The 60948-nt window shown below is 38.0% G+C and overlaps 1 protein-coding gene across 7 annotated transcripts; it reads right to left on the bottom strand.

Moving 5' to 3' along the window:
• Nucleotides 1-2074: 2074 nt before the first annotated feature.
• Nucleotides 2075-51035, bottom strand: MBTPS2 (membrane bound transcription factor peptidase, site 2). Of its 7 annotated transcripts, none has more exons than XR_004678451.1 (14): nt 50779-50988; nt 47530-47678; nt 43878-44118; nt 37518-37621; nt 35711-35838; nt 28158-28276; nt 27074-27254; nt 19088-19182; nt 18535-18724; nt 16979-17054; nt 13142-15458; nt 10299-10355; nt 7442-7540; nt 2075-2597 (listed from the first exon to the last, which is right to left on the bottom strand). XR_004678451.1 is itself a non-coding variant. In XM_035000664.1 (11 exons), exons 1-11 carry the CDS (start codon nt 50851-50853, stop codon nt 15236-15238), a joined length of 1581 nt encoding a protein of 526 aa, XP_034856555.1. In that variant the 5' UTR covers nt 50854-50988; the 3' UTR covers nt 12561-15235. The 7 variants fall into 7 exon arrangements, 2 of the variants coding, with proteins under 2 accessions (XP_034856555.1, XP_034856547.1); XR_004678452.1 differs by having other exon boundaries at nt 2075-2594; XR_004678455.1 differs by having other exon boundaries at nt 2079-2597; nt 14859-15458.
• Between the last annotated feature and the right edge of the window lie 9913 nt (nt 51036-60948).

The following is a 60948-nucleotide window of genomic DNA, read 5'->3' as shown; positions in this document are numbered from 1 at the left end:
CAAAGTTTTCTTGAACTATTGGTCTGCTCTTAATAAGAAATTGTAAACAGAAGTTTTTCTTTACCTTTAAAGTTATCTGCCTAGGGGCACCTGGGTGACTCAGTCGGTTAAGCATCTGCCTTCGCTGCTCAGTGGTGCTCCCTCTTCCTCTGCTGCTCCCCCTGCTTGTGCACTTGTTCTCTCTTTCTGTCAAATACATACATACATACATAAAATAAATTTATCTGCCTAAAAAACAAGGACTCTATGTTTTGCCAAAATAATTTCCTGTTTGTCAGGTCTTTGATTACTTAGAAAAAAAAAAAAACGGAGTCAAAACAAAAATAAAAACAAAAACTGAGTCTTAATATTAAAAAAGCTAAATTTTGCTCACTACTATGTAACCTTTTATATTTGCCTTTAATATCTTTTATTGTCACTTTGGTTAAATGGATATTGTTTCATAATAATTTATGATTCTAGTTAATCACATGTTCAAACCTTTTAATATTTTTTAAACATACTTCCCCAAATAAAATTTTTTTAAAGATTTTATTTATTTATTAGAGAGAGAGAGAGAGAACACACAAGAGGCAGGGAGTGGCAGAGGGAGAGGGAGAAGCAGACTCCCCGCTGGGCAAGGAACTCAACACAGGACCCGGGGATCACGACCTGGGCTGAAGGCAGGTACCTAACCGACTGAGCCACCTAGACGCCCCACAAAATCAAATTCTAAAATAGTCTTTTGGCCACAATCTGAGGTGTTACAAAGGGCTCATGGAACATTTCAAAGATTTTGTGAGACATTAAACTAATTAGGCTTATTTGGTATGTTAAATTACATGAGAAGCATTGTCAAATAAGTGGTACTAAACCCTCTTAGATTATATTTGTATAGATATCTTATTAAGATAAGTGTTCTAAAAATGGTATAAAACTCCTAGAAATCCAATGTCCGGTATGTTATTAACTTGAAATGTTCATTTACAGTTACTGTTTTACTCTGATGCTGTTGCAAATGTGTTTCATATTAAAAGATACTCATAGAAAACCTCTGAGTATAGGTTCCTGATAACCTTAAGATCCTAAAAGTGAGGGGCGCCTGGGTGGCTCAGTTGTTAGGCGTCTGCCTTCAGCTCAGGTCATGATCCCAGGGTCCTGGGATCGAGCCCCGCATCAGTCTCCCTGCTCCGCGGGAGGCCTGCTTCTCCCTCTCCCACTCCCCCTGCTTGGGTTCCCTCTCTTGCTGTGTCTCTCTCTGTCAAATAAAGAAATAAAAAAATCTTAAAAAAAAAAAAGATCCTAAAAGTGAACTAAGAATTTCTAAAACTAGGGGGAAAACTGGATTTAAGCAGAACAAAAAGTAATAACATGGAACTGCATGAACTGAAGAGGGTAAATGTAATTTTTATGACTTTCTGTTTAAAACATTGCTGACCTTTAAAAAAGTGCTTTGTTTTTCCAAATTAAAAAAAATACTCTTAAGCTTACTGATTTACAGCAATTTGATAAAATATACCTTTGTGAACAAATTGAAACATCTTTTGTCCCTACCTGATCCCTCCAGAATTCAGAAACTGTCAGTGAGTGTTCTTTTTTTTAAGATTTTTAACTTTTTTTAAAAGATCTTAGTTTTAAGTAATCTCTACACCCAACGTGAGGCTTGAACTCACAACCCTGAGATCAAGGGTCACATGCTCCACCGACTGAGCCAGCCAGGCATCCCGAGTATTCTTATATTTTTATGGCAATATATATTTGCATAAATTCAATAAGAATCCGTATTCCTTACAGCAGGACACAATTGGAAACATGGATTATATGACATAATTGAAAACGAAAGACTGGTTGCGTCCATTTTGACCTCAAACTTTCTAGTTGGGTTCGTTTTCTGGCTTATCTCTTGGCTCAGGCAGATTTTTTTTTTAAGATTATTTATTTATTTGAGAGAGACAGAGTGTGTGAGAACATGAGTTGGGGGGGTAAGGGCAGAGGGAGAGGGAGAACAGAGCCCGATGTGGGGCTCGATCTTAGGACCCTGGGATCATGACCTGAGTCAAAGGCAGATGCTTAACCGACTGAGCCACCTAGGCACCCCTATATTTCCCGTTTTGATTTGAAAATAAAAAATGAGATTTAAGAAATCCAATCCAGTATGAGAAATATTTAATACTACATAAAACAACCACAAGTAGATTAAGGTTATAAGTAGGTTGCCAAAATAAAAGCCTGATTGATTTCCCTTTAGTAAGGAAGATCCTTTGAGATCCTGTGTGTTGCTTGATCTCCACAGAGCTTGCATGTTCGAAAAATGTGCTACTGGTGTTTTTGTAGACACGCAGAGGGAAGTCATTTAGTATATTCAACAACTTTACTTTTCAGGTTGCGTCCAATCACTTTATGCCTCCAGTGTCCAAAGTGTGCTAGAGATCCTGGCAGAAACATTTGGATGAATCCCTCAGGTTGCGTCTCTTCTGGGTGCCTTTTCTTGAAGTAGAGTTAGGCTGGTTGAAGCATAGCCTTTCTTCCTGGGGAGTAGGTGGCCTCTGCTTTTTGGACATCCTCCTTGAATGTTCTGCTTCAGGAGTGGGACTGGTGGCATGTGGTCCAGCAATCTGCTGTTAGACAAGGGGATGAAGACCTTTGAGCTTCTTGGGGCTGCTGCTGACCAGGCTACATTGTCTCTTGGCTCTGAAGCCAGGTTGGCCCTTGAAGTTCTGCTGCTCCACAGAGGTGGAGGCATGGGCCTGCTAGTGAGAAGGGACTTCCCCTTCTGGAAATCACGAGTAGGTGGCAGAGCTAAATATCAAAATATTTCTTATTCCATTTCTCCTCTTTTTATCCTTTAATGTGTGTAGGAATTATGTAATAATCAAATAGCATGACAAGGCAAATGCATCTTCAGCACACTCAGATGACATCAAAGATTGATGACCAATCATCCAAAGAGTTCATTCTTACCATAATGTGGTGAGTCACTTTTATTTTTCTCAGGGGAGGAAAAAAACATTACCAAACTCTCACTCAACTCATATTACTAAAAGATTTTTTTTCCCTCTTTTTAAAGACTACCGCATATATGATTTTTACAGTGAGCAGGGAGCTAACTGTACATGACTAAAATTTATGTGCCTGCCATCCTTCCTGCCAACCACGGGGAAACTTCTTATGTTAAATGCCTGGCCTTCCACTGCAATAGTAGAGAGAACAATTATGCTCATCCATCTCCTTGTCTCCAGTAGCTGAGGGTAGGTGTGAAACTGGAATATACCGTATAAGAGGAGGATCATTTTCTCCTTTAGAGTGGCCTTAGCCATCCACTCAAGAGAGCTCATTGACTACTGTTATGAACTAGGCATTGTGGGTGGCCATACCAAGGGTAGGCAAAGAGTCACAGCCCTCAAGGACACATGGGGTCACAGGTGAATGCCATGAGCACAAATATTTATAAAACTTGGGAAGAACACATGCTATAAAATGGATAAACCTTGAGGACATTAGGCTAAGTTAAATAAGACAGTAACAAAAGGCCATATACTCTATGATTCCACTCATATGAGGTACCCAGAATAGTCAAACTCATAGAGACACAAAGTAAAATGGTGGTTTTCAGGGGCTGTTGGAAGGGGGGAGTTATTGCTTAATGGGTATGGAGTTTCAGTTTTTCAAGATGAAGAGTTGTGGAGATGGACAGTAGTGATGGTTGCACAACAATGTGAATGTACTTACTACTGTACAATTAAAATGGCTAAAATGGCAAATTTTATATTATGTATATTTTACCACAATAAAAAAAAAACACTTGAGGAGAAATATCAAATTATGGTGTAACAAAGAACACAAGACTTGGAACTAAAAGAACCTGAGTTCTCATCCTTGCATGTCTACTGACTGTGTGATCCTAGCCAAGTCATTTAACTTCATTAAATGTCCTAATCTATAAGGCAAAGCAAATGACTGGAAGGTTATTGGGAGAATTCAAAGATGTAATGTATGAAAAAGCCACTTAGTTAAATGTATGGGGCAATAGAAAATAAGTTTTATCATGGAGGTGATGAGGGAAGGTTTCATAAGGGCACCGTGATTTGAACAGGTCCTGGAAAGGTAGGAAAAAACATTTATGAGTGCCGATTGTGTGACTATTTCAGTTAATATAGCAAAGTTTTGTAGGTATTATTCTCAAAAAGAAGAAATTAAAACACAGAGACATAATTTGCCCAAATCCAAAAAGCAGCTCTGTCTTTAAAATTCCTCATGCTTGCCATTCACAGGAAACTGGAAATAAAAAGTGTTGAAATTGGAAATAAAGTAAAATAGAAAGTTAAAAAGTGGAGATTCAATAAATGCAGAAGCTGGTTCTTCTTTAAAAAAATCATTTTATTTTGAAGCAATTTCAAACAAAAATTTCAAGAAGAATACAAAGGAAAAAAAAGAATATAAACGACTCCCTCATGCCCTTCATCGAGATTCAACAATTGTTAACATTTTGCCATTTTTAAAAAAAAGATTTATTTATTTATTTGACAGAGAGAGTGAGAACACAAGTAAGGGGAGTGGCAGGCAGAGGGAGAGGGGAAAGCAGGCTCCCTGTGGAGCAGGGAGCCCCATGCCGATGTGCCGATCCCAAGACCCAGGGATCATGACCCAAGCCAAAGGCAGACGCTTAACCGACTGAGCCACCCAGGCGCCCCCATATTTTGCCATTTTGGCTTTATTATCTCTCTCTCTGAACCATGTGAGTGTAAGTTTTACACATCATGCCCCTTTAGTCTATCAGAGAGAAAAAACTTCCTCTACTCTCTTAGGTTAATGACTTGATGTCTGCAAATTAAACTGACAAAACACAGATGAACAAGAGGAAAAACAGATTTATTTACACACACAGCACAGGAGTTCACAAAGAAATGTGACTCAAGGCAGTCAGAATTTGGGGCTTATCTGGCATCTAACAGGGGATGGGTAGGGGCAGAAGGTCACTTCTGGGAGAATAAATGACTTCTTAGAAGGAGGAAAGAAAGGGCACTTAACGAAAAAACAAGTAACTTTCTGGAAAGATGAATGGGCCCCTAGAAGAACTGGTGGGAGATATGATAGTTTTGTATCAATGCCTGTTTGAGAAGATTAGAGGTGCTCCTGGGTAGGAGATTTATGACAATTGAGTTCCGTTGGGAAGCTCTGCTTTTAGGCAGATAAGGCATTTTAGGAACTCAAACGTTTTCAGCTCAAAATAATTTTTATGCCACAGAGTCTTATTCTGGACCCTTTCAACTTCTATACTTCAGCCCTGTGTTTCCCGAGAACTTAGGTAAACAGAGAACATTTTCAAAATCAGGAAATTCAGTGCTATTATCCCAGAGCTGAGCACTCTGTACCTGTTCTTCAATTGCCTCTGACAGTATGTCTTATCTAGAAGGGGGTTGGCTAAACTGCTCCTTGCAGCTATATGAGAACTCCATCTTACTCAACAAGGATTTCTAGAGTGCCTATTCTGTGCCAAGCACTGTTCTAGACACTTAGGATTCAGGATAACTGTATCCATGTTTTCTCTTTCCCTCTCTTAGACAGGGCATCTCTCTTGCTGAAGGCTCTTGCTCTACTTGTGCTCTAGAGCCCAATCTCCTCCCTTGATGATCTACTTTCTTTTTCTTAGGTTCTTCCCATCAGCACCAAAAACATGCCCACGATTTTCCTAGTGCTAAAACAATGACAACAATACTGACACTTTCCTCTACATCCTTCACCAAGTCCCAGTTCTCCCCACCCCTTCCAAATAGAACTTTGTTTTTCAAGATTTTATTTATTTACTTATTTGAGAGAGAGAGAGAGAGAGAGAGAGAGAGCAAGCGCCAAGTACGAGTGGGGAGAGGGGCAAAGGGAGAGGGAGAGAGAATCTCAAGCAGACTCCACACCGTGCCCACAGTTCCATCCCACGACACCAAGCTCATGACCTGAGCCAAAATCACGTCGGACGCCCAACAGACTGAACCAGCCAGGCACCCCCCAAATGGAACTTCTTGGGTGCGTTTTCTGCATTTGCAGTCTCTCCCTGCACCCCCACTCCACTCCATCCACAACCTGGCTCAGCTGTCTGTGCTGTACTGGGGCTGCTCTCTCAAGATCACCTATGAACTGCTAAAGCCCACGGACATTTGGCAGCGTCTCTCAGTACCATCTCACATTATTGACATCTTGACACATTCTCTTCCCTTTGTTTCTCTAATACCAAACTCTCACTTGTGGTTTTCTTCCTAATTTTCTAAAGTTCATTTTTCCTCTTCCTTGTACCCTTTTTACCTAAATGCTGGTGTTGCTGAGTGCTTTATCCTAGGACATCTTCTCTTTCCTTTTGCTTTCCTTCTCTCCCTAGACTATCCACTCCCATGGGTTTAATTACGTATTTGTGGTAAATCAGCTTATACATGGTGTCTCCAACTAATTTCTACAGAGTTCCAGACCTGTACGTCCAACAAACCACTTGAAATTCTCCCAGGCCGTCAAACTCAAGAGTTCCAAATTGAACTGCTCCTTTTCTGATGTTTCCTAGCCACCATTCAATTGTCCAAGCCAGAAACCTGAAGTCTTCTTAACTCCTTCCTGAATCTAAACCACATGAAACCATCAAATATAGTGGATCCTACTTTTGATTTGTTCTCTTCTCTCTTTCAACCTCTACTGTCACCATCCTATTTTATATCACCATCATCTCTTGCCAAGATTAGTGAAATCGTCTCCTAACCAATTTTCTTGCCTCCCTCCAATCTATCCTTTATCCTTAGTCAAGGTGATCCACCAAAATGCAAATGTGATTATGTCACTCTTTTGCTTGAGACTTCCAGTGACTTCCATTTGCAATTAAGACTAAAGTCCATAACATATTTCTAAGACCTGGCCTCTGCTAACCTTCTTGGCTTAATCTCTTGCCACCCCATGCCTGCAACACTTAGTAATGCTTAGCATATATTTATTGTTGTAAAAATAAATGGTTTTTTTCCTTACAAAATGCAAAAAAGAAAAACTGTCTTATTTATTGCTATATCCCTGGAGCCCAGAATAATGCCAAGAACACAGTAAGTATGCAATAAATATTTCTTAAATGAATGAAAGAATATTTGTATCAGTTCTAGTGACTACAGAATGGGGTTAAGCAAGAAAAATGGAAACTTTTAAATCCAATAACCATCTCCTAGAGTAGCATATTTACAAGAGTCATATTCTAAAATTTGGCAAATTTAAAAACCAACTACAATGATCTCAGAAGAAAAACATTTTAAATGGGGAAAAAAGCACACTTGTTCAAACTTTATAAGAAATAAAATACAAATTCATAGTATCCTCATTACCTCTTATTTTCATGATTTTAAATTATGACTAAAAATGCATATATTTGAACAAATAATCAAGGAATGCAGTGTTCCAAACTTAATCATTATATAATTAAAACAGATGAAGAGAAGATACTTACTTTAAAATCAGGACATCTATTTCAAAGACAGATCTTTTTTTAAACCTTTAAAGACTAATATTAAACAATCCACAGAGAGAGGAATTAAAGCTTGAAAATCTAAGAAGCAAAAAAATATTTTAATTAAGACATTGATGAAGACAGTACCTTTAGATAATGATATAATTAAGGATAATCTCCAGATTGCTAATCTATATTGCTTAGGAATGAGAAACACTATTTCAATAAAACTAAAAACACCTTAGGGAAAAAAATGATTTAAGGACTCTTGTCAAAGTACAAGACATATTCTCAATTCACTGTATTACTGAATTGAAAAAGTAAATAATAAATAGCTGCCTCCTATATAAATAAGAATGGTTTATTAAATGAGAGATAATTTCACTTATTATAGCCATTCTCTCAAAAGGATATAAATTTATGTCTCCTCCTGGCTGGCATGAAATAGCTGTTAAGACTAACCATCTCCTTTGAGATGACTGGCTAATCATTTAGGGATAACAAAACACAAGATTATATTCCTACTTTGCACCAACATCAAAATACATTGCATGTAAATTAAAGATTATAATATTTGAAAAAATGAAGTCATAAAATGATCATAAAATGTTTGTGAATATTTATAAAATCTTGAGAAGACTTTGAAAACATTTCACCAAAGGTGGAAAACATAAGGCAAAGCTTAACAGATCATAATATATAAAAACATAAAAATAAGCATTAGCATTATACTTAAATGAGGTTTTAATTTATTCACATGTAACAAATCAAATGGCAGAGCTGAGCTTATGATGAAAAGCAGTAAGATAATAATCACTCCCAGGAAAAATGGGCAAAGGATGGGAATAAACAAAAATAACACAATGGCCAATAAATACATTTAAAAATGTTTAACTTTTTTCTAAACAAAGAAATGCAAATTAAAATGGGATGCTGTTTGCATATCCAATTAAGAGAAAAAAATGTAAATGCAACAAGGCGATATGTATATATAAAACGTTCACATTTCAAGAAAGTAATTTTTCTTTTAAGATTATCTTGAGTTTGTAGAATTATCCAAAAAATCATAGATATGCAAAAAGATTTAGTTATAAGTATATTCCTCACTGCTTTGTTTATAACATTGCAAAATTGGAAATAGTAGGGGTTGGTTAATTATGTCATGTTCAGGGGTGCCTGGCTGGTATCAATACACATACCCACAAACACAGTTATTTTGAATAGTTTCAGTGAGCAAAATCTTTAGCCAACACCTTAAGTATTATGATTTTTGGTTCATTTTAATTGGAGGAAGAACTATTTAAAGGGATCAAGGCCGGAAGACATTCTGGACAACCAGAGCGAGGCTGAAGGCAGTGGAAGCCAAGAAGGCATATCAAAAGGAGGCAGGATCTGACACCAATGTGATCAGGGATATCAGGGAAAATTTATGTCATAATTCTGCATTATGAAAATAAGTAATTTAAGTACATAATATCTTGAATATGCCAGGCACCATATTAAGAATTTCATGTAGGGCGCCTGGGTGGCTCAGTTGGTTAAGCGACTGCCTTCGGCTCAGGTCATGATCCTGGAGTCCCGGGATCGAGTCCCGCATTGGGCTCCCTGCTCAGCAGGGAGTCTGCTTCTCCCTCTCCCGCTCCCCCCTCTTGTGCTCTTTCTCTCTCTCACTCTCTCTCTCAAATAAATAAATAAAATCTTTAAAAAAGAAAAAGAATTTCATGTAAACTGCTTTAACAATCTTAAAAAGGAAAATACTGTTATATCTGTTTTAAAAATAGTTCATGCTACATAGAAAAATAAACCTGGAACCTGGATTTCCTACCTCACACCATACATTCTAGAAATCAAAGATCTCATTGTGAAAGTACAACTCTAAAGCAAATAGAAGAAAGTGTAGGATGTTATTGTGACTTTGGGATAGGATAGCACTTTTTCAGTGAATGAATCAAAATGATTCATGAAACAATCAAAAAATTAATGGATTTGACTATATCAAACTAAAGATACTCATTCAACAACAAAACCTCATAAATAAAACTTATAAATGGGTGACAGACTGGTAAAAATTATTTGCAACATCTAAAATGGACAAGAGATTGATATATAAAACATGGGCTGTTCTGTAAACAGTTAGATAGTAAATATTTTAGGCTTTGGGGATTATACGGTCTTCCTTGCAACTGCTCAACTCTGCTGTTGTAGCATGAAAGCAGCCATACACAATATATAAATGAATGAATGTGGCTGTGTTCTTTTTAAAAAAAATATTGATTTATTTATTTCAGAAAGAGAGAAAGGGCAGGGGGAGGGGCAGAGGGAGAGAGAGAATCTCCAGTGGACTCCCCAATGAGTGCGGAGCCCAAAGAGGGGCTTGATCCCAAGACCCCAAGATAACAACTTAAGCCAAAGTCAAGAGTCGGAGGCTCAACAGACTGAGCCACCCAGGCGCCCCTGAATGTGGCTATGTTGTAAGAAAACCTTGTTTACACAAATAGGTGGTGAGCGGGATTTGGCTTGCAGGCTACAGTTTGTTGACTCCTAATCTAGAATATACAAAAAATTCTTACGGATCAATAAGAAAAATTTAGTAAACTCAATGGATAACCGGCAAAGGGTATCAATAAGCAACTGGCAAAACGAAAAATCTAAGCGGCTAAACAAGTATATGGATGCGCAACTTTGTTAATCTGAGAAATGCAAATTAAAAGGAAATGTCATTTTGTACCCAATGAAAAGTCAGACAATTCAAGTGGAGGTAAGGGCATGGGGAAACATGGAACCCTAATGCCTTGCTGATGAGGGTCAGTTAGAGAGACATTCTGCAGAGCAATCTAGAAGGGCTAAGTGAACTTACGTATGTGTTTCCATAATCTAAATAAAGGAGAGCTTCTTGATAAAGGACAGCAGGCACCTTATAACAACACAAATACATTTTCCTTATTTTGTAATTAGATATAACATATTTTTCTCATTTCACTAGAAATAGACAACAATACCACCACAGACTGTCACTAGTCTACAGACCAGCTGTTATAAATAAACTACTTCTACCAATGTGTTTTAGGGACACATGAAAAAAATATTAATATTCTTAGCATCTAATTCTTTCACAGTTTAGAGTTTCATATCTTTAAGAGAACTGGCTTTATGATACTTGACTGAGTGTAAAATTTACATAAATTTAAGATAAAGCAAGACTTCAATTTTGTAGGATGGAAGCCAATTATAGGGTTCTACTCTTAGATCTTTCTGAGTTTTTCCCTTCTCTAAGGTGTCAGGAGCACATCAGTAGAAAAATTTGAGAAATGGTCATTTAATAAGAAGGGACAATTATTGAATATCCTTCAATCTTTAGCTAAATAAAACTAAGCTATAAGGATGTTTTTGTCTCTCTTCATTGGGAAATTAGGCAATATAACCTGCTTGGTAATTAGAATTGCAGCTTCCTTTAGCCATTTTTTCCCTACTTCCACCCTGAGTATAATCTGTTGTGGCATTAGGTTTTGAAATAGAGACTTTCCTTTCATCGAATTCATTTGCCATGGTCTGATAAAATATACAATGGATTATTTAAATTAGTATGACCAAAACAGCAAGAGCAGCTTGCAAATACACCAATTAAAAAGGCGTATTGTCTCAAAGAAAATATATCCACATGCTTTATCTTTTTTTTAGGGAGGGAGGGACAGAGGGCGAGGGAGAGAGAAAGACTCAAGCAAGCTCCACACCCAGTGCAGAGCCCAACACGGGGCTCGATCTCACAACCCTGAGTCATGACCTGAATCAAAATCAAGAGTCAGATGCTTAACCGACTGAGCCACCCAAGGTGCCATCACATGTTTTACCTTTTTTTGTTTTTTTTTAAGATTTTATCTTTAAGTAATCTCTACACCCAACATGGGACTTGAACTCACAACCCCAAGATCAAGAGCTGCATACTCTACTGACTGAGCCAGCCAGGCACCCCTCTACATGCTTAACCTTAAAAATGATTTGTTATTCAACTCTATTCCAGTACTGAAAACCACCTCAGAGTTAAAAGCTGTGAAATAAATGAAACATTTTCTTTCTTCCCAGTCTTTTATCACATGCTCATTTGCTTAAAAAGTTAGATTATACTAAAGCCTATGTATACTATTGTTTGAGTAGTCATTAAAAGAAAAAGAGTTTACAGTGAATTGTACACATTAAACAGGTGAATTTTATGGTATTTAATTCTATCTCAAGCTGCTAAAAAAAAAGTGGTTTAGATAATCAGTCATCTAGTCTTGTGGCTCTTAACTGTAGTAGAATGGGATCAGAGGCAAAAAGGAGGCGTGGAATGATGCTAGCCAATCAGGATTTGGGCTAAATTTCCAGCCTATTTTATCTGGATTTTAGGTAATCTAGAAAGAGATTATGTGCCTATGTGTGTGTGTGTGGGGGGGGGGGTGGCATAGAGAGGGAAAGAGAGAGAGAGTGGGAGGGGGAGAGAGAAAAGGAGAGGGAGAGAGAGATTGAGGCTGGTCCTGTGGACAAGGGAGGAAGTGCTAGAGCAAAAGGTCAAGACGAACCAAATGTCAGAGTTGAAATACTTTTCCATGAATTCCTAAGAAACAGACTAACTTAGAGAAGACTTCTGTCAGACACTATTGAAAGGAAACGTGATAGTCCTCTTTCTTCATCCATAAACAGGACATTTCCAAAACACTAGTAAGAGCTCAGGAATCTTATTTAAAAAAGACTTCTTTTGGGGCACCTGGGTGGCTCAGTCAGTTAAGTGTCTGCCTTCGGCTCAGGTCATGATCCCAGGGTCTTAGGATTGAGCCCCACGTCAGGCTCCCTGCTTAGTGGGGAGACTGCTTCTCCCTCTCCCCACTGCTTGTGCTCTCTCTTGCTTTCTCTCTCTCTCAAATAAATAAATAAATACAATCTTAAAAAAAAAAAAAAGACTTCCTTCTGTGGCCGGCAACAACTTTCATATAAGGACTGCTTGAGTGAAAACTGAAGGCTGCTTTTAGAAACAAGAATTTAAAACAACAAAGATCATACTGTATGTAAAGGGAACACTTTTGATAGAATGTTTTTTTTAAAAAAAGACAACACATAAATATGATAAAAGATAGAGTGCTGGTACACATTTATTCTTTTATTGCTAAACATCAAATGCCAGCAACTATGGTATCTTCAACTTGAATACTAAGAATGAATTACAGCACAGTCGAAAGATCTGTAGAAAAAAATACCTGTGCACCATCAATTAGTATGTGGACATTCAATAAATACCATAGGACAAACTGATGACTGAAAGCCATGTATCCATGAAGTACTTGTTTAAAATTTGCTGTTAGAATAGAAGACAATGACCTTATAAGAGCGATCATCAAAAGGTCAAGTTTAACGCATGTCTTTTCAAACTGAGATGAAAAGAATATATACGTTCTTTACATATTGTAGGTGAGTTAAAAAAAACTGCTGAAAATGTAAACAACGTAGAGTAGGAACACTGAAAATAAAGTTGTACTGTTGAACGTGACAACACAGAAAGTACATTTTCTTCAAATCCTCAAAGTAATTCATTTTTCTAATTGCTCTACAGGAACCAAAATGGATTATTTTCATAAAGATGATAACATACTAGGGACACAAAGACCTTCCAAGTTATTTTTTTGTTAACATATTTACAGTAAATATTCAATAATACTATTCATAGCTTACTTAAATAGAAACATGCTTTTCTAATCCATAAATACCAGTATTCATCATCCATTCAACCATGTTTATTAAGTATTTATGATGTCTCATGCACTGTGCCAGGGATGCAAAGATGAGTATGGCATGGTCCTTGCTCCAGAAGTGCCCACAATCAAGCTGAAGAGACAACAGACAACATTTCCTTTTTTACACGATGAGGCCATTTCTATACAAATGTGACTGATCTGCTCATTATCCTAGTAAGAGTGGTTCTCAAAGCCTGACCCTATGAAGCAAGAGACCAAGATGTTCAAATGCTACAAGAAAATGAGGTGTTTGGTTGTTGTTGTTGCAGTTGTTGTTTTTTTTCCACCCAGAAAAAGAAGTTAATGGGTAGGAGCTCCTCTATTTAAGTTTTTTTCTGTTTTAAAAAACTGATCTGCACATATACGACATATTCATTAGTAAATTGCATAGTTCATGTAATCAAATTAATTATGCAAGTATTTCATGGCATTCCCCAAGCTCTACTACCTAAACAGGTCTGAGCTCTCTGCTAAGACTTTGATCCTGAATCACTATCTACCTAAGAATAGAACCACCACCTTTTTTCTGGGATAAACGAATAACTTGTATGGTTTAACTGATGACCTCAAGTCATTAATAAAATCTTAACATTATACTCAATAAATAATTTCTATTTAAGAAGGCAGGCAAACTTGCATACAGCCTAAAGAGTTTCTTAAAAATGATTAAAAACCTTTATTGCCTGAAGTGCGGCTCAATGATCAGAAAAAGGTGAACCCCATGGAATGCCTCACTTAGTGAAAAAGTTGGGTACACAGTTGTTAATGTTCTTGAGTGTATGAGGGAAGCACATATTTTTCATTAAAGAACAGCACGCTCAGACACTTAGAAGACCAAGAGTTCACAGTGGCCTGAGGTGACTTCCTGGATCTTCCAGGGCTCCAGCTCCAGTCCAAAAGACCTTGAACTACTCAGGGCTCTTTTGGGCTCAAGAGTCAGTTCCCAGGCTCTGGCAAATCCACATCTGTACTCATGTGTAGCCATTCTCACTGTACTACCAAGTCTTCTGTGGACCCACAGAGGTAGCTTAGGAGAAAGATGGAAAACAAGGACTAGGTGTTTAATTACTCAATACAGAGAAACATGGAAGCTGCTGGTGAGAACAGAGTATGGTTGAGAGCTTAAGGTAGTTGCTCCTTGAAGACAGGAACCCAGGACCTAGGCCCCAGATAACCCCAGCAGCATAAGAGAAAACGTCTACCCTGGAAAGGTTCCGAGCTTCAAAGCTCTGTAGAGAATGGTAACCAGGACTGCAGCAGATCTGTCTCGTGATCTGTTAAAAGACCAAGCTCAGTTCTCACGCTCAACTTTAACTTCCTCAACTCACATGCTGCAAGTGGAAGATACTTCTTGTAGCTCAGTCTGAATGTCAGAACACAGTGCTGCTTTAGGAGCATATGGGGACACATTATCAAAGAGGCAACTTTTGTGGGGCAAAGCATTTATCACTGTAAGCCCTACTTCCTACTTTGTTCACCTATTTGGTATCATTTGACAAAGATTTTCCCTTTCATGTCAGCAGATTCTTTCATAGAATTTTATTAATTGTAATCAGACCTCAGTTGTCAGAGTACAAAATAATATACCAATAAATCTTAAAATACTTTTCAAACTAAGAAAAAGGACAAGAGATATAGGCCAAGAAAATGCTCACCCTTCCACTTGGCCAGAGTCTGGTCTTCTTCAAATCTGGATTAATGATGCTTTTTCAAAAAGTTTTCCCCGATTAATTCCACCCAATTCTGTTCTCCTTTACACTACTGCAATATGATATGTAGTCACACAAAATGGTTTAACATGAATTTTCACTTGTTTAGAAATTGTTCCACAAGCATCTGAAGTTTGTTAAGTTCAGTCTTTAAAAGTTGGATGTAGTCAGAGACTATGCCTTTCATTTCTTCTGTTTATCCCCCATCCCAGAGTTTGGATATTCTGATACAGGAGGAGCTTAAAGTCGTTGGTTAAAATGTAATTTTAAGGAAATGCTTTCTATTTCATATGAAGTATCATTCTGCAAGATGAGTGCAAATATTACCGTGCTGTAACCATCCAGAGTCCCAGGGTCACGTTGGCAGCCAAAAGTACACTACCACCGAGCAAGATGAAAAATCCTATCAGATCTTTGATATCATTGTCTCCAATCACTGAGGTAAGGGTAGCATCTAGGAAAGAGTTTAAAATCCACTGACCATCCAAAGCAAAGCAGGGCACTGCATTAACAATAGCTAGAGCTCCTGAGAGGGAAATCAGGTACCTGGTTAAAATGAGTTAAGGAGCCGACTATGAAGTCTGAGTCGAAAACATATCTAATAGTCAGAAGAAGATATTTTACTAGGACTGCATTTGAGATCATAGTTGACTTCCCTCCTTTCTTTAAATTTCTGCCCACCAGTATAGGATATTCCTTCTTAGATCCTGGTATTTGTTTTTAAAAAGATTTATTTATTTTAGAGAGAGTGAGTGAGGGTGCATGGGTGAAGCAGGGGGGAGGGGCAGAGGGGGAGAGAGAAAGAATCCTGAAGCAGACTTCCTGCTGAGCAAGGTGCCCCATGAGGGGCTTGATCCCACAACCCTGAGACCATGACCTGAGCCAAAACCAAGAGCTGGCCGCTCAACTGACTGAGCCACCTAGGCACCCCAGATCTCCACTATTTCAAACAAATTATTTATATTATTTCAAAGCTCAAAAACCTTGACTAGAAAAATAAAGGGCAACCATTTGTAAACTAAGGCAATCTATAACAAACTCAGAGAAAGACAGAGTCTTTGTAATCCTCTAATGACACAAGGAGGGAAAGGAATGTGGAAGCAATTAGAAATAAGGGAAAATCACTTTTTGACTCTTACAAAGTACTAACTTATCTTAGGAAACATAAAGATTTTGGCCGCTTCAACTCTATTTTACTATTATCTATAAGGTTATAGCATAAATATAACTATAACATCACTCTATTTTATTATCATCTATAAGCTTATGTCTATCATAAATCTCTGAGACAAAGGTGTAATCTACAAGGTACAATCTTGGTTGTACATATTTTTCATTAGCTGCTCATTTGTTTTCCCTTTCATTTTTTTGCAAATTATTGAGGAAGGAAATGAAAATTATTTGAAAGTGACAAAAATATGTGTTGTGCACCTGAAACTAATATAACACTGTAATGTTAACTACACTGGAATTAAAAAAACAAAAAAGATCCATGCTTAGAAATAAACTTAAAATCTAGAAAGTAAAAAAAAAAAAGTGACAAAAATAACCCTTACAAATTGTTCGGTTTGTTCAGATTCTTCATGATGATGAATTTTAAAAAACCAAGTTTTACATTCAAACTGAATATGCTAAAGAACACAAGATTTTGTCCTCTGAACTGCTATTTTAATAGTGGAAACCAGTTCGATCTCCCTTACGCATTCCTCCACTTAGTCAGAGCTAACAGGCTCAGAAGGGGCAGAATTCATCACCGTGGTAGTAACTGAAGCTTTCATTCTTTATAAACTTACTAAAGGGTCTTAGATCTGTAAATTCAACTCTCAATTTATAGTCTGGGTTCCCTTCCTTCTATATCTTAACTTTTCTCCTTCCCCCACCCATCTCTCTCCCATGACTTCTTCTCTCCTAGGTACCCAATCTGATCTTTTTCAACTTTAAAGTCTCCTTTTTAATTGTTAGCAATCAATCGGTACTTGTAAGGTCTATGCATGCTCTACTCAAGGTAAGCCTGATCATGTTCCAAGTAACACTTTTAAAAACATTCTTCACACCAGAAAGGATACTTGACAAATGTCTCCACAACCACAGGCAGATCTATGCTTAGAAAGTTGAAACGTGGGATAAAACTGGTGATGCTCACTAAAAAAGAAAAACAAGGAATAATGAATATTGTTCATACAGATAAGCAACAGTATTATAAAAATTTTTCCATATGGTCAAAAATTAGGCTAGCCTATTAAATTGGTTGAGAAAGCCCTTCCCAAACATATGCAGGCAGCCTATATGCCCCACATATAAAAACAATTATTCTAGAACACCTAATAAATATAGTGGAATACAGAAATTCATGTCCCAGTGTGTACTTACATTTGGAGGTGAGAATAAGATAAAACTGACTATATACCAAGTATGACTACTAAATACAGAGACTGACTTAAAAACTATGCCAGAATTTATCAAGAGTCCTTATCCTTCAAAGAGATATAACCTTAAAATTACATTCACTGTAACTATTAATAAATAAGAAGAATGACCCAGGTTGTATCTCAGGATATGACTATAAAGCAATGGGAGAGCCTTTTAAAGAGTAACATAAAACCTACATGTTAAAAAAAAAAAAACAAAAAAAACCCCCCAAAAAACAAAAAACCCTACATGTTCACCAACTGATGAGTGAATAAAGAGAATGTGATATGTTCATAGAATGGAATATTTGGCCCTAAAAAGGAAGGACATACTGACACATGCTACAACACGGATGAACCTTAAAGACATTACGCTAAGTGAAAGAAGTCAGTCACAAAATATTCTACTTATATGAAATGTGCAGAACAGGCAAACTTATAGAAAGAGAAAGTAGATTAGTGATTGCCAAGAGATGGGGGGGGGTTGGGGGAAATAAGAACTGACTGCTTAATGGATATGGGGTTTCTTTTTGGGGTGATGAAAATATTCTAGAACTAGATTTGGTGATGGTGGCACAACTCTGAATATATTAAAAACTCTTCAGTTGTATACTTTAAAAGGGTCAAATATATGGTATGTGAATTATATTTCAATACAACTGTTATAAAAAAAGGAACTTAAAAAATTCTTGTTCTACAAAATGAGTTGGACCATACGATCTTCAGCCATATGGAGAAGCTATTTAGTCCAATCATGTAGCCACTGTTAAAACAATTATGCTGGCCCAGTTTTGAAAATTATATTCATATAAAATTCATGTGTTATACACAAATTATAGTCTTATCATGATGATCTTGGCATTCTCTGGGGTATGTTGCTCTTGCCACTGTTTTGGGAGCTTGGATAGATTTAGTAAACTCTCAGAGAATATCTGAGAAATCATCTATGTGACTTGGGCATAAATGGTGGTGAAAAGAAAATACATCACTCTCCATAGGCAGACATGGGATTCAGCTCCATCTCGCTTCATAAATTCAGATTATTTTCCTAATGGTAAATTTCACGCAACGCTTAACAACAAGTTAATAAGACTTTGAAAAGTGGTCACATTTATAATAAATAAAATTAACACAGGATTTGTACTGAGTTTCTATCATGGAGAATATATGGCATCTTAATGATTTTCTGAGGGTCGACCACAATAAATACTCACCTGTGTAGTGAAGGTGCAGTGGATGGCCTACATACAACATATCAATTTGAGGTGGATGTTTCACTTTTATTAAGCGAGTATGAGTTTCCAAAGAAGGTATTATACAGAAACTTGAACTTTTTTTACAATCTTTATTGGTTCTACAAACTTGTGTGGCTTCAACTGCTTTCCGGGCAGGTAAACACGTGTGCTATGAACAAAGTATTAATTAGTCAATACTAAAAATAATTTACTAACAAGAAAACCAGAAAGTTACAGCTCTTTAATATCTTTTATGTCACAGAGCATAAAAGGAACAAAATTCATATAGAAGAAATGCCATTTATGTGCACCTACTATAAATTAGATTCAAGTATTCCACTTCGGCCAAATAAGATATTACAGCTATAAATTGTTAAAGATTCTCAGATGAAACGTGACAAGTGAAGTGCGGAAATTTTAATAAAATGACACAAAGCAAAAGGTAAAATTTTCATAGACTCCATTTTAGTTCTATATGATTATTTTGTAAAAATTATATCAGACAAGCAAGACTGCTTCAGGGACAACTCACCAAACGCTTATTAAAGTTATTTCTGTAGGAAAAGCACACATCCGTGAGGCTGTGATTATTACAGCATTCGGTCGAACCATCTAGCCGTTTGTATGCTAAAGAGAAATAATTTATTAAAATCTGTTATACAGAAGTACATTTGTAATAAAAATTTTGCTTTCAAGAAGGAGGGGGCTGGGGGGATGGGTTAGCCTAGTGATGGGTATTAAAGAGGGCACGTGTTGAATGGAGCACTGGGTGTTATATGCAAACAAGGAATCATGGAACACTACATCAAAAACTAATGATGTAATGTGTGGTGATTAACATAATAAAAAAAAAGAACCACAAAAAAAAAAAAGACAAAAAGAGTAAGTAAAATGCACACAAATTTGGAAACAACTATATGATTCAGAGTTCAATTTGACAGGCTACTTGCTGCAGTGATTTTATGGTACAAAAAAGGACATGATATTACAAAAAGAGATGTGTCCAGTTTGGAATCAAGAAGCAGTACTTCCCCTCGGTTACCTGTCTTCACATAAACTTACCTACAAATAAACCTGGAGTTCCAGGGTCTCAGTAGGTTTTGCAATGACTCCAGCAGGTCAAGCACAAATATTTAATGAGCCACTATTAGTGGCTTTAATGCTACTGATCCAGGATTACGACTGAGTTCCTGCGTTCTAGTGTTAGCAGAGTGGGCGAGAGGATGCCTAAGAGACTCTCATCCCTAAAATCACTATTATATCAAATATCTATCTTACCTCCATGCTTACCTTGGGGCTTTCCTCATAAAATCAGGGCAGCCCAATTTGACCCCAGAGATGTGCAATATTTGCCAGCCTACCAGTAATCCAGTTACCATTTTTGGAAGACAATGGAAACAGGGCAACTATCTATTCCCATTATTCATTTATTTTTAAAAGTTCTTTGGTAGACTGCCTCACTTGTATCTAGGGCAGAATAAGAAAACTAAGTCACTGATACAGATGGGATAAAAAATTATTTGCATGTATTTATTTTGGAAGGTTTCCTGCATTCAGCATATCAAACCTGTAAAGCATAAATCGATGTGTAGCAGGGACCAATTAAACTTAGAATCTTATATTCACACTACCATACTCAGATGTGCTGAGGAAGATAGACTCAAGAGCAAAGTTACCAGAGAATTACAAAAAAAAAAAAAAAAAGTACATTTTTCTAGTACCACAAAAAGCTTTTCTATTACAAGAGTGTCTTCAGGAACACTGGCATGAAAATGTTAGTAGATATGCAATGTGATTTTATAAGGATTTTATATTTTTGCCATCAGTTGTTGTTTGTTTTTAAAGTTTTTTTTTTTAGTGATCTCTACACCCAACAGTTGGCTTGAACTCCCGACCCTGAGATCAAGAGTCAGATGCTCTACTGACTGAGCCAGCCAGGCACCCCAAAACAGTTTTTTTTAAACTAGGTTATTTGAGGGGTGCCTGGGTGACTTAGTCCATTAAATTTCTGACTCTTGATTTCAGCGCAGGTCTTGATCTCAGGGTCTTGAGTTCAAGCCCTGCATTGGGCTCCACGCCCAGTGGGGAGCCTACTTTAAAAAAAAAAAAAAGAAAAACTAGGTTATTTGAGGAAGACATCTTGTATTGGTTAGACTGTCACTATCTCTCCTTGGCCAACATAAAACGAAGAACAAAACAGAGATGAAACAAACTGGCTGATAAATCAGTTTCTCCTCTGCATTGCTTGGCTGTGTGGGTAGTTTTGTTTTCTTAGCATAATTGAATACGTATTTAAATTTTGGATAATGAGTCGTCTCTGAAATATGAAAGCAAACTGTGAATATCTAATGGCACAGACAAACCTGTGCCTGTAATCATTCATCAGCCCTAATTATAAAGTATAAGGCAAAAAGTTGTTTAGGATTTTTTATTGTTTACCAATACAGGCTACAATTTCAGTGTTCTCTCTGATCAGTTGCCAAGTCCCACCAATTTTAACCTCCTTATTATTTTTCCACCTATATATTCCCATTCGAATGTAGATTCTATTTCCTCTCATCTGACCCATTTGAAGAATCCTAGTTGTCTTGTTTGCTCACCAGCTAGCTACCATATGCAAGCCTTTCTTACATACTGAATGCTTCAGATTAACCTTCCAATGTAGAACTACGAGAATGTTAACTCCTCTAATTCAAAACTTCCAAAGATTGCACTGCTCCCAAATAATGTCTAAATTCCACAGACTAAAATAGAGAGACTAGAGAGACTTCTGTTCTTTTATCACCTTATCTCATACTATTATCTTGCTGAATCAAGTTACTAGCAGTTCCCTGACCACCTTCTAGTCTATGGTACCAAGGTTCATTTCTATTTTGGCCTCCTGAAATTAAACTTACTGCTGAGGCCCAACTGAAGGGCTGCTATTATGAAACCTGCCCTCATCTTCTCAGTCAAGACTGACTGCCACCAACTCCCATAACTCCCACCAATTCCTGTCATTATGGTACAGTTAACCTTGTACCGTAATAATATGGGCATGGTCTGCTTCTTTTTTAAAAAAGTTTTTATTTAAATTCCAATTGGTTAGCATACAGTGTAATACTAGTTTCAGGTATATAATATAGGAATTCAACACTTCCATACATCACCCAGTGCTCATCACAAGTACACTCCTTAATCCCTATCACATGGTCTATATCTTTGACTAGATTGAGCTCCTTGAGAAAAAAGTTTCTCAATCTTACATAAGGTGCATAACTCAATATACACTGAATACATAAATGATGTTCTATGCCATTTGCCTTTGTATTAGTAATTATTTAGAAAATTTACATCTGATGTTTGATCACTAACTTTTCTTAGAGGAATGTATACAATACAGAATTGAAAGTCAGTAATTTGATATCACTTTTTTTTTTTAAAGATTTTATTTATTTATTTGACAGAGAGAATGAGAGAGAGAGCACATGAGAGGGGGGAGGGTCAGAGGGAGAAGCAGACTCCCTGCCGAGCAGGGAGCCCGATGCGGGACTCGATCCAGGGACTCCAGGATCATGACCTGAGCCAAAGGCAGTCGCTTAACCAACTGAGCCACCCAGGCGCCCAGTAATTTGATATCACTTTTGATACAGCATGTCTGGTAACACAAATGCTTAAAGGGGCCAACCAGGAAGCAAATAAATGAAGTGGATAGTTTTGGCAAAAATAGGAAGTGTTGGGACTGTGATGAATTAGAAAATATATATCCTGCTTTAATGGGTGAGCAGTGAGGCTACTCAACTTGGGGGCCTGATTCCACAGATCATCTATTTTATTCCAAAAGAAATCTGAAATCTGTACTTTCATATGAAACCTCTTGTTATTGGCATCTAATTAATATTTAAAAAAATACCATGCAAGCCAAACTAAATACATCTGCCGAGGTTGGATTTGGCCTCTGGGCTACCACCAATTTGTAACCTCTACGTTATGGCCTCTTCCTATGCTGATTACTATAACCCAAACATAAATCCATGGCTGTGACCATCCTGACAAGTTTAAATACCTCTTGACAAACAGAATTTTCCAATAAAGAGTTAAATATTTTGTTGTGATTTGAGAAGTAAATTTGGTATTTCTCTGTTTATCTGTTAAAAAAAAGTTGTATTAGAATCTTTTCTACTGGGTCACATTTAAGGACAAGTTGCTAAGCCAATTTCTGTTAACTCAATTCTTAACCTATAAGATGGGGATGGCACAGACAATTTTCACACTAGTGTCCATACTTTTATTAAGCATGAGAGGCCAATCTAATTCTACTTTACAAAGAGCGCTCAAGACTGCATTGAGAGGCCCCCCCGAGGCATTCATAGGTTGAATTTAACTCTGGAAGATTAGAATTGTCCCTTAAATCTCCTCAGTCTGGGAGACAATTAGGTAATTCAAGAACAGATCAGTTTTAGAATTCTACTATAGGGACAACCTGCATATTCTGAATATACCCTAAGATGGGCCTCAAAACAAAGCTGTAGAAATAGTCCAGCCTCCAAAGAATAGTCTAGACCAGAGGTTTATTATATTAAAAAAAATTTTTTTTAAAGTACTCTCTACACCTAATGCGGGGCTCGAACTTAACAACCCTGAGATCAAGAGTCGCAGGCTCTACTGGCTGAGCCAGCGAGGTACCCCACCAGAGGTTAATTTTAGAATAAGGCTGGAAAGAAGAGACTTTTTCAATCTATAGTTCATAGTCCCCACTACTTTCTATATTACTAAAATGAACTGAACAATTTTCTTACTCTAGTTTATTAAATATATAAATGTAGTTAGAGCTCCAACACAGGGAGACAAGCCTAATTATTTATTCTTAGTTCCACAGCAGAATTTATACCAGCATCACCTAGTAACCAGTAGCTAAAAAATTATAAACACACACACACACATTCTCTCTTCACTTTAGGATAGCAAAAAAACTTTGGATCATAACTTGACATTGACAATGGAAAAACAGATACTTTACTCCAAACATTAAAGAAGATTTAGGCATAAAAACAATCTGGGTACTCAATATATATGGAAAGGCTTCCTGAAATGTTCCTTTTATTATCTTAAACCAGGTGGGGAAAGGTCTTTTCTCACTTGAGTTAAAGATATGTAGGACAGGACAATATTCTCATTCCCAGGCAGTTACAGGGATGTACCCTTGCCTCCTCTGAAAAGGAATATAGGCTGTTCAAGGCGGATGTCTGAATCTGAGCTCAAAGCTTCATTTTAGGGAGCAGTTGCCTTTAGTTTTCAATCTCATGCTCCTGAAAATGTAGTTCAAATGGTGGACTTGTTGAGTATAGTCTTTCTTACGCAAGACAATGCTTTCAGGAAAGAAAAAAAGGAAAGGATTAACAGAAGAAAAAGTAGGTCTAAACAATTTCATAAGGTGGATTAACCATATTTTTCTAATTTGACAGAAATCTATCTGTTAATATTTTAAGAAGACCATCCAGTCTGCTTAATTATATTTAAAAAAATTTAATAATATACCCGTGAGAGATAAGTGGCCAGATATGATTGGTTGGGACAGCTTATATGCACATCCGGGGTCAGATCTTTCCAAGGTGGCTTTATTGTTCTGCAGTGGTATAATTTCCTAGAATTTTAATTATGTATACTAAATTCCACTCCAAAATGAACGCAAATCACTTTTGGATTATTGGCCACTTTGTATTACTGTATTTAGCTGTATGTTTCCCCAATGTTTATAATGAAGGATAAAAAAAACGTACCTAGATACATGTAAAATACTATTAATGCATAGCTTTCTTAAAAATGTCCACAGCCGGGGCGCCTGGGTGGCTCAGTCGTTAAACATCTGCCTTCGGCTCAGGTCATGATCCCAGGGTCCTGGGATCGAGCCCCATATTGGGCTCTCTGCTCTGCGGGAAGCCTGCTTCTCCCTTTCCCACTCTCCCTGCTTGCGTTCCCTCTCTCGCTGTGTCTCTCTCTGTCAAATAAATAAAATCTTAAAAAAAAAAAAAAAGTCCATAGCCCCAGTGGTCAAGTCTGCCATTAAAATTAATCTGGTATTTATTCAAAGTTACATTTATAGTCATTAAGATTCCTGTAAGTTGGCTAAATATATGTACTCCATTTTATTTTTTTATTTTATTTTTTTAAAGATTTTACTTATTTATTTGACAGAGACAGAGACAGCGAGAGCAGGAACACAAGCAGGGGGAGTGGGAGAGGGAGAAGCAGGCTTCCTGCTGAGCAGGGAGCCTGATGTGGGACTTGATCTGGGATCATGACCTGAGCCGAAGGCAGCCGCTTAACGACTGAGCCACCCAGGTGCCCATATGTACTCCATTTTAAAATGGTTAAATAGAGGTACAGGTTTATCAGACACAGTCATCATGTAGAATAAACATGTATCCTAATACAGTCACTCCTAAGGAGATTAAATAGATATTGAAGAATTATTTTGGGACTGATTTTTTTTTTATTAGTGTGGAAAGAATAATACCTGTTTTAGGTTTTTACACAAATACCTCCAAAATACAGCATATGACTCATAAAAGTGAAATACTCAAAAAGTTAAAAAGAGTTTCAGAGTATTTCAGTGAAAATTTTCATTTCCATTCTGTATGACAGGAAAAGGACAAAACCTTAAACATCTGAAATGCAGATATCCTAAATAAAACAATTCTACTAGAAAGAACTTTATTTGATCACTGTGTCAGTTTGGCTTTTGTAATTCAATAGAAATTATACCAAATTTAGAGAAATTGGAGGAAAATGATAAAGGACTTAAGTATGAGATAATGTGTTATTTTTCTCAGAGAAGAATGCATTATAGGTCATATACCAACCTTGTGTCATCTGAAATGTTTGGGAAGATGGTAAGTGGTTCTTGAGAACAAGAAAAATTGATAAATATTTCAACCTTAAAGAATCAGGTTAGCCCACTGAACAATGTTAACATCACCACAGGGTGTAACACTATGTGCCTCCTGATATGATGCAATAGGAAGTAGTGAGCAACAACTATGAAATATTTTCATCCCCTCAAAAAATGGATCCGGAATTTAAGCAAGCCGCTAAACCTAATGACCATTTATAGGAAATCTGAGGGATAAATGAACATGTTAACAACATCATAAGGATAACACAGAGCCAGACAAATCCAGAATATGGGCAATTCGACAAAACAAATGACTGTTTCTTAAATGATATCCCCCCTCCGAAAGGCGGAATTGTTCCAAGTTCAAAGACACTAAAAGGTACCATCCAACTTAAACCAACTATGAAAAAAACAATTAGGAAAAAGTGAATACCAACTAGATATTAGGAATTGGTGTTAATTTTCTTAGGTGTGAATAACAGTACTATGGTCATGTTTAAAAAGTCATCATATATTAAAGACATGCTAAAGTTCATGGATGAAATGATACAATGCCTGGGATGTGCTTTAAAATACTCCCCTCAAAAGTGGGCTGATTAGGTAAAAAAGCTGGCAAAATGCTGATAATTACTGAAGCTGGGAAAAGGATGCAGGGAATTTCATTTATACTACTTTCTTTTTTTTTTTTTTTAAGTTTTATTTATTTAAGTAATCTCTACACCCAACGTGGGGCTCGAACTCATAACCTTGACCAAGATCAAGAGTTGCATGCTCCTTCGATTGAGCCAGCCAGGCACCCCCATACTACTTTCTTGACTTTTATGTATGTTTGAAAACTTTGTACAATAATAAAAGCTCTTAAAAATGTATTATAAATGGAAGATTACATTTGAAAAAAAAATTAAAAATCAGTTCTTACTCCTCTGCCATTCTTGCACATAGTACTTAAGTGAAGTTTTTCTTGATTATTTATCATATTTCCTAACCCCAAGTAGATGTGGACAAGCATCCAGGGCATTTCTTGACTTAAAGAGATAGTCTGTGAATATAATTTGTGTTTTTCAACACTGACAATAATCTGGATCCCATGATTTTGTATAAAGACTTGGGAGGCTGATTTTTCAGAGTTGAAAGAACTCAAAATAAATTTGACAGCTTCTGAGAATAAACTTGCTTCACCTTGTCACTTGCTACACAGAACAAAAGATCTGACTTCAAAGTGTATTTTTGGATGCCAAAATGACTTACTCTAGATGCCTACATAAAATAACTCTACCCCAAATAGCTTTGGATAGGACACCACCCATACAGCACGGGGGTATTTAATTACTGGAATATAGTTAATTGGTTATGGTTGAGCTTGAATGCTGCCTTAACACAAGTTCTTCTAAGTGAAGAATTAGATACTAGAGTCCTAAAACTCAAATATAATATTATGAAATTAGTTAGAAATTCAACAACAATATATAAATATTAGTACCCAACTTACCAAGAAGAATGTTTCCTAGTTTGGGCCTATTATTACTTTACTGATTTGCTTTAAAGAAATTAGAACAAAATACATCTATAGACATGGTCTAAGAATTGGTGAATGGCAAGTACTGCTGCTTGAAGCATTATATTATACTGAAGAAATATACACACCTCTAACTGGGAAGCTTAACTGCTGTAAAGTTGATGCACTAATACAGTAACCAATTTGGGGCTCATAGGCGATGGTATCTAGACATTCATTCCAATCTTGTACATTAGTAACAGGGCAATCCTGTAGATGGGTGACAAGGTCTCCCACAAAAAGGCCTCTGGGTCCAATGGCTGGTGAGTCCTTGGGAAGAGGGTACAACCAAATCAGATAACGTATGAAGACAAGCTATGATTAATCTGACCAAATAATAAAGACACTGAGTTGATTAGGTAGAATATTTTAACTAATGCAGAAAATAAGCCAGCTTTGAATCCAAGATGTAGAGTCCTAGAACATTAATAAAATAATACCTAACAATTACAGTTACTTTTCCAAGATTCGTAATTTTTCATAACTGAAAAAAAACCTACTTGCCAACTATCAAGATTAAAATGATAAAGTTTTTCCCAGACTGCTGATTAAAATTTTTTGTGAAAGTGGTCATCAGATGTCTTCATTATCTTGTATACCCTCAGTGGATAAAACTGTAAGACAAGTCCTTATCTAAACACAGTCCCAAATATGCAGACAATACCATCAGCACAATGAATACGTGAGCCAGTTGCTCACTAAGGTAATTTTCCTCTTCCGAAGGTCTGAATAGAAGACTTGATGCCATTGTAGTAATTACTGTCTAAGGCAGTGAAATAAAGAGTTGAAGAAAGTAACTTAAGCTCCTATGAAATGTTCTGGCTGGCTAGTCTAGGTTTCAATCTTCTTACTTAGGAATAAGGACATCTGACTCAAAAGCACAGTTATAAAAATAAACAGTAAAGTTAAATGATGCATTTTATCAACAAAGTACAGGTAGAAAATCTTGACACTATCTTTGTAACTCAGAACAGAAACAATTTTAAGTATTTTTAAAAAGCCAATGGGTTTCAAAAAACTTTTTGTTCAACTTAAAAGGATTATAGTAATTTCTTCAGGAGAAACTGAACATTCTGCATATGAAAACTTGAATATACATTCCTAACATAAAATGCTAAGTGCTACACCACAAAATCTGGTAAACGAATGCCCCACGTAATCCTCATTATTTACCTCAGCAACTTCAGTGATAAGCACCCCGACTCCAGTGTAGTAAAATGGCAAGAGAATTACAGGGAGGAGCACAAGAGCTAAAATACCAAGGAGCGCAAGGACAAAATTATGCCAGATACCTGAAAAGAGAAAAAAAAAGGAGTAAGCTCAACCAGGGGCAGGAATGATCTAGGTATCTGGACTTCAGAATACCTGGGCATTCTGATAAATTAATGAAGTAACCAGAAGCTGTGAAGCAGATAAAACTACTTTAGTACCGAGGAAAAATGTTCAGTTAGAGGCCTCTTCCATTTCAGATTCTGAAATGTAAAATGAGCATGTTAATACCACATAAAGAAGGCCATATACTAATATGGTTTAACATTAGTAGAATCTATATATTCTAATATATATATAAAACAAAGAGAATTAATATCTTCTACTTGCTTCATCTTCTTTTCAGAAAATGTATACATTAACTGAAGCATACTTGTGATCTTTGAAAAAAATTTCAAAGCTATTCAAATAAAAGTTAAGATGAAATAAAAAAAACATTCTTGCTGAGCTGGTTCATGGAAATTCAAATGGTACTTGGAAAAAGAGTGTTTTAAGAATTAAACTATTATGGAGAGTAATATCGATGGACCAAACACAGTATCTTACACCATGTCACAGACTATAACCATCTCTATCATATATACAGAGATTTTCTTTCTTTTTCTTTTTCTTTTTTCTTAAATACAGAGAAGGTTAAAGTGAACTCAGTGGTGTGCTGGAGGCCGGTCCTACCAGCTTGCCACAGCTGACTGTGTACATCTCTTTCTAATTCCTCCTTCAGGGACTTTGGGTTGGCACCCTGAAATTGGCCAAGGCAGGAGAAATTATACCACAGAAACTAGCAAATGCTACATATGGAGAGCTCCTCATTCTCCCTTCCAGAGCCAGGGCTTAAACAATCACTAGCACATCACTAGATACCCTTTTCTTCCATACCTAGCCTTTCCTTCTTCTACTAATTTTTCTCATGGGGCAAGGTGGGGGTTCTACTAGCACTCTGAACCTTGCAATTCTTAGTTGTACAAGTCTGTCCCTTGCATTATAGGATATTTAGCATTTCTGGCTCTCATCCACCAAATGCCATTAGTAGTCTCCCCTCACTGAGGCAACCAAAGAATACTCCCTACGCCCCACACATTCCAAACATCTCCAGGAGGGTAGCAACACCAGTGGTTGAGAACCAATGTTTTATAGCAACAGAAATGTAACCCAAAGTCATTTCCTATACTCACAGGAAGCTGAGTATGGCCATATGCCTGCTTTGGCTAAAAGGGTATGAGTGGAGGTGATGGGAATTTCACTGTCCTCATGTATGTACTTTGGACTTTCCCCTCATTTGCATATTCATATCTATCCCATTTCTTATATCCACTTTATTTTCTTATATCCATTACTTTACTAATTTATCAGAATGCCCAGTTCTTATGTCCATTACAGAGTAATCCATGTTAAAAAACATATTGACTTATTTATAAGGTTCCCTACTAATGATCACTTAGGTTGTTTTAACTTGTTCATACAATGCTGCAACAAACAGCTTTGTTCATATTGTTATCTAATTAAGTATGCATCTATGAAGGTATGGAACGTTACATAGAAATGGAATTGTTGGGTCAAAAAAATGTGCATTAAAATTGACCTCCAGGGGCGCCTGGGTGGCTCAGTCAGTTGAGTGCCTTCGGCATAGGTCCTGATCCCAGGGTCCTGGGAATGAGTCCCATTCCCAGCCCAGCATTGGGCTCCCTGCTCAGTGGGGAGCTTGCTTCTCCCTCTCCTCCCTGCTCATGCTCTCTCTTGCTATCTCTCTCTCTCAAATAAATAAAATCTTAAAAAACAATGGACTTCCAGGGAGTCTGCATTAATGTTCTCATAATTGGCATAGGTTTCCCTACCCTGTAAATAATACTGGATGCTATGTAGTGTTAGATTTTGCCATCTGCTAGGTTAAAAGTAAAATCTGTTGTGATTTGTTTAAGTATAAGCTTGTACATTTTCCATGTTTATTAAGACCATTTGTATTTCTGTTGAGAACTATTTCTATCCATCGCCTGTTCACATTTTTTTACTAATTTGTATATATTATTATTGAATGTATATATTGAAGAATTTGGTCCTTTTTTTTTTTTAAAGATTTTATTTATTTGACAGAGAAATAGAGAGAGAGCACAAGTAGGCAGAAGGAGAGGGAGAAGCAGGCTCTCCGCTGAGCAGGGAGCCAGACGTGGGGCTCGATCCCAGGACCCCAGGATCATGACCTGAGCCGAAGGCAGCCGCTTAACCGACTGAGCCACCCAGGCACCCCTTAAAAGATTTATTTATCTGAGAGAGAGAGAGAGAGAGAGAGAGAGAGAGAGTGAGAGAGCAAGAGTGGGGAGAGGGAGAAGTAGGCTCCTCGCTGAGCAGGGAGCCTGATGCGGGACTCAATCCTAGGACCCTGGGATCATGACCTGAGCTGAAGGCAGATGCTTATCCGAAAAACCACCCAGGTGCCCCCGAATTTGGTCCTTTGTAAGACGTATTACAATTTTTCTTCCAGTTTGTTTTTTGGCTTGGTTTATAGTTTTGCCTATGTAGACATTTTACATTTTGGTGTGGTCAAATTGCTCCTTTGCATTAAACCTTTCCCAGTTCAAGATTACAGAAGATACTCACCTGGTGTTTTCTTATATTGCTTTCATAGCTTCATTTAAAAAACAAAAATAAAGCAAAAACTTTTTTTTTGCCCACTGGAATTTACTCTAGTGAAACTAATTTAGGGATACAGCTATAAACTGCCCCCCCCAACTGCTAGTCCCAATACAATTTCACAAAATAATCCAACCCCAACATTGATTAGATTTGCCATTGTTACCATGTGTTAAATTCAGCTTTCCCCCAACTCTTCAGGATGGCAGTTCACGAGAAGAATGCCATGAGGAGAGTTGCACTCTCACCATTTCTCCCTTATCAGGATAATACCACCACACAACCATAGCACAGACCCTATTGTTTTCCCATCCAAACAGTCAGATGGGGCACAGAACAGCACTGCTTTCCTGACTCTCTGGGCAGCTTTTCTCTTGTCAGGGAGGCAGCTGGTAGAACATCACCCCTCTAGATTCCAGATTTGCCCATGATGGCTAAGTGGCAATAAACATTTCCTTTATTTAAACAACCTCTTGTCCATTAACGATTTGTTTTTAAGTATACTGAAGGAATCTTTGTTATAACTTTTACTTTTTCTAGAGCAGAGTTTTTTGACGGTGGCACTAGTGGCATTTTAGGACACATAATTCTGTGATGTGGGGAACTATCTTGTGCACTATAGGATGTTTAGCAGCATCCCTAGCCTCTACCCACCAGATGTCAGTAGCTCCCTCCCCATTTTCTCTATTTTCTAGCTATGGTATTCATATAGGCAAGTTTTTTTTTTCCTTCTTCAGAAGAGGTATTTTATTTTTGCTTTTTCTATTACACAAGATATACACATCAAGTGTTAAAAAGTCAATATATACACAATATATTCTACAACTGAGCACCACTAACTGAACATGCAGAGAAATTATACTAGACAACAGCACCCGACAGTATTTTGGGGAAATAAAATGACTAAAATAGATTTAAACTGACTAATACTATTAAATCACACCTAATATTGAATACAATGGAAATCAATACAGGTAAGTTAGGAAAAATGTGTTTATATCAAAGAATACAATCAAAATTAAGATAGCAAACAAAACCTATATAACTTTTTTTTAAACAGGAAAATACTTTACATATGTAATTGTTCATTCTTTTAAAGAAAATCTGTTGCAAGCAAAATTATCAACCTTCAGAAAAAACATACAAAGAATTACCAAACACATTCCTAAAAGTATAAATATGAACATCTGGAAAATTCAGAACTTTAAAAATTTGTAGGCAATACATGAACTTCATATTTAAAAAACCCTGAAAATAAGTCCCATTTTTAGAACAGTTGTATAAAGAATGGTCTTTTGATGTGAGGTTCATAAATTATCCTCCTGTTGGGACCAAACTTTACAAAAACACCATGTATTTAAAATAGCATTACAGAACAAGATATAGCATCTTAACAATGTTATCTTATATAAAGGAATACTTTTTTTTTTAATTTTACTTTTACTACTCTATCAAAACATGACCCTTAGATGTGTAGGAATCATTAAAAAAATTATTTCTTAGAAGCAATACACAAGAGAGGCATATTTATTTGCAATCACACTCCTAGAAGACACTTCACAAGTTTGAGAAGGGTCTGCTCTTTTTACTGGCTGTTTTTGTTCTTTGCGTGTGTTAGGATATGAGATTTCAGGTTAGTTGACTGAGCGAACTTCTTATTACAAGCATCAAAGGGGCACACGTAGGGCCTGTCTCCGGTATGGATTCGCACATGTGTACGCAAATTGAAATCCAGGGAGAAGCGTTTTCCGCAGCCTTCAAACGTGCACTGAAAGGGCTTCTCTCCAGTATGTACCAGTTGATGTCGTTTTAGTTTTGAGTTCTCGACAAAAGCTTTGCCACATTCTGCACATACGTGGACTCTAGGACCGTGAGTGTGCAGATGTTTCCGCATAGCAGTGTTATCCCTGAACATCTTCACGCAGCCTTTATGAGGGCAAGCTATTGTTCTTGGAGCATCTTCTTTGGGTGTTCTTGGCTTCATTCTAGTAAATTCTGCCAGTTGTTTAGGATCTGAGAGATCAATACCAGGTATTCCTTCAGGAGGAAGCTTCTTCCCTGTCATGTACTCTGAATAATCAGGAGCTGAGTTCTCAATCTGTCCTGTCTCATGGTCTCTTTTCTCACTTGGGGACCACATGGTGACGGCGAACTCACCCTCCAGGGTTTTGATCTGCACCTGCTTCTGCTCCCATTTCCTGGGGCCCATCCTGCAGTTGCTACTTCCCGCCTGGGGCTCATTGGTGGTGTAATTTTTCTTACCGCTGGCCTTCCAGCTTCGGCTGCTGCGCTTCTTGCTGCGGCTGTAGGTTGATGATGATGTGGTAGCTGACAAGGAAGCCAGGGTCTGCTGGAAGCAGTTGTTTTCATCAACCGGAATGACCATCTGGTCCTCGAAACTGCTGTTGGCCTGCAGGTTGTCTGACTCGTAGCAGCCCACCACTTCCTCCTGTGTCTGCACCATGATTATTTCCTGGTTGTGGTCCCCTTGGTTCGGGTTGCTGGTAGTAAGCGGCTGCAGCGCGAACAGAGGCGGATGGTAGTGGCCACCGTGTACCCAACTGCCGCTGATAATCTCATACTCCGTAATGGTTTCCATCGCCATAGCCTCCACATGGATGGTCTCCACAGGGACGGCCGCCACAGGGACGGTCGCTACTGGGACGGTCTCCACATTGATCTGGTGCAGCTCCACAGTATCTGTAAGTACCTCCGAATTTTCTGTGGGGATGTAGAGAGCGTCCTTTGAGGCCATGGCTGAGAGCTCCACAAAGGCTTTGGCTCCTGGGCAGCGGGTGGGCGGCTGGAAGGCTGCGTTAAAGGCTGAGAGAAAAGCGAGAGCTCCAGAGGAAAGCGCGAGCGCCAGAGGACGGTGTGGGCGGTTGAGCGGGAAGAAGCAGAAGACTCGGAAGGCGTGGCCGAGGACGCCGAGAACACGGAAGACGCGAGGGCTTCTGGGAGCGCCAGGCGCATGCGCTTCCCACTACCTCAACAAGCGCATGCTTACGTTCACTCACGCGCTCGTGGACGCTCCAGCCCTCATGCACACGTCACCCTCCCCTCCCCACTCCGAACGCCACGCTATTGTTTTTTGAATGTTAATTCGGTAACTAGGTTTTTCACCGAATTTTTCTATATTTCTGTTGATTTTTCTCCTTTCCTTCCCCCACCAAAGTATATAACAGTATCTGGAAAAAAAGGCTTACTCCTAATATTTTTGCTTCTTTCTTCCCTCTTACTGTACTGACCCGTATTTAGAGACCCATTTAATGGTATCAGTGATAATTGATAATGGGATTGCTTGTCTTATCCTTTAATAGGAATGCTTGTTAGTGTTATGCCATTAGGAAGTATCCAGCTATTTTTACTTCTACTAAGGAAATTTTTTGGTTTTTTAGCCATTAATGGATGTTGAATTTTGTTAAATACCCAGTCCAATATCTGCTAGATGAGGATTACTTTTCCCTAATGGTAAATAATGTTTACCACTTTCAAATACATTTCCTATTGTTGAACCATCCTTGCATTGTTTAGATACACCGTATGTAGAGTTTTTGGTACTTTACAAGATGTTGTATCAGTGTTATATTAGCCTAATTTTTTTTTTTTTAATTTCTTCCATGCACTGTGGAAAGTTTATACTAAATTAGAATAAAAAAAACAACTTTCCTTCAAGATTGGAAAGAATTACACCTATGAAACTTTCAGGGGCATTCTTCATCAACTTTTTAAATTTCTCCCATTGTAATTAGCCTATTTAGATTTTTTTTCCTATCTTCTCTGGAGTTTATGCCATTTATATTTTTAATTAATTATCCAAGTTTTTGAAAATTTTTTGCAGAGATGAACAAAGAACACTTTTATAATTGTTTTAGTTTTTTCTGTATCGGTTGTCATTCTGTCTATACATGCTTTTTGCCATGTATAATCCTTTTTTTCTTCAAACCTCTCGGGCTTAAGGTTTTTTTTTCCCCTAATTTATAATTTTCTACCTACATCCTTATTACATTGCTTCTTAACTATTTTATAGTTCTTTTCTCACTTCTTCAGTTGAATGTTTAACTGACTTTCATTTCTTATTTCATAACTGTGTAAGACAGTGAATTTTCCTTTTAGCAAAACCTTACAACTTATGTCATTATCATTTTTAAATATACCACAATTATTTTTGGAACTGAATTGGTCAATTTTTATGTTTCATGGTCACTTGAAAAGAAACTGTCATGATATAGAGTTTGACATATTTATTGAATTTTACTTTACTAATTCGAGTTTTGATGATCTGACTTTTCATACTTACTTGCCATGTATTAAGAGATGAGATAAGCTTCCTTCATTACATTTTTGTTTTTTCCTTGCACTTGCATCTTTTCCATTTTTGTTTTGATGGTTTGTTACTTGATGCAGTGAGTTCACAATGATTACATTCTCTCTGTGGATTACCCTCCTTATGATTATTAAGTCACCCCCTATGTCTAACTAACAATGTAGTCATATTTCCTGTTCACGTTTCCATGGTATGTCCTGTTCATTTTACTTTCAACCTTTTAAAAATTGTTGTTTTTGAAGGCACTGGAATGTACATTATTTTGCTTTATTACTTTTTTAAAAAATATTTAAGTAATCTCTACACCCAACATAGGGCTCAAACTCACAAGCTCAAGAGTCACATGCTCCTCAGACTCAGTCAGCCCGGAGCCCCTTGCTTTATTACTTTTAACTGAGAATCTTACAAACTGAATTTATCAACCAAAAGGTGAGATGTTTTCATTTGTGAAGTGAGTATTTTCCATAATGATACACATATGAATAAAGAAATTTAAGTTTGTTACCTGCACAGAATATCCTTAGCTGCTGGACTGGTGATATAAGTTGCAAGTGAGTGGTGAACAGATCAACAAATGCTCCAGGATAAATAACGAAGAGAAAAATCCCAAAGCCATTAAATCGAACTTGTTCCCTAAGAAATCACATAAGAAAAAGGAATTTACTACTAGTACTGCATTTTTCAAATTAATAATGTATTTTAAAACTTACCACTGTGATTTAAATTCTTGCTTAACAAGTCTCTCTGGACAGTAGAGAAAAATAAACTCATATATGATGTATATTTATCTCGTAATTTTACAATAGTGTACAGATTTGGTTGTCTATGAAATTTCATTATGTAAAACAAGGGCATTCTGAAATAGGCTTAAAGCTTCAAAAGTTTTAGAAACCAATATGCTGAGCAAATAACTTGAAATTAGTCACATATATAAAGAAATGGTTAATATTTGTGAAAAACTAAATGAAAAACATTTTTATGGTTTACTCTGAATTATTTTCAGAGAAGGACACAAAAGAAAATATAACTCAAGTAAAGTAAATATTTATATCTGTTTTAGCTATTATTCATAAAAGTAGAGGTTTAAGTGTATTCCTGTTGAATTATTGTTAAAATAAGTATACTTAAATATGCATAATGCTCAAATTGTCCTTAAGAGAACTACTTTTTATCAATTCATTCTCTAAAAATGGAATTACATATAATAGCCTCATAAGACCAAACAGCTACTCTAAAAAAACCATTCCCCAAATATATTGTGCTTTCATTTAGTACTGAATATGACTGTAAAATTCACTTTCACTTGGCAGTTGGATTTTATAAAAGATTACCCATACTGTTTCACAAACGTACACTGAAGTATTAAACTGTTAATAACAATGATTTTATATGCAAAACCCTAAAAGCTGCAATGCTAAAAATAAGGACACAAAGGTGAGAGATTAAAAAAAAAAAGTAGCTGCCCACTTAAACCACTATATGTCACACTTGTGTAACAGCATATGCTCTGTCAAGATGAGGGTTTATCGGCAGTCAACAGACTCTTGTTCATAAGCAACTGGAAAGTAATAAGAAGTGATTACATCTTCTTCTATAAAATCTTTTATCTGGTCCACATACTCAGAGGATAAAACACATTCCCATCAGTATGTGTGTTCACCATGGCAGTTAATTATCAGTGGGAGTGAAGGGGGCATTGTGCTCCCTTATCACAATTTTATAAGTTTAGGAGCCTTTAAAATGCTCAGGTGTAATTACAATGATACATTTGAGTAGTCAAGACAAGAACAGGGCATGATACTTAAAGCAAGTTCCAGATCTCATCCTCTCTTATCTTCTACTTGGGTTTCTAGATAGGCTATGATATTTGTTAACAAACCCAGAGCTTTCAGTGTTCTTGCTCTAGCCAGCAGAGGCCATGAGTAGAAGCAGGAAAGTATTTCAGCCAATAAGTCAAACAAAGTACTAAGAAGGCAGGTGGGTGGTCTCCAAGTGTAGTGGTTATCATTCCGACCTAATAATGAATATAAAGATTAGGTTTCAGGGTTTGATGAAAATCTTGAAGCACCATGACGATATAACCAGGCTGGCAAAAGGCAAAGGGTAGAAGACCTAGATTACAGATATGCACATAGTTATTTGAGTATATTCATCAATATATTAATCATTATAAAAGAGAAGGTACCTCAAAATAATGTGGATATGCACTGGGCAATATCCACAGAAAGAAAAAACTATCAAATTTAGCAGATTTTAGTAATAAACGCTCCTAAGTAAAAAGTTTTTACATGTAGTAGAAAGAAAAATGTTACCTAATAGCTGCTATCCCATGTCCAATTTCATGTACAACACCACTAATGAGAACTGCAGCGAAGAAATAGGTCAGTTGGTTGACAGGTAAATTTATACCAGGAACCTGTTCACAGACACAATGATAAATACACACATGGGCACAAAGAAACCACGATGTTCGCTCCATGTTAAAGCTTAAACTTCCAGGCTGAAGGTTCTGGAAACTAAAAGTAGGGGTGCCTGGGTAGCTCAGTTGGTTAAGCATCTGACTCTTGGTTTCAGCTCAGGTCATGATCTCAGTGTCATGAGATTGAGTCCTGCCTTGAGCCCCGCTTCAGGTTCGGTGGTCAGCACTGAATCTGCTGGAGAATCCGCACCCCCCACGCCCCCCACTCCTGCTCATGTTCTCTCTTTCTCAAATAAAGAAATAAAATCTTTTTTAAAAAAAGTAAAAGTAATATGAATAGCAGTGGTTCACTTCTCTACTATATCACAATGAAAGTAAAAACGTCAGTTTTTCGGGCGCCTGGGTGGCTCAGTTGGTTAAGCGACTGCCTTCAGCTCAGGTCATGATCCCAGGGTCCTGGGATCGAGTCCCGCATCGGGCTCCCTGCTCTGCGGGGAGCCTGCTTCTCCCTCTCCCGCTCCCCCTGCTTGTGTTCCCTCTCTCGCTGTGTCTCTCTCTGTCAAATAAATAAATAAATAAAATCTTTAAAAAAAAAACATCAGTTTTTCTGAACTAGGCAGTTTTTGAACTAAGCACACCACCAATCTAAAGATAACAGTAAACACCAGGTTAAAAAGTCGAAACTTTGGGGCACCTGGGTGGCTCAGTCGGTTAAGCGTCTGCCTTCGGCTCAGGTCATGATCCCGGCGTCCTGGGATCGAGCCCTGCATCGGGCTCCCTGCTCAGCTGGGAGCCTGCTTCTCCCTCTGCCCTTGCTCCTCCCCCCTGCTTATGTTCTCTCTATGTCAAATAAATAATAAAATCTTTTAAAAAAGTAAAAACTTTAGCTTCCTGAAGTATTCACCATGGGAAAGAATTAGGGAGCCTGGCAAAGTGTCAGGGAATGCGGAGTGACAGTGACAGAGTCAGCAACTGTTCTACCCTCAGGGGCTAGAAGCCTGATATGGAAATTCTTATTACAATTCCTAGTCCTTCCTCTGAATTGTTATTGCAAGGTTCCAAGTACTTAAGTGAGTAATATAGGATATTCCTGCCTCCCATCAATGAGTTTTCATTTTAATATTCTTGAGTTACATGAGCACTGGTAATTAAGAGTAGTGTAATCAAGTGCCTCATTGGTGTGGGAGTGGGAGCACCATGACCTCCATTTCTTTGATTCCATCAAATTTGTCTAGTACACTGGTCAGAAAAATAGTATCAAAATGATACATAAGTATTATATTAAAATTTAATGCAGGAAGTAAGTTCTTTGGAACATACAGACATATCAAGGACCTATGAAGAAGCAGAAGTTGTCTTGCAAGCACATGCTCCTATGATGATGTGCATGTATCACTGCATACACAAAGCAAGTTTGCTATTGTCAGGGCTGCATGGTATAGTTTTTTAGATACCCAAGAATCGCCTTGTAAGATAATCATTCCCAAGTTCTGTCATCTGTTAAGGAGAAATTCCATAAATTAGGTTAAGTGGGGCACACATCATTAATATTATTTACATACTGAGCACCTATTTCTCATAGTCCAGGAGTTGGACCCTAAAAGTATCCTTCTAGAGGAAATTCCTCCTCTGTCTTATTATTACTTTAATTATAAACTGGAAAACTCAGAGAAACAGAAGCCTATAATCCTGATCCCAAAACACAAAACAAAAAACCATTCTCAATGTTTTATGTCCTTCTAGTCTTTTCATATACATATATTTTTAAAAAATTATACTTTTATTATAAATATGGTTTTGAAACCTGCCCCTTTCACTTAATGGTATCATAAACATTTTTCCATGAGTGTTTTCTGGCTCAACATGATTTTTAATACCTGTATTGCATTCTATAAAATAGACTGTTAGGCATATAATTGTTTAAAAAGTTTCTCCTCTTATAAATACTGTGATAAACCCATTTGGACACATATATTCAAATATTTGGGGGGAATAAATTCTTAGACAAGCATGGTTGGTTCTGGCTCTTTGACATTCTGGATCCATCTCTAACTAGCTAAAGTGACCTCAAGGAACTTTGGATTATTCCCAACATTGCAATTTCCTCACTATTAAAATGGAAATAACCACATTTACATAAAAGGGTAATTTTGAGGATTAAATAAGATAATCCTTGTCCCATGTTTAATATTATGCTTCATGGAGAGTAATAAATGCTATCATTACACAAAATTTAAAGGACTTTGATACATATCAAACTGTTCTCCAGAAGCAGACCCTTCCATAACCTTGGGCAAAGTAATATTATTCAAATATTTCAAATCTGCAATTTGAGGGAAATAAAAAGTTTGTTTGATTTATATTTCTTTGATGATTATTTTTTATTTTTATTTTTTTAAAGATTTTATTTATTTGACAGAGAGAGACACAGCGAGAGAGGGAACACAAGCAGGGGGAGAGGCAGAGGGAGAAGCAGACTCCCCACTGAGCAGGGGGCCCAATGCGAGGCTCAATCCCATGACCCTGGGATCATTACCTGAGCCGAAGGCAGATGCTTAATGACTGAGCCACCCAGGCGCCCCTCTTTGATGATTATTAAAGCTCAATTTTTTCCCCTACTTCTGACCATTGATAGGTCTTTTGTGAGTAGTCTACTCATGACTTGTCTATTTTTTTCTCCTAGAGTGTTCTTTTGTTCTTATTGCTCTAGAAGATCACTTTGAATATCAACGATCAGTCCTCTGTAATACATATCACAGATGTATTCCCAAGTTCTTTTGCTTTTTAATTTTATTTTACTTTTAGTTTTTTGATATATAAAAATTTTTGTCATCAAAGCTATCAATATTCATGGTTTGTGCCTTTAGTTTTATGCTTATGTCATTCTAATTCTGTGTTCATATAGCAGAAACCCGTTTTTTATCTTTCAAGGTCTCATGATTTTGTGTTTCAATTTTAATTCAATTGGAATTTATTTTTGTGCACAGAGGAATTTCACTTTTAAGTCTCCTTTAGTAACTGAAGAGGAGATTCAAGCCATGTTGCAGGGATCACTTTCTAAATTCATAAATTGCAAGTGTCTTTCCTTAGTTATGAAACTAGTTTTCATAATCTTCATTTTTAATGTATGCATAATATTTCCCTGTATGACAATCCCATAACTTAAGCATTCCTCAATTACACATTGTGATTGTTTCTAATTCTTCGTAATAATAAATAATGTTAGGAGAAGAATTTGATGAATACTTTTTTTCCATATTTGGAAGTGTTTCCTTAAAACTAGAGTCCTAGATGTGTAAATAAATGGTCAAAATGTATTTTTATGATGCTCATTATCTGAAGTTCTCTTTACTCAGCCCCTACTAAACAACTCTTTCTAAGAATAGCAGGATGGGGTGCCTGGGTGGCTCAGTCGTTAAGCGGCTGCCTTTGGCTCAGGTCATGATCCCGGGGTCCTGGGATCAAGCCCCGCATCGGGCTCCCTGCTCCACAGGAAGCCTGCTTCTCCTTCTCTCACTCTCCCTGCTTGTGTCCCTGCTCTCGCTATCTCTCTCTGTCAAATAAATAAATAAAATCTTAAAAAAAAAAAAATATCAGGGTACGCTCTTCTACATACCTGCTCTGTTTCCATGTTGTTAGGGGTCTGCCTGTTCAGATCACTAGTTTCCTTTTCTCTGACCCCTCTTCTAAATTTACGTACTTAAGATTAATTCTTATACACACTCTCTCTACAAGTATCCATCTTATTTTACCTTTATTTCAAATACATCAGTAGGCTTGATTCAATAGGACATTGGTTCCCTTGCTTTATTATCATTTTTAAAAGATTTTATTTGAGAATGTGCGTGCGCATGCACATGCACGCATCCAAGAGAGAGAGAGCATCAGCAGGGGGAGGGGGAGAGGGAGAGAGAGAATCTCAAGCAGACTCCATGCTGAGTACACAGCTCAACACAGGGCTTGATCTCATAACCCTGATATCATGACCTGAGCTGAAATCAAGAGTTGGATGCTTAACCAACTGAGCCATCCAGGTGCCCCTTTTGCTTTATTATTTTACGGATGTAATGATGAGATAAGGTAAGGATTTGAGTATGTGACTATACTAACAGATGGTAGGTCTTATTTGCTGGCAACAGTATGTGACTGCCCATCTGTCTTGGCCATGATCACACAGGGTATTAAATGTACCAGAATTCTGATCTCTCAATGACACAGAGTGCCAGGTTTTTGGGAATTAATACTGAATGAGGCTGTAGGAATTATAATGTAAATAGAAAGTACGTTCTCTGAGCTACAAGAACCCATATCAAAGCCAGAAGACATAACATTCTTAAATGTACACATAAATATGCACAGTGGACTACAGAGGACAGCTTTTTCATGGTTCTGAAGCATGACTCTCCTAACAGAGTCAATATTTTTGTGAACTCTTTGAATAAACTGAGAAGCAGAAAGAAGAAATAATAATAACACTTTGCCATTCTAATCCTAGCAGGCAGACAGGTGAATGATCACATTTCCTCCCAACCTGCTTCTTTTTCTACTATCTCTTCTTTAGCAAACAATAATCAATTGTGTAGCCTGAGAGTTTGGGATCACTCCAGCCTTAATGAGCCAGCCAGATACCCCCCCCCAAAAAAACCTTTTTAGAATGGTCTTTTCATAATCCAGACCCTATCTCTATTTCCCATCTTATCTCCTGTACCATATACCATATGCCAATATACCACCTAGACACAGGTGAAAGTTACTTTATAGTTCCTTGAAGAATTACTGGTCTTTCTTTAGGGAGTACAGCATAATGGCTCTGAGGTCAGTGGTGGGTGAACACTGGGCCCACCATATACAAGCTGTGACTACAAGCAAGTGGCTTAACATCTCCCTTCCTTGGTTTTCTCATCTGTGATGAGATACTTATCTCTAGATTGTTGCAAGAATAAAATAAAATGGGCACAAAAACCTCACACAGGAAGCACTGTTATTATTACTCTATTATTCCCCCCTCCCTAAAGAGGAACACTTTACATAGGGTTAAAATGCAATTTATTTATACGGTATAGAGATCTTTAATAGGCAAATATGGTTCTCTCTGTTACTGGGATGCTCAACTGCCATCTTTCCTTAGAGGCTATGGGGAGTCTCCTCACCCTTCCCTTGAAGCTCTCCTCTCCTCTCTTCCCAGGGCCAGGGACATCTCAGCATGCCTCTTCTCTGTGCCATAGCACCTGGTACTCTGTCCAATTGTAGCACAATCACGGCAGCTCTCCCTCTAGACTGAAAGCTCCATGAGTGCTAGGATTGGATTTTGTTCCCCATATAAGCAGGATTCAGCATAGGGCCAGTAGGCAGAATACATTTAGTAAATGTCGAAGAAATAAATCATCTCTTCTGAGGCCTCACCTGGCGAATCCTTTGAACCTCTAAAAAAGAGCTATGACCATAGGAGAGATTCATTATCATTCTCTACAAATGACTTCTAAATCTATCCATAGTGGCCCAGCCTAGTAGAAACCACAAAAAGAAGAGTTAAAAAAAAATCAGTAACTAGCTCTTAAATAGTCTATTCCATTAATAAGAGCACGATTAAGAACATAACACCCATGACTCATGGAAATAAAAACAATACATGTAAAAAATTTGAAATAAAAGTTAGTCAATGGTAAAGCACCCTTCCGCACTCTGGAGACATGCATCAATAAGATATAGGTTTATACATGTGCTTTCAAGTGAGAATTATTATAAATAGCTTATAAAGGAGTAAAGGAGTAAAACTCAGCACATTATTCTTCACATCAGGAAATCACAGTGATTACTGAAGGTCTTGTATCTTTAAATAAAAGGATATTATTGCTTAGAGTCTGAAAGCCATGAAGAGGAAAGGGGAACACTTTACACAGGGTTAAAATGCAATTTATTTATACAGTATAGAGATCTTAAATAGGTCACCTCATTCCTTGATAGAAACAATCATTTAACACCTCGAGAAGACAACATGAATTGAATCAAGTATCTGTATAACTGTTGACAATCTTGATGGTGGTGCATTTGTTCTATTAGTACTGCTGCAACTACATATTGCAACAAATCTTTGCTAGATTCCCATTAATATTTTTGTTTAAGCAGGTAATTTGAGAAATGAGACTTTTCATCTATTTCCATATTTATAATATGGAGAGGAGTTATGCTAGCCAGAAGAAATACCTTATATTCATGTTGCAATAAACTTAAAAAGCAAAAAGAAGGTACTTACCACAACTTGTAGCACTTGCTCATTGTGAAGTGAGGAGGAGGAGGAAGAGGAGGAGGAAGAGGAAGACGATGAAGAGGAAGAAGCAGAGGAAGAGGAGGAAGAGGAAGAGGAGGAAGAGGAGGAAGAATAAGAAGAGGGAGAGTCAGCCATCATCTGTGCCAAAGTCTGCATTAGCGTTTTCCCGAGGAGGAAAAAAGAGCTGAACATGGCAATTACGCCAAACACCATTCCAAAATTGAACCTGTCGGGAGGAAACAAAATCACATAAACACACAATTCCTTACAATTTGTGGGTTAACTAATTCATCGACCAGCCACATTTCATAGCTTCAAAATAATGGCTAAAAATTTCACTACTTCTGGGGCGCCTGGGTGGCTCAGTCGGTTAAGCGACTGCCTTCGGCTCAGGTCATGATCCTGGAGTCCCGGGATCAAGTCCCGCATCGGGCTCCCTGCTCGACAGGGAGTCTGCTTCTCCCTCTCCCACTCCCCCTGCTTGTGTTCCCTCTCTCGCTGTGTCTTTCTCTGTCAAATAAAATCTTAAAAAAAAAAAAATTTCACTACTTCTGCCTTGTTTTCCTACCTGAACTTCAGGTATGTGACTGAAGCACAGGCACTGATCTCTCTAAGCAGCTGTAATAGTTTATAATTCTCTCATAGATGAAGAGGCTGAATACTGTTCCCAATAAAAAGTTTCTTTCCTCTCATGTCTTTTGCCCATTTACATAGAATTGTTTTGATCTCGTTCTCATATAATTACAAAAGCCCTTTTGACATTATAGACATCCATTTCTTTTTTCCCCTACCAATTCTTTTGTTTGCATTTTATTTTAGCTATATTTTGTGATGAGCTTAAATATTAACATGGTAAACTTTAACAACAGTTTCCTTCTACTGTTTTAATAATTACAAATTACCCTTCTATAGCTGGGAATAATCTATTACATTTTCTAACTTTTTTTAAAAAAAGATTTTATTTATTTATTTGCCAGAGAGAGCGAGAGCGAGAGAGAGAGCGCAGAAGCAGGAGGAGCAGCAGAGGGAGAGGGAGAAGCAGGCTCCCCGCTGAGCAGGGAGCTGATGCGGGACTCGATCCCAGGACTCCGGGATCATGAGCTGAGCCGAAGGCAGTCGCTTAACCAACTGAGCCACCTGGGCGCCCCATATTTTCTAACTTTTTATAAGTTGTGTTTTTCAAGGAACTTGTCTGTTTCATCTAAATTGTCAAATGTATAGGCATAGAATTGTTCACAATAGTTTCATTTTTTAAAAACATCTATGGAATAGGCAGTAATGTTCCTTTTTCTCAATTCTGATTTTTTTAAATTGAAGTACAATTAACATATTAGTTTCAGATATACAACATAGCGATTCTATACATTATTCGATACTCACCATGCTAAGTGTAGTCATCATACAATATCATTACAGTATTATTGACTATATTCCCTATGCTGTACTTTTCATCTCTGTGACTTATTTTGTAACTGAAAATTTGTACCTCTTAATCCCCTTTACTTATTTCACCCATACCCCTGCCTACCTCCTGTCCGGCAACTAACAGTTTGTTCTCTGTATTAAGATTCTGCTTAGTTTTTGTTTGGCTGTTCATTTGTTTTGTTTTTACATATAAGTGGAATCATACAGTATTTGTCTGGCCCTGTCTAATTTATTTCACTTATAATAATACCCTCTAGGTCCATCCATGTTGTTGCAAATGGCAAGATCTCATTCTTTTTTATGGCTAATATTCCATTATGTATATATACCACACCCTCTTTATCCATTCATCTTCCTTTTAAAAGATTTATTTATTCATTCTAGAGAGAGAGAGAGGGAGAATGAGAGAGCGAGTGGGGGGAGGGGCAGAGGGAGAGAATCCTCGAGCAGACTCCCTGCTGAGTGTGGAGCCGAAGCAGGGCTCTATCCCACGATCAATGAGATCATGATCTGAGCTGAAACCAAGAGTCGGACGATCAACTGACTGAGCCACCGAAGAGCACCTCCATTCGTCTTTTTTTTTTTAAGCTTTTATTTTTATTTATCTATTTTTTTTGAGAGGCGGGGGGCGAGAACAAGGGGTGGTGGCAAGAGGCAGAGGGAGAAGGAGAGTCTTAAGCAGGCTCCACACCCAGTGCACAGCCTGACACAGGGCTCGAACTCATGACCCTGAGATCATGACCTGAGCTGAAATCAAGAGTTGGACACTTAACTGAGCCACCTAGGCACCCCTCTGTTCATCTCTTGATGGACACTTGGGCTGCTTCTATATCACAGCTATGGTAAATAATGCTGCAATAAACATAGGGGTGCATCTATCTTTTTGAATTAGTGTTTTTGTTTCCTTTGGCTAAATATCCAGTAGTGGAATTACTGGATCATATGGTATTTTTTTTTTAATTTTCTTAAATTGAAGTATAGTTGACATACAATGTTACATTAGTTTTACTGTACAGCATAGTAATTCAACAAGTTTATACCTGTGTTCACCACAAGTGTAGCTACCATATGCTGGTATTTTAGTTCATTTTTTTTGACAAACCTCCATATTGTTTTCCACAGTGGTTGCACCAGTTTATATTACCATCAACAGTGCACTAGGGTTCCCTTTTCTCTGCATCCTTGCTAATGCTTACTGCTTTTTATCTTTTTTATACTAACCATTCAATTCTGATTTTTAGTTACTTGTATTTTCTTCTTCATAATTATGGAAGAGGTTTATTAGTTTTATCAATCTTTTCAAAGAACCAACACTTGGCTTTGCTGACTTTCTTTCTGTATAGTTTTTATTTCACTGATTTCTGCTCTTTATAATTTCTTTCTATTTTGTTTGATCCACTATTACATATTTTGCTTTTTAATGATCTGATTATTTACATTTAGCTCTATTCCATTTGGAGCTAAATTTCTAGCAAAAAGGAATTTGGACAAAGGCCTCCTATGCCCACACTAGAAATTCTGCCAACTACAAAACCTGTCAGTCTCTACGGTGTCCCAGAGATCATTATGAACCTCTTAACAATAAACACTATATGCTCCTCGATTGAAGAAATTTGGTAAACTAAAGGGGTATGCCTGGCATGGCCAGGGGACTCCAGAACCCTGCTGCTACAATCTGGCGGGCCATTTTCCCAATTGGTTTGTGTATATGCCTTACTGGTTGTGAAATATTTTAAATATCATTCTCCTGGAGGGGTATCACAAAAGAAGTATAGGGAAAAGCCTGCAGACTTCTGGGCATCCTATGACTCCCTGGACCCTTGTTTCTATGTGTGATGACAGGGGATAGAATTCTACAGAATTAGTTTCCTGATAGAAAATGCTCCAATTTTTTTTTGCATTTCTTTTGTTTTTGCATTTCTAGTAGTGTATAACTTACACGGTAAAGTGCACAAGTCTCATACATACAGCTCACAGAATTTTTACATGTGCACCCATGTATCTACCACCCAGATCAAGATATAGAACCTTGATTTTTGATGTATGCAAAAGTACAATGATGTAATCTCCTAAGTTTATATAAAACCAGAAAAGTTTTATACAACCATTTTAAAACTCAGCAGATTGGAAAATAATGGAAACAGTTCATTCAACAAGCATTTCTCATGATCACAACGACTGATTTAAACAAAAAAAAGAAAATGAAGAATACCACTGGTAAAGCATCCTTGCTTTCCGCCGTCCCCAACTGTAAAAGGCACGATTGAAAACAGCAGTTTGCCATCTTATGTGAAAAGGGGAGATGCTCAATCCGTTGTTTTCCAGCCAGTCTTCATAAGAATGCTTAAAATACACAGATGACTAGGAGAGAAAGAAAAGTTCGACATCACTCAGTTTTGAAGAACATGTATGAAGTTTAAGAAAATCAAAAGTCTTTTCTATAGGAATGCAAGATACTGACTGTCCAGATACTTATAATTTAAAAGCTTTATATTTATTCTTCAGGATATTAAAGGTCTCAGACTAGCTGGTCTGTTGAGGTTAGGGTCTGGCAAACTATGGCCCATGGGTTAAATGTGGCCTACACCCTGTTTTTCTTTCTTTCTTTTTTTAAAGTAATCTCTATGCCCAATGTGGGGCTCAAACTCATGACCCCTGAGATCAAGTCACATGTTCTATCGACTGAGACAGCCAGGGACCCCATAATACAGCCTGTTTTTGTATAGCCTGTGAACTAAAGATGGTTTCTGCATTTTTAAGGGATTGTAAAAAAAGACAACAAAAACCAAGAATATGTGACAGAGATGCTATGTGGCTCACAAAGCCTAAAATACTTATCATCTGGCCCTTTACAGAAAAAGCTTGCTGAGCTCTGCTTAGAGGAGCACTGTCCAACAGAAATATGTGAGCCACAAATGCAAGCCACATATATAATTTTAAATTTTCTAGTAGCTGAATTTTAAAAAGTAAACAGAAACAGATTAATTTAAATATATTTTTAAACTAAAAATATCTTAAGATATTATCATTTCAACATGTAATAAACTATTGAAATATTTTACATTTCATTTACTTATTTGTATGTAAGCCTTTGAATCCAGTGTTACTGCACATTTCAATGTGGACTAGTGCCATCTCAAATGCTCCATGACTACACGTAGTTAGTGGCTACCACACTAGACAGAAGAGTTCTAGAAGCCTTGTTACAACAAAAAGAGGTCTTGTGCTATAATTTAAAAAGACCCCCAACCAATCCAACACAGGGGACGAGTTAGATGGAATCAGTGCTTTCTATCCTCTTATGAGCAACAACCTCATAAGAAATTAGGCTGCCTTTTATCATTTAAAAGTACAAAACTTACGTAAAGCCATCTTGGGTCTTAGTAACTTACATTTTCCAGGGTTGAGGGGATAGCTGCTATACACAGCTTAACAAGAGTTCTATCTTTAGGGAAGTCTGAAGTCCTTGTGTAATGTACGATTTTGTTTTATATACCCTGACACTGACCCCTATTACCCCGCAGTTACAGTAAAGTACAGTTAAGTATTTTGTTATATTGATGCTCATCCATTCGAGAAATTTGTCTCTAGAAGGGTATTTCAGCCGTATCAGTCATAAGAAAGGACCTGACTGAGTATAGGTATCTGTTCGCCTTTGGATCTGTAATGTTCTCTGTTCTCAGTCTTCAGGTGAAGTTTTAAAAACTTGCTTGTTTTCCAGGACTTGGAAAAGTAGAGTGACACACCCCTTCAGTATATGTCTACTAAGGAAATCTTCGAAGAACCAAACGTGGAACAGCAGACCAAGTTGAAAGCAGAGAAGCTGAAGGTGCAGACTCCTAAAACTTGAGGTTTCTCCATTCCCCAGGCAGATATTCTGAGTGACGGTTAGGTCTTTTGCTCAAGGAATAGTGCTCTGTTGGAGAACTAGGGGCTGTTACTGAAAGTGAAGTAACCTGATCACCTCACACACTTGACCAGAGACTGTAGAGGTTTGAAAAGTTCTTTTTATTTTGGACTTTTGTCACATATGCAACATGAAGAAATCACGTGGTTTTGTTTTTTCTAAACAACAAAATCACTGTTGAAAGAGGCAGTGGCTGGTACTGCTATATGCTAAACACTATGCCAAGTACCTGCAGAGGAAGCACCTAAGGATCTTGTAAAGATGCAGATTCTGATTCTGTAGGTCCGAGATAAGGCCTGAGATTCTACATTTCTGACAAGTTCCCAGATGATGCGAGTGTGCTGGTACTTGAACTTTAGGTTGAGTAGCAAAGCTTTATGTACATGAACTAATGTAATCCTCTCTACAATCTCTGAAGATCCTTACCATTATTACCTCCATTTTGAAGATTAAGAAACCGAGGCACAGAGAGTAATTTGGCCAAGGTCACAAAGGCTGGGAAGTGGCTGAACCCAGCCCTTGCTCTAAGGACTCTACTGTAAAACCTCCTCACTTGTAAGTTCAAATCCAACAAAGAAGCACAAGTATCATTTCATTTTACTGTTACACCTAAAACACACAATACTAAACTGTAATACTCTATTTAAAACGGTATTCATAACATGAAGGTTTTATTAAACACTTGAGAGCTGTACTGTGGAATAAAATTTGTATGTTGTAATGACTTTGTTACCTTCACCCCCCCATTCAATTTCAAAGGTTGCTTGAAACATGTGGTCAGACAATTGTGCATAATTTTTGCTACCCTTCCCAAACAGCTGAAAAGTGGACCGTGCACCCGGGATGTACGTGTGGGGTGGGGGGAAGGAGATTAGTGTGAAGAAGTGGGTACAGGGTGCAAATGAGAATTGTAGTAGTCAAAAACTAGTTATTTAAATCCTTGTTACCTGAGTATGCTACTTTGAAGTTTGGTCTGTAGACTAACAACACTGGTAGCACCTGGGAACTGGTTACAAATGCAGAATCTTAGGCCCCGCCCCAAACCTGCTGAATCAGAAAGCAATTTTAACCGGAACCCCAAATGACTGTATGCACTTTAAAGTTCGAGCCCGCTGGTCTAAAACACAACTTGATTTAGATTCATTCCAGTACCACAGTCTTTGGAGGGTCGTGGCCTTAAAGACAACGAGGGAGAACAATGCCTTTCCTAGGCGGACTTTTTATTTTCCTCCCAGGTGCACTGCCGCGGGGTCTGGCAAAGCCCCGACCCTCCCGAGCCCACTACTGGCGCCTCCCGGGCAGGACCCGAAGGCGGCGGGGCCTGCACCGCCCCGCAATGCGACTGCGGCAGCTGCGCAGACCGCCACACCCCTCCCGCGGTCCGCCGTTTTATTTACTCCACGGGGCCCGGGCGCCACGCGGAAAGGCGCACGTGGATACTGGCAGCGCCGCTTCCAGCCCGGGAGGCGCGAGGCAGGGGAAGAGAAAAGGCCTCGGGCCTTGCGCCCCGGCCCTGGACACCGCGGGCTTGGGCTTTAGGCCCGAGGCCCTCACCTTCAGTACCAAGTCGGTCAGGTAGACGGCAGTCCAGCCGCCCACCACCACTACCACCAGCGACACTGGAATCATGGCAGTGGCGGAGGCAGCGGAGGGAAAGCGAGCCCCGGCGTCCTCTTCCCTGTGAGCGGCAACGAGCCGAAAGCGCGGCGCCTACAGCCCCAGCATCCGCGCAGGAACCAAGCTGCCGCCGGTTCCTTTCTCGCAGTGGCTCCGTTTCCCCCCGGGCCCTTCCGGAAGGCACACAGAGACGGCCATGTGCGCACCGGAAAAGGGGGCGGGTGCTTATTTTCGTGGGACACCCGGGCGCCGAGGTGTGGGCGTTTACTCGACACCGGCTCCCAGCCCTCTAGCGATTTCTTAGGCTTTGGCCCTCCCTGCTGTTGGCTCATTGTTTTCTCCGGTTCTGGTCTGGGGTTTGCTGTTCCAAAAGCTAGTGAGAATTTGGGGTCTTCTGAAGGCGGCGGGTCATGTCTCCGCCTCCCTGACCCTGTCATAGGTATCCAGATTTAAGTTAATTATGTTTATTCTTTTTTTAAATTGAAGTGTTATTTACATAAAGCGAAATCAATGCAGGTCTCAGTTGTCCATTTCCATTAGTTTGATAATTGCATATATCTGTGTACCCTAATCAAAAGAGAGAACATTTCCATCTCAGGAATTTTCTTCGTGTCTCTTCCTAGGCAGTCCTCCCACCCCACCCCTGTTCTAATGTATTTAAACTGTGTAAATAGAGCTATAGGATAAGTATACTCTTTTGTGTCTGGCTTATTTCGCTCACCATGATATTTTTTCTTTTTTAAAAATTTTATTTAATTCAATTAGTTCATATATAGTGTATTATTAGTTTCAGAGGTAGTTTATTGATTCTTCAGTTGCATAGAACACCTAGTGCTCATTACATCAAGTACCTTCCTTCCTGCCCATCATCCAGTTACCCCATCCCCCCACCCACATCCCCTCCAGCAAACCTCAGTTTATTTCCTGTAGTTAAGTCTCTTAAGGTTTGCCTCCCTCTCTGTTTTCATCTTATTTTCCCCTCCCTTTCTCTATGAGCCTCTGTTTTGTTTCTTAAATTCCACATATGAGTGAAATCATATGATAGTTGTCTTTCTCTATTTCCCTTAGCATAATACCCTCTAGTTCCATCCACCAACATAATATTTTTGAGATTCATCCATGTTGTTGATTAAATTAGGTTCTTTTCGCAATTGGTGCTATGTTTAAAAAATTGGAGGTCTGAATATCTGCACTTCTTTTTATGTTGACTTATACCTGATTATATGTTGACCTGGAGTAGTGGTTTTCAGCCTTGGCTGTGCAGTAGGATCATCGCGGGGCTTTAAAAATTTCCGTTGCCCATTTTCCAGCCTAGACTAATTGAATCAGAAGCTCAGAGTGGGACCCAAGAGTCAGTATTTTTTAAGCTCTTTAGGTCATTCCACTGTGCAGACAAGATTGAGAATCACTGACCTAGAGGACTTCTAAAGGGAAGGAAAACCTTATTTATGGAGTGTTTTAATGCATTCTCTTAATGTTCATGTTTTTGTAAATTAACTTTTCCGGAAAAGCATCCTTAGCAATGATAATATCAGTACTAATATGGAGAACACAATACTATTTTAAGAACAAGTATCCCTAATAAAAATGGACCCTCAACGACCTCTGAAGTAAAAATGATAGTATAATACTAGAAAGCCTGTATTACAAATATTGGTATTAATTTGCCTCATTCTCCCATCCTTTTCCTAAAGATTTAATAATTTAGTACCATGTCCTTCTAGCTTCAAGAGACCTTAAGACTCAGTTTTACATCTCCTTGCATACATGTGCGCATATATGTTGCTACAAAATATTTCAACTTATTTTGGATGTAGCTGGGTGTAAATTATAAAAGTTTATATTCAAGCACTCTGTGGCCCCACAGTTTTCCATGTACAGGTGCCCCAATAGTCTTAGTGCACTTTTAGGTTTTGATAATTTCAGAAGTATAATTGCTACAAACTTATAAAAGCCATCACTTGAAAGTTTATTTAAATTTCTTTTATACTTATTTCATTTTATGAATTTTGAATAATTTTAAATTTCAAGTGTTTGTCTCTCAACTGAAGATAAACATTGAAACAAAAAATTGAAATACATTTACTGTTCAAAAATTCCCAAGACTAAGCATGAAAGAAATTTAGGTATTTTTACTTTTTTTTTTTTTTTTTTTAAAGATTTTATTCATCTGAGAGAGAGAGAGGGAGAGAGTGCACAAGCAGGGGGGAGAGGAAGAAGCAGGTTCCCTGATGAAGCCAATGACCCGCGAGCCCGAGCCGGGGCTCAATCTGTGCTCAATCCCAGGACCCTGGGATCATGACCAGAGCCAAAGGCAGACACTTAACCAACTGAGCTGCCCAGGTGCCATGGTATTTTTACTTTCAAAGGATGTTTTAAGTTTGTAGAATTTGTACTTCTGAAGTTATTAAAGCTTAAAACTGCACTGAGACTGTTGGTAGGCTATTGTGTTTGAACTGACCTTTGTTCACTCTTACATAATGACTGCAGTTTTTAACATTGTTTTTCCCCAGGGGGAAGAGAATATGAACTTAAGATCTTTTTTGTTAGCCTGAAGCCTTGTCTGGACCCCTTGCTGGGATAAGTACCAGCTACTGTGTGGCTATCTGATTACCCAAAATATGTAGGAAATGAGTTGATTGTGTTTTTCTGTTCCCAACCTAAAAATTTACTTATTCAGCTGACTTGGTGTTCCCATCAGGGACCCAGCAGTCAAAACAAAACACTAAACTGAATCCTGCTGGTTTCTGGAACTTATCAGTAGTGGAAGCCAGCTGGTAGCAGCAGAAGAGATAAGATAGAAGATGCAAGATGGCAGCAAAAAATTCCTGAATTCCAGAAGATCAAAGTATATTTCCTTAAAACAAATTTGTGACCTAATTTACAAGTTGTTTCACGTTTCTGTCAGGTAATTATTTTATTGATTGATTGATTGATTGAAGCTTTACACCCAACATGGGGCTTGAACTCACAACCCCAAGATCGCATGTTCTATTGGCTGAGCCAGCCAGGCACCCATGTCCGGTAACTTTTAAATAGAGGACACATAGCCTCTATTATTATGAAATTATTCATACAATTTTAATTTATTATTTTTAGAGGGGGCACCAGATATATATTTTGGCTGAATGCAAAATAGCCTCATTATTAAAAATCAATATTTGGCTGAAGCAGAATATCAACATCATATAATAAACTTTTGAGATGCCAGAATCAACATGAGATATAACATTAGATATTAATTTAAAATATTACAAATTTATTATGAAAAATATTAGTATTCAGATTTTTAAAGTCTGATGTTTTATGCAGGAATATTTCTTTCTTTTTTTTTAAGATTTTATTTATTTATTTGACAGAGAGAGCACAAGCCAGGGGAGCTGCAGAGGGAGAGGGAGAAGCAGACTCCCCACTGAGCAGGGAGCCCGATGTGGGACTCGATCCCAGGACCTTGGGATCATGACCTCAGCTGAAGGCAGATGCTTAACCAAGTGAGCCACCCAGGCATCCCAGGAATATTTATTTCTTATCAGTGTAAGCTGATAGTTTGCTTCTGGGGTCATTATACTCTACATTTATGACACTAAATTATACCAGTCAGGAAAAACTAGGTTATGCCTGGATAACAAATTCTAAAATCCCAGGGTCTAGGGGAGCCTGGCTCAGTCGGTTAAGCGTCTGAGTCTTGGTTTCAGCTCAGGTCATGGTCTTGGAGTCCTGGGATTGAGCCCTGCATCAAGCCCCACATTGGGCTCCATACTCAGTGTGGAATCTGCTTGTCCCTCTCCCTCTGCTCCTCCCCCTGCTCTTGAGCTCTCACTCTCAAATAAATAAATAAAAAATAGTTTTTTAAAAAGCTTTTATTTATTTGAGAGGGAGAAAAAGAGAGCATGAGCAGGGGGAGAGGGACAGAGGGAGAGGGAGGAGCCGACTCCCCACTGAGCAGGGGGCCTAATGTGGGACTCAATCCCAGGACCCTGGGACCATGACTTGGGCTGAAGGCAAACACTTAACGGACTGAGCCACCCAGGCACCCCAATAAATAAAAAAATCTTAAAAAAAAATCTTAAGGGCTAAAAACAGCAAAGAATTATTTTTTGTTTGTGCTATGTATCCATTGATGGGTTCGCATGCTGATGGAGACTCCACCATTTTATCATGCTCACATTTCAAAATGAGGTTCAGAGTTTAGTGTGGCAGAGAAAGAGAAGACTAGAGTATGTACCACAGGCAGTGAATGGGCCATATGCTATGGCCCATATGTGCACATGTTACTTCCACTCATGTTTCATTAGCCAAAAGTAGTCAAATAATTGTACTTAACATAAAGGGCAGAGGGAGTGTCATCACGTGGAAGGAGGGAAGAACACTTGGAAATACACAGTAGTGTTATCTACCACATAAATAGCCATTCACTCTCACCTATGGAGGGTGTAGTGACACAAAATGTTTGGTTAATGCTGTCATTATGGGATACTGCTAGTGTTGGTGCTGCCACATAATTACTAAGCCTTTCCTTTCTGTTTACTAGGAACCGGCTAAGGTAAAGACTCCTTTCCATTTTAAATCCCAGTCGGTATGGTTGCTGAAGATGGTTCAGTTTGGTGGAAACAGTCCCATAAATGGAAGTTTCTCGTGCCAGTTGAAGAAAATATTTTCTGAATCTCTTCTGAAAGTGATGTCTTCACTTATCGTTTCATTCCTAATATATATAGACATTTTGCCTGCAATTGCTGTTTTACAGTCATGTGAATAATGTTTGTCCTTATAAACCTTGCTTCTAAAAATGTGCTAATCGAGCAATATAATTGGCTTTCAAGAAACTAGTCATCTAGGTTTTTCCATCTGTGTTTCAGTTTCATTTCGTGTACATGAGTGTCTTCATCTTTCTGGTGGGAGAAGTGAATCTTTTTAGCAGCTATCATGTAAGAAAAACTTGTACTCTGAAAGTATCAGTTTGGTTACTTCTTCATCAGGTTTCAGCAAGCAAAGTACTTGCTCTGCAAGCAGTTGTAATAAGATGTATTGTTTTAATCTAAAAAGCATATTATTTTGGTTTTGTTCAAGATGGCTTTTAAATTGTTTAAACATCTTGTTAAATATATGACAAGGCAATTCCAAAATCTTTGGACATCATGTGCTTTTGTCTTTGAAGTATGATGAAGTGGCCCACTATCCTTCTGCTTACAGACAGTGATAATGGCTTTTTGATTAGAGTACTGAAGTGAACAAAACACTGTATACTTATGATTCCTAAATCACTCTTAGCCTTTACCATGTTTGTTTTATTATTAATAATAGTGACACATTTTACAACTGATTTTCCATCCTGTAAGTAGTTCTTCAGTCAGAATGCATGATGTTCATAGCTGTGTGAGAGCACAGCAATCTCTGAACAGAAACAGAGTGGAATTCATTATTAATCTACCATTTCATCTGACTTAAATATGACCTGTAGTTGTTTCTACATATGCAAATGTCTGATGTCCTCCGTAAAGTAGCACATTTAACAATATTGTAGCCTTTCTATATACAGCAGGACACTATTCAAGAAATTTTCTGATGACACATTTTTTAGAAGGAATTTAAAACTAGCATTTATAGCTCCAGCAAATACAAAAAAAAAAAAATCCTTCATTTTCAAATATTGAAAATACTTCATAGTATCTGGTAGGAGATGTCAAATTATGGCCTGAGGGTCAGATCTAGCCCTCTGCCTGTTGTGTAAATGATGTTCTGTTGGAACACAGCTATGCTCCTCTGTTTGCATTATTATCTACCTTTGCACCAAAACAGAGCTGAGTAGTTGTGACAGAGACCTAATGGCTGCCAATGCCTAAAATGTTATCCGGCCCTTAAAAGAAAAAGTGTGCTGACCTATGGTCTATAGTAATATTGTCGATAAGATTTTCTTTAACTTTTAGCTTCCCTAGGCATAGAACTATAAGGAATTCTCTTCTTAAAGCCTTCTCAAGAAGTCTATTATTTTGAAATTTGCTAAGTGGGAATAAAATGTGGTTTTGAGACCTCATTTTGCTTTAGCACTTTCTTTTATTCTTTTTTTTAAGATTTTATTTATTTATTCATAAGAGACAGAGAGAGAGAGAGAGAGAGAGAGAGAGGCAGAGGGAGAAGCAGGCTACCCGCTGAGCAGGGAGCCCGATGTGGGACTCGATCCCAGGACCCTGGGATCATGACCTGAGCCGAAGGCAGACGCTTAACCATCTGAGCCACCCAGGCGCCCTCTTTTATTCTTCTTATACTTTATATTTTTTAATGTATAAATTGAAGATGATTTATCAAGGATGCTATTGAACAGGACTTTGGAATTTTTCCTGCTTGTGAAATTTTGACATGACAAACTGACATTCTGCCATTAATTTACCCTTGCAAGATGTGAAGAATTCCTTAGTGAGATTTTTTCTTGTAAGGCTTATAACCTAAGTGAAAGTGAAGAAGAAAAAATTAAATACAGTTTTTATTTTAGAGTTTGTTGCTACAGCATAACCTAGCAAAAGCCAAGCAATGCAGATTCTTAATTGTTTCTCTACATAAGCTTAATAGTTTTATTCTTTTTTTTTTTAATGTTTTATTTATTCATGAGAGTCAGAGAGAGAGATAGAGAGGCAGCGGCAGAGGGAGAAGCAGGCTCCCCGCTGAGCAGGGAGCCCGATGCGGGACTCGATCCCAGGACCCTGGGATCGTGACCTGAGCCGAAGGCAGAGGCTTAACCATCTGAGCCACCCAGGCGCCCCAAGCTTAATAGTTTTAAAAATTATAATTATCACAGCATTTTACTCTTCAGTAATGGGTATACATTTGTTAATCAAGTGATGGATTTAAACTTAGAAAGCACATAAAAATGTTTTTACCTCAAGTTATTTTAGACTCTGCGTGTATGTTTGAAAGTGAATATTAAAATATTTTCAGTACATTCAAGTGATACACCTTATTCATATTATTGACATTGTTTCACTAATTATATATGATGATATCTCCTCTGTCATATGATCACTGGTTGTGCAAGTTTTCAGAGATTCCAGAAATGATGTTGAAGTAGGCATTTGGCCATATAGGGGAGGAAAAATAATTTTCCTTCTACCCTTTGAGTTTCTTGGCTGAGACCCCCCCCCCATAATAAAAGATTAACAGGAGAAAAGCAAACAGAAGCTTAATAACATGTACACTTCCTATATACAGGGGAGAGATCCAGGAAAACTGAGTAACTCCTTGAAATAGCCCAAGCCACCACCTTAAATATCTTCAGCTAGAAACAAACGATATTAGTGGGGGGAGCTACTTTTGGGAGGTGACCAGGACAAGCACAGTAAACAAGGGTAAGGTTGTTAAGCAGATTTAAGTTGTTGCCTTCTGCACTGATAAGAGTTTCTAGAGATTAAGAGTCATCCTCCTCCTTCTGGTACAGAGGGAGACACCCCTACAAATGGAGATTTGCCTTGTAAATGTTTCTTTCTTACAAAGGGTAACTTGTATTCAGTTTTCAAAGCTTTCCCTTTGTCTGCTGTTTCTTAAAAAACAAAACAAAACAAAACACCAAACTAGTTTAAAATAATCAATATGCCAAAGAGGCATATTCTGGGGTGGTATATTTTGTTCTGCTTCAGCCATTTGGACTTCCAAAGACAAGGCTCAGGGGGGAAACAAAATCCCAAGTGCCAAGTTCCAAGGTTTAAACAAAACTTCATTGCATCACTGTTATTTAATTCAGCAGGCTCTGAAAGTAATCCTTTACTGCTTGTCTGAAAATATCTTGATTTCCCTCTTATTTTAGATAGTTTCATAGGGCATATAATTCTAGGTTGAAAGTTGTTTTCACTTAGCATTTTGAGAATGTTACTTATTTTCTGGCTTCTATTGTTGCTGTCGAGAAGTCTGTTGTCAGTTTAACTGTCTCTTGTTTTAGGTAATCTGTCTTCTTTTTGGTGTTCCTCTTTGGCGTGTTTAGATGTACATTTCTTTTTATTTTTTTTATTTATTTTATTTTTTTTATTCTTATGTTAATCCCCATACATTACATCATTAATTTTAGATGAAGTGTTCCATGATTCATTGTTTGTGCATAACACCCAGTGCTCCATGCAGAATGTGCCCTCCTCAATACCCACCACCAGGCTAACCCATCCTCCCACCCCCCTCCCCTCTAGAACCCTGTTTGTTTTTCAGAGTCCATCGTCTCTCATGGTTCGTCTACCCCTCCGATTTCCCCCGCTTCATTCTTCCCCTCCTGCTACCTTCTTCTTCTTCTTTTTTTTTTCTTAACATATATTGCATTATTTGTTTCAGAGGTACAGATCTGAGATTTAACAGTCTTGCACAATTCACAGCGCTTACCAGAGCACATACCCTCCCCAGTGTCTATCACCCAGTCACCCCATCCCTCCCAGCCCACCCCCCACTCCAGCAACCCTCAGTTTGTTTCCTGCGATTAAGAATTCCTCATATCAGTGAGATCATATGATACATGTCTTTCTCTGTTTGACTTATTTCACTCAACATAATACCCTCCAGTTCCATCCACATCATTGCAAATGGCAAGATCTCATTCCTTTTGATGGCTGCATAATATTCCATTGTATATATATATACCACATCTTCTTTAGCCATTCATCTGTCGATGGACATCTTGGCTCTTTCCACAGTTTGGCTATTGTGGACATTGCTGCTATAAATATCGGGGTGCACGTACCCCTTCGGATCCCTACTTTTGTATCTTTGGGGTAAATACCCAGTAGTGCAATTGCTGGATCATATGGTAGCTCTATTTTCAACTTTTTGAGGAACCTCCATACAGTTTTCCAGAGTGGCTGCACCAGCTTGCATTCCCACCAACAGTGTAGGAGGGTTCCCCTTTCTCCGCATCCCCGCCAACATCTGTCGTTTCCTGACTTGTTAATTTTAGCCATTCTGACTGGTGTGAGGTGGTATCTCATTGAGGTTTTGATTTGGATTTCCCTGATGCCGAGTGATATTGAGCACTTTTTCATGTGTCTGTTGGCCATTTGGATGTCTTCTTTGGAAAAATGTTTGTTTATGTCTTCTGCCCATTTCTTGATTGGATTCTTTGTTCTTTGGGTGTTGAGTTTGATGAGTTCTTTATAGATTTTGGATACTAGCCCTTTATCTGATATGTCATTTGCAAATATCTTCTCCCATTCTGTCGGTTGTCTTTTGGTTTTGTTGACTGTTTCCTTTGCTTTGCAAAAGCTTTTTATCTTGATGAAGTCCCAATAGTTCATTTTTGCCCTTGCTTCTCTTGCCTTTGGTGATGTTTCTAGGAAGAAGTTGCTTCGGCTGAGGTCAAAGAGGTTGCTGCCTGTGTTCTCCTTTAGGATGTTGATGGACTCCTGTCTCACATTGAGGTCTTTCAACCATTTGGAGTCTATTTTTGTGTGTGGTGTAAGGAAATGGTCCAGTTTCATTCTTCTGCATGTGGCTATCCAATTTTCCCAACACCATTTGTTGAAGAGACTGTCTTTTCCATTGGACATTCTTTCCTGCTTTGTCGAAGATGAGTTGACCATAGAGTTGAGGGTCCATTTCTGGGCTCTCTATTCTGTTCCATTGATCTATGTGTCTGTTTTTGTGCCAGTACCATGCTGTCTTGATGATGACAGCTTTGTAATAGAGCTGGAAGTCCGGAATTGTGATGCCGCCGGCTTTGCTTTTCTTTTTCAACATTCCTCTGGCTATGTGGGGTCTTTTCTGGTTCCATACAACTTGCTTGGAATTTGTTGGCACATGGGTCAGGGTGCAGGCAGGAAAATGACAACAATGCTAGGTACTTCAAAGCAGAGAGGATTTTATAAGGGAATTAGCTACACATATATTGGAAGGTTGAAAGAGGAACAAAGGCGAGGTAGCTGGGAGACTGGAAAGCATAAAGTAGCTAGCATATCCCTAGGGCTCAAGGCACCAAAGGGAGGAGGTTATGCTACCAGAACCTTGGAGGGTGGGGGAGGGGGCCACCATCCCAGGAATGGTTGGGCTGGATGGTTGGAGGAAATGTTGTGGCTAAGGGCTTGTGGCCAGAAGGAGAAAAATTAAGAGAGCAAGTGTGAGAGCAGAACTTCTACTATTACCCTCTTT

This window comes from Mirounga leonina, unplaced genomic scaffold, assembly GCF_011800145.1.
Source record: "Mirounga leonina isolate KUSES-001 unplaced genomic scaffold, KU_Mleo_1.0 Mir_101595, whole genome shotgun sequence".
Lineage (NCBI taxonomy): Eukaryota > Metazoa > Chordata > Mammalia > Carnivora > Phocidae > Mirounga > Mirounga leonina.
This window is presented reverse-complemented; position numbering and strand designations above follow the sequence as displayed.

Coding starts and splice junctions, on each gene's coding strand:
- MBTPS2 (XM_035000656.1), bottom strand. CDS start 50,853: ATGATTCCAGTGTCGCTGGTGGTAGTGGTGGTGGGCGGCTGGACTGCC. Junction 44,119..47,529: donor GCAAGGATGCTTTACCAGTG/GTATTCTTCATT, acceptor TCCTCCCGACAG/GTTCAATTTTGGAATGGTGT. Junction 37,622..43,877: donor AGCAAGTGCTACAAGTTGTG/GTAAGTACCTTC, acceptor GTCTGTGAACAG/GTTCCTGGTATAAATTTACC.